Source organism: Dreissena polymorpha, chromosome 14 (assembly GCF_020536995.1).
Source record: "Dreissena polymorpha isolate Duluth1 chromosome 14, UMN_Dpol_1.0, whole genome shotgun sequence".
Classification (NCBI taxonomy): Eukaryota; Metazoa; Mollusca; class Bivalvia; order Myida; family Dreissenidae; genus Dreissena; species Dreissena polymorpha.
In genome coordinates this window covers 1,188,236-1,260,324 of record NC_068368.1, presented here as the reverse complement: position 1 = coordinate 1,260,324, position 72,089 = coordinate 1,188,236, and the positions used below count along the sequence as shown (strand labels likewise).

Genomic DNA, 72,089 nt, shown 5'->3' with positions numbered 1-72,089 from the left:
TTGTTTGATGGTTTGTGTCAAACTTTCACATTTGCCATAACTTTTGCAAAATTGAAGATAGCAACTTTATATTTGGCATGCATGTGTATCTCATGAAGCTGCACGTTTTGAGTGTCGAAAGGTCAAGGTCATCCTTCAAGGTCAAAGGGCAAATATATGGGTCAAAATCGCTCATTTAATATACACTATAACTTCATAACAACTTCTCATTTGCATGGAGCTGCACATTTTGAGTGGTGAAAGGTCAAGGTCAAGGTCATCCTTCAAGGTCAAATATAAGGGGGGCATCTTGTTTAATATTTCTTTTCGTTTGTTATTACATGGTTTGTCGAAAAAATAGTAATTATGTGGAAAGGGTGTTGGACTTTTGAAGACCAAACACGCGAATTGAAGTATTCTAAATGAATTGAAAGCAAGTTTAAATTAGATATGTACAGCCTACATCAAGAACTTAGTGATAACATTGGACATCTACATCTACATCCAAAGTTTAGTACCCTCAAAATGTGGCAACCCAGGAAGTCATCAGAAAATATAATCGTATTATCGCAAAAGATAATCCGCCAACGTTAAATGTTGTCTATGTAAGTCATCTCTAAGGGAACTATATATAACATTATCACCAAAATATTGGAAGCTAAACTTACAAAAAGCAACGGTCATCAGCTTTACATAGTGCAAATTATGAAGTGAGGACCAGATTATAGCCGTTATACATGAAGTAAAGAGGTATAAAATGGAAGGACTTCTTTACTTTTGACTAGGTGATGATTTATTCATGTAGGCCGTACGGGCCATGCAAAGTTTGCAACATGATAAAAGGCGGAAAAAAGAGCAGCGACAAACATAAGTTTGTTAAGCGGGACTTTTTCAGTTTCATGGCATGGTTTGGTTTCCCTAACAGATGAAATAACAAGGATCGAGTTATCATCGAAGAGCTAAAGTTAATCGCATGTTCTATATCAATAAGGTAAAGAAGCAGTTTACAAAGGAAGTTCTGAAACTGTTTCCAGAAGGTCGGAGGTCTATGGTGTTCCATCCGCAGAGTGCCTCAAGAAGCACATCAAAACAGACACTCCAGTTTCTCAGGCAAATGAAAGTGAATGTTATTGATTGTGACTAATGGTTTCCAAAGGCTCCGGGTGCTGCTCAAATGGACTACATGGGCTTCGCTCTGTGAAAAGGGTATCAATGAATGTGCGTGAAGTGTCGTCCCAGATGAGCCTGTGAAGTCCGCACATGTTAATATGGGACGACTCTTTCCTCTTTTATGATAGTGTTCGTTTAAAGAAAGTATCTTCTTAGCAAAAATCCAGTTTAGGCGAAAAGAATCGTCCATGATAACACAAACACCGTGACGCATCTTGATTTGTTTTGTAAATAAAATGTCTTAATGAAGGGTCGTGCTCTGTGAAAAAAATGGGTTTTATGAATTTACGGTAAGTGTCGTCATAGATTAGCATGTGAAGTCCGAACAGGCTTATCGGGGATGACTCTTTCCGCCGAAGCTAGATGTTTGCTAAGAAGATACTTTCTTTAAACAGGAAATATATAAAAGCGGAAATTGTTGACCCTGTTTAGTCTGTGCGGACTGCAAAGTCTAATGTGGGATGACACTCTACGCACATGCATTAAACCCCCATTCACAGAGCACGGCCCATATTAAATCGTGTCGAGAAATAGCATGTAGTGATGATTGGAAAGAAAACTATTACATCGGTAAGTCAAATTTTGTGTTTATTAAATGATAAATAATTCATGATGGCTTAACATCGTTTTATCGATTATAAAATATTTAAATCTAAACTTGCCATTTTTTCAAATTAAATCAAAGCATTAATTTGAAACGGATTTTTTTTAAATAAAATAAACAAAAGGTAAAATATCTTTAAATGATTACATATATCAAATTGTTGATTATTGCAATAAAGTGGTAACGGCACGTTTACTTGTAATTGTTTCAGAATGTCTTTGTATCGTATGAACAATACATATCTACACAAAACTCGTAGGGGGAGGGGGGGGGGGGGGGGTAAACAGTTTACGAAAACAATTGTTTAAACAATAAGTTTATTGATTTCCTTCTCTCAATTACTATAAACATTTATTCTAGTTTCACACATTCTCCATTTCATTCGACAACCACTTAGACTCCTTAACATTACCAATTACATTTCAAAGTCTTAAAGCCACACACCTTATTTGGAAAGTAAATTTAAGTATAAAAAAATACACATTTTTTATTTATACCAAATAGAATATATCTGGTGGTAACAATGTAGAAATCCGTCTTTTTGCGCTTTAAAACTTAAAAATAATCGCGTTGGTCGAAATGGACGTATACGTCTAGAAATCCTACTTTCGGTTTTAAAAGCGGTACCGTTTAAAAAAATAATAAATGACTTTCTAACTGGGCTATATATTTAATTTCATTTATGCCAATTAGAATATATCTGGTGGGTGCAACTTACAAGGAAGAAATCAGTGTTTTTTTGCGCTTTAAAACTTAAAAATAATCGCGTTTGTCGAAATGGACGTATACGTATATATAAATCCTACTTTCGGTTTTAAAATTTAAAAATAATAAATTACTTGCTAACTAAGCTATATAGTTAATTCTATTTATGCCAATTAGAATATATCTGGTGATAACAAGGTAGAAATCCGTCTTTTTGCGCTTTACAACTTAAAAATAATCGCGTTTGTCGAAATGGATGCATGTATACGTATAGCAATCCTACTTTCGGTTTTAAAATTAAAATAAATAATAAATTACTTGCTAACTAGGTTATAGATTTAATGACAATTTTGCACTTTTTTCAAAATGTATCTATATGTATTGATTAACATGTATTCAATTTAAAGGTGTGTGGCTTGTATACCATATCATTATTAAGAAATAATCGTTTCCGTCGAACGAAGCATATTTCCATTATTTCGGAATGAAATAAGAGTCCCATTAAAAAATATGGGCATTCGCTTTGCGTGTCTCTAAAATGTTCAATAATTGCTGCGTTAAATCGTTTCACATGCGAGTTCGTAATAAATTATCCGTAAATGATTTGCAATGATTAAGATAATCAATTTGTTCAAATAGAATATTCTGTTCGCCAGCATGCATATTAAAGTGGTACGTAAATTATCCTTAACAATGTCTATAAAACTTGTATAGCGATTTTATTAATTTAAGCCAACATATGGATTTGGAAGTCTGCTTAACTTGTCTTCATTTATCGTTTGTTACTAAGTATACGTTATATCAACTTAAACATGTGTGTTTAGTGATTTTAAAAAATCGTTCGTTTCGAACAAGAAGGGGTTGTCGGATACCCTTTTTAACATTAACTAACTTTGATACGCTGTTGTATTGGTAACGTCCAGACATTTACTGAAAACGGTGGAATATTTCGTTTATAATTCGTTATTGAAACTGAACGGTTTCATGCTACGCAGATCGTGAAAGAATAGTGCCATAGCCAATTGAAGTTTCTCAAAATAGAGCAGTACATCTTGTGATAAAGAGTGATACATCTGGCATTTGTAGTTGTGGATCCAACGCTAATAATGTTTGATCGGGATTATGTACAGTCTCTAATATGAAAGCTTCGATGGAATACGCTGAGCGCATGTAATGAATGAGAACTAAACCAGATACATACTCTCAGAGGATGAAGTAACCAGTGGGATATTCCATTAACCGTATGGCGAATAATAGTATGAATTGAAGTGAAATTTAGTCATGCAAATTTTATTTCAAGGGAATGATAAACTCGACAAAATATGAATCTGATTATATATTACTGAGATATTATCACTCTTGTTTGGTGAATTAATCATGAAATACAAATATAAATCAAATATAAAAGGTAAGAAATCTTATGTTATTTAGATGATTGTGTATGCAACTTTATTGACAAACTGCCGAACATGTCATGTCTATTTAGTTTGACATTAAGTATATAAATCTGTTAAACTGAAACGATGAAAAATAGCGTTAAAATGACATTGTGGTAATACAATAAATAAATATATATATATATATATATATATATATATATATATATTTATACAATTTAAAATCTGTATTTGTAAATTATCATAAAAAATGTTCACATGTTTACAGGACATTTGTTTTATCTTTTAAAAACTATTACACTGTACCTCACTGCTATTGTTCAAGAATGTTATATCATAATACTTGTTAACATGTACTATCTGGATATATTATTTACCAAATTATGAAACCAATTTATAAAATGATGAATAGGACACACAACCGTTAATTTTTCATCAAGATTCCAACCAGTGATATTCCCAACTCATTCCATTTATCTTAATGAGCCGTAAGAAGATATTCCTCATGCAAATTACACGTCGTTTCAAATAAGTCAGCACATCTAAAACTCTTTAAGTTGTCAACTGCATGTGTACATCCCTCGGGCGAATTAGTCTTGATATCGTATGGACTGCTTTTATTGGCATTTCGACGATTATTTGTAAAAGAGACGCTTATTATAATCCTTACTGTTTTTAATGGCAATATTACTTATTAGAGCAAAAAAATACACTAAAACATAAATTAATTGAAACATTTAGACACTTGTCTACATACTTAAACCACAAGCTTTCATTTGCAAGTTGACAGTTGTTATTAAAGTCATTGTTATTGAAGTTCTCTACTTTCTTATATACTTTTTTTCATTGCATATTGTTGTTTTTCTGTGACTTAAATAAACATATTCGTGTAAAGGGTTAACATTTATCTTGACATGGTTTGGACCACCCACGAGGTGATTAAAACACATCCATGATTAACCTTTGCTGGATTATTGCGCTAAAAGGGGCATTTTCACGTTTTGGAAAATTGACAAAATTGAAAAACGTTGTTTCAGATTTGAAAATTTGTGTTTTAGTTATGATATTTATGAGGAACTGTAATACTGAACATTTACCATGCTCTAAAACAGCCGTTATATGCATCTTTTGACGATTTAAAAACCTGAAAATTTTAGAGCGTAGGACCCGAAACGAGTGAATAATTTGGAGAGTTCGGTTGTTGTCGTTATAATTTTGAAACTACGAGGATTGCTTATATACAGTATAAAATACACCTGTTCTTGTATCAGGAAGAATGGCCGAATGGTGAAAGCAGTAGACTTTTTATTCCAGGACACCAGGGGTCAGTGGTTCGAGCCTTGCTGAGGGTTACTTTCTTTTTTTTCTTTTTTTATTACTGGAGCTTTTTAGATCCATTGTTTGCATTTATCAATATAAAGCAGTTAATGACAAACTTCAAAACATGCAAAAATCTGTGAAAAGGCTCCTTAAATAAGAATTCTTTAGATTTCAAAGAAATATAGTTGGAAGGGTTCAAAAAGTACTTTTTACAATCCGTTTTAAGAGAAAATATTTTTAGTTTTTGTCCAAATAAAGCAACATATCAAATCTTAACAAAATGTTAATTTTGAGGACTGACATACTGGCACTCGGTAAGAGGATGTTTAACGTTACCCTGAGAAGACACAACTGACTTGTCTGGCTGATTTATATTTAGTTTTACCACGACCACGTGAGCACACGCATGGGGCATTGACATTTTCACGAAATAACATCGCATACTAAAGTGACACGAACGGCATCGACGTCGCAGACATAATAAAGTTATTTGTTAAAAAATGGTGTAAAATAACACAGTGCTTAACTCTTTTGAAATTATTTAATGCATCGAATATTATTTTAGGAGTACACTGCGGATTCATAGGAAGTAATGGAATCTGGGCTGAATAGTAATACGATGTTATTTTGAACAGCTCTAAAAATAAAAATATGCTTTATATAAGTATACGGAGTGTAAATGCAAATACACAGTTGATCGAGTAGAACATATAAAGTACATTTAAGCCATAAGTATTAGTATAAATATATTAAATCTGGAATGTCCAGCAATCAAATTAAACGCCGCAAACAGAGAAATTACAATACCCATACAAATTACAATGACATAAATTATTACAATTATCTGATAGTTTGAGCCAAATGCCCAATAGCATAAATATTACAGGACATTAAATACAACATACCGCAACTATTGACTCGCCATCCGTACTAGCTTTGATCAATAGTATTTTTTTTCTGCCAAGTAATAGTTAATACTACTGTAGGTTCATTCTTGTTCGTTCCAGGAATCCTTGAGTGACGGCTGCTCAATCAGCGGGATCACATGTTGTCTCTCTGATAAAAACTGTCAAGCGTTTTGCCGCTTATATTTGACATTCACCGAAATCAATGGCAGATTATGATGGGATTATCACCGATTGATGTGGTAGTCATTTTGGCTTTCGTGGGCGGTAAGTAAAAATATGCAAATATGAAAACTCTTATAAATTAAATATACGATGTTAAGTTTGTGTACTCCATTGGTATAATTCATCCAACGAAAACGCAAAGTCAAATTAACGAATTTTAATAAATTTAAAAAGGAACAAACACATTTAAAATTATTCTTCTTTGTAAGTTACAAATTTGTACTCATTGTATTACAATACAATAACGACACGTTTACTTGTAATAAGTATTGTATGTAATTTATTATCGTGTATAGTATTGGTAAATATGTAATAAGGAGTAAATTTAAAGAATAATTAGTAGACTGCACACATTGTTATAATAATATTTGTGTAATGGTTAATTAGTGTTGGACCAAAGGATTGTGAATAATTATGCAGTGTTTTTTTTTCTATCAAATAAATCAATTGTATAAAGAAAGTCTGTGTGCCCGGCAGTTTATGAAATGCCATTGTATTGTTACTCTTGTATCGAATTCACACCATACGTTGAAAATAGCTCTTCTATTTATTATATCATGGTTTGTATCGAGCAGGAGTAACTAGTTTAGAATGCTGGCACTGTATCTCCGATGACTGCGGTTCGGACCCCTCCAACAACTACAAGGCCTCCAAGAGACCGTGCTCGGAACAACAGTCATGCCAGGTTGTGTTTCATCTACTTAAAATTAAATCTTTACATTCACTATATTATGTGTTGCTTTCTGGGTCCGACGACATTTCAAACAAGGTCGGTTTATTTTTTAGTAAAAACTCAGGTGTCAGTTGTTGTTGTTTTTCTTTAAAACGAAAAATCTCGTTATTATCCAATTATCTGATAGTATAGAAGACTGAACACGATGAATGAGTTTAAGTTATGTTGTAGGTATAAAACTGAAGTTTAAAATGAAATTTGTGATTTAAACAACATACTTTAAACGACAATTGTCTATATATTCATAGCTGTAGACACATCAGCAATAGCCAAGTCAATGTTTAAAAGAGGCTCGACTTAATATCGAACTGTTTAGTATTGTCAATAGAATCGTGTCATAAACGGAACTTGATCATTTCAGTTTAGTGGTAAAACATTTGTTAACTAATAATTTTTTAACATGAAGCTTAATGTAGAACTTTAAAGAATTAAACGTATGCGTTTACAGCATATACTTTGCTCTATAATCCATTTAGCTCATGAAATTAAATAGTGTATATTTAACTGTCCTTCACTAATAAGATGTACATATCACTTGTCTATGTATTAGATTATTTGCGAAGTTTCGCGGGCAATACGCCCAAAATAATCACGCTTCAAACATTATACTTTCTTAATTATTCCAGAAAGTATATTTCGAAATGATAGAGGAAACGGACAAAGGCACATTTATTCACTCTTCCATTGTAAGAGGATGTGCTTCGAGATGCATGTCACGTGATGATTTCGAGAACTGTACTCATCAACTGCATACGTCACGAGGTTGTGTACGCAAGGATTGCTGCAGTGATAACGACTTGTGTAACTCAGCTCAACACATGCTTGAAATTCCGTCACATTTTAATGTGAAAATCATGTTCATATTCCTTTTTTGGACAAGCTCAAAGTGCCTTTGTGAAGTCGTAACAATGACTTAGGTATGGTAAAGTGCTAACTATCGGTAAGAATGATAGTTTCAGACAATAAAACGAATGCACGCATGTCAGTATGAATAAGCAGAAAAACATGTTAAAAAAGAACATGTGAGACCTAGCGATAAACTGGCAAAAATATATCTGGTATTCGAGTTCCAATGTGACTACTCAATACACATGACACAAACAGGACATGGAGGGGTAATTTCTCACGAAAGGAATATGCCCAATGGCAGAAAACACCAAGTTCAAAGTGTTGTCAGCATCATGTTAGTTTATTTCGGAATACGCTTTTATACAACTGAATTTGTTTGTGATGATACGGATGATTTTGAAGAATGTAATAATTATTCGATTTTGAATTCAATATAACAAACAGGACGCTTCTTGTTGGCTTGTTTCTGTTGTTTATGTCTGATGGCATATATAACCTCCAGTTCGAAGTGTTGTTCGCATGTAGTTAGTTTATTTTTGAATACGCTATTTATTCCTGTCATTTATACAACTCTTTATGATGACGTTGTGAATTAGGAGTACTTGATATTTGTTCGTGTTTTAAATTTTATGTGTGCATTTAGTCATAACGTTTTTACGCGCATACAGTATGTACGTGTATACAAAGCTATTTGATAGTTTTGTTCGGCATTATCATGATAAAACACACTTCTGTATGTCAGCCGTCAACATTCCCACGAGCGTCTGCATTGAAAAGAATAATCTATAATTTAGTGAACCTTCAATCTAGCGTTGGTGCCTGCAAAATAATAAAATATATAACAACACTGACAGAATGCCCCTGACAGTCGAGAAACGGATCAGCTATTGAAAGCATGATACCTTAACGCATGTCAAATATAGATTGTGCCATATAGAATAATTGTATTTGATGTCTCACGCCGGACACAAGACATACTATGTGGTAAATCATATATATTATTGTCAAATGCACTAAAAGTAGTTGCGATTCTTATAGGAGCCATTACCTTCACATAGCAGGTGAAATACAATTGTGACATATTACTATAAACTCCATTGTTTGTCAAACTAGTTTTTTCCAGGGATATAAAAGTTCTCGATGGCACTGGCGTCATATGAAACAGACAGTTGAAACATCTAGATGCATGTGATCACGTTCTGAAATGATGATTAAAAGATATGAAATTGCGTTATTGAGTCTTTCCTTTTAATATGTTTTAAGCATTAACATGTTTTGATAACACGACACTGTCCTTATAAAAGTAAATATGATTAAAGTATTCGGCCTTTGTTGCAGATAGTGTCTTATTCGAGTAAACCATTTCTTGAATGCGTCCAATCTCTTTGATAAATATTTAACTATATGTCCAGAAACATAACAAGGGATGGAATCACCGCTAACTGCCATTTAATCGACATTAATTAATTATTTGTAAATAATGCAAGTATTGCCATCCCTATCATCTGTCATTAGCTTCGATACAGTACTCGTAGCTATTCATTTAAACGCAGAAATGACATTATTTTAAAGGGTAGAAAATATGCTTGTTTAATGTACGTTCAAAAGTATGCGATATTTTCTTAAGTGCCATTACAAGATGGAAGACAATTTGATTATCGAGGAGACTTAGTTTGTAGGTTATCCTGCTCTGAAGTTGTAAATAAAGTTATGTTCGTCAGTGGATCAGCAAATCAGTCGTCTGTGTCTATAGTTTGTGGACAGGGTCTTGACTCGTTTTGAATTAAAAAAACAAGTAAGGTATTAAGTTGGTGAATTAATAATATTATACCATTATTCATAGTATATACATCTTTATAATATATAATTATGCATCTTATATTATTCCGTCGATCTTTATAAATATTGACGCGTGGTTAAATAATTCAATCAACAGGTGTTTTGTTATAAAAGTGATGAATAAGAACAAAACGTATCGTCTGAAAGAGTTCCTGGAGTTTCACCGTTTGCTATATTAAATAATTAAAGTGTATCGTTAAACTTGCAATAATGATCAAGCGAACCGGGTAAATGCTAACATAACTATTATTATTAATTTTTAAATTGCCTTTTAATCTAACGTTTACAGTTGGAATCACTTCTTTATCAAAAACATAATCGGGAGAGGAGAAAAACTAATCTCAAAAAGCAAGGCCGCGTGCATTGTATTTTCTTTACGAGTATAAAACCATTACGAGAAATGTATGTACTTAACAGCAATCTCACATGGTACTTTTTGATACCGGTTTTAATATGTGTGTCGGATGACATAACCTTTATCGAAATACTTGCGTGCTGACCGTGGGTAGACATCGCTTGTTGGCATTTCAGAAATGTTTATTGAAAATGCAACCAAGAAATATCATCGATATTAGGAAAACTTTCCAGATTTACTTTTGATCGTTCTATGTTTAACCCCTGCAACATGTATGTGTGCGTAATTATAGCTTACTGATTTAATCTGGCAATTACATAAATGCGCATGTTTTATTAATCTTATATACTATATTTTTATATATGAAAAGTGCTCGTCTTCTAGCAGCAACAAAACTTAAGAAAAAACAACAACAATCAAAGTGTATTTATGGAGTATACCTGAGTATCGCAGACAATTATGTGAGTATGGTTTTCAAGAAGACTTTGCTTATGTGGTAAATCCAAAGTGTATATAGTCATAATGCTCTGAAACTGAGTAGATCTTGTATTTTAAAAACCAAGATTGAACCTAGCACTTATGTAAGAAAGATTCGTACCATATCATTTTTGCAACAAGCATGCTAAATTAGGCAACATAAATTAAAGATACGATGAACAGCTCAACATTCACAGAACTCAATGTATATTTTGTTGCAAATCTTTTCATTATAGATGTAATGTTAATACCAATTACGTTGATGCTTTTATAACGACCGTACTGATACCATTAAGAAATGAAAGATGCAAAACACAAACTTGATTGTCTTTCAATCATAATGAAATAATGCAAATTTGCATTAAAATATTGATTACCATTAACCTTTATGCTTCAGTTAATGCACCTTAATAACTATTATCTTTAATATTTTGAAAGAGGACTTACGACGAATAAGACGGACGATTTGTGTGTGACGGACTTAGACGTTCGTGCTGCCACATCACATATAATTGACAATTATGCGATTTCCATATTTTGCAATTAGATGATGTTACTGGAATACTGGACTTGCGACCTATATTATTTACTAGTCATTTTTTTCGATCGCAATTTCAGAATATATAACACTATTGCCAAGCCAATAAGGAAATCAAGGAATACTAGTTGCATTTTAAGATTCTTAAATACCTGTTATTATCCAGAAATCATATTTAATAATGTATGTGTCATGTGTGTTTCATGTAAAATAATACTTGAACTGTCAAACTTTAGTTCATAATGATACGAGTGAATTGTGACGAACTTATTCACAGCTAAAATTATGTGAACGTATTGTATATTTAGTGTCATATTATATGTATTATACTGCATTGTATAATTTATTGGACATAAACGTTCAATAATTTATTCTTTTATATTTCAATGAGTGGTGGTTTATTTTTGATTGATTTATGATACAGCTGTTGTTACAACGTGCTGCAGGTTACAAAGGCGCCCACATTATTTTTTTTAATCTGTATACACGTATAGACAATACAACGTGAAAAACTCTTGCCAATTGATTTTACTTTATCATGTACAACTATAATCGTGATTTTTTAACATTGCTATTCGTCAGTTATAAAATGGTTCGTCGAATAAATAGTTATTATGTGGAAAGGGAGTTTGACTTGTGAAGACCAAACACGCGTATAGGAGTATTCCAAATGAGTTGAAAGCTATGTTTCTATAACTTACATCAAGAAATTAGTGATAATATTGGACATCCACGACACAATACCAAAGTTGGGCTTCATTTACCAAAGTTAAGATATCGTCGAAATGTGGCAATTCCGGAAGTTATAAGAAAAACAAATCGTATTATCGCCACATTAAATGTTGTATATGGTAATCATCTCTAAGGGAACTATATATATATATATTGGAAGCTAAACTTACACACAAAATATGCAACGGTCATCAGCTTTACATAGTAATAATTATGAAGTAATGACCATAGCAGTTATACGTGAAGTCAAGAGGTGTACGAATGAAGAATTGCTTTTCTTTTAATGAGGCAATGACCTATTTATGTTGGCCGCACGGATCAGGTAAAATTTGCAACATGATAAAGGCGAGCAAAATAGCGACACACCTAAGTTTGTTAAGAGGGACACTTTCAGTTTCATGGTATGATATGGTTTCCTTTATAGATGACAAACTGTGTCAATTTATCAACAAAGAAGCTTTAGTAAATCGCATGTTCTATATAAATAAGGTAATGAAGCACTTTCGTCCAAAGGTCGTTCTGAAACTGTTTTCAGAAGGTCAGAAGTCAATGGTGTTCCATCCGGAGATTGCCTCAAGTAACATATCTAAACTGACCCTCCAGTTTCTTAAGAAAATGAACGTGCATTTTATGGACAAATGGATTCCAAAGACTCCGGCTGCTGCTCCAATGGACTATATGGGCCGTGCTCTGTGAAAAGGGGGTTTAATGCATGAGCGCTAAGTTTTGTCCCAGATTAGCATGTGCAGTCCGTTACAGTTTAGGCGGAAACAGACGTCTATGATAACACAAACACCGCAACGCATCTGGATTTGTTTTGTAAATAAGATGTCTAAAAGATGTACATAGGGCCGTGCTCTGAGAAAAAATGTGTTTAATGCATGTGCGTTAAGTGTCGTCCCAGAATAGCCTGTGCAGTAAGAACAGGCTAATCAGGGATGACACTTTCCGCCTAAGCTAAGAATAGACTTTCTTTAAACAGGAATTATGATAAGAGCGGAAAGTGTTGTGACTGATCAGCCTGTGCGGACTGCACAGGCTAATCTGGGATGACACTTTACGCACATGCATGAAACGCCCTTTTCACAGAGCACGGCCCATATTAAATCGTGTCGACAAATAGCATGTAACGATGGTAGGAAAGAAAACAAATGCATCGATGAGTCAAAATCTTTGTTTATTTTATGATAATTGATTCATGATGGCTTAACATCGTTATATCGATTATACAATATTTAAATCTTAACTTTTTTCTCTTTTTTTTTTAAATTTAAAACAGAGCATAAATTTGAAACGGATTTTTTAGCAAAACTCGTTGGGGGGGGGGGGGGTTAAACAGTTTACGAAAACATTCTTTTAAGGGGCCTTTTCTCAGATTTTGGCATGTATTGAAGTTTGTCATTAAATGCTTTATTTTGATATATGCAAACACTGGATCTAAAAAATCCATAACAAAACTAGAATAAAATTAAAGAAAGAAAAAATGTTAATCTCAACGGGGTTCGAACCATCAACTCCTGGAGCCCCAGAGTATTAGTCTATCGCTTAGACCACTCGGCCATCCGTGCTCATACAATGAGAGTTGTATTTAATACTAAATATAAGCAATGCTCGTAGTATCACAAAATATAATGGCGATAACAGAACTCTCCAAATTATTCAATCGTTTCGCGTTGCAACGCTTTATAATTTTCAGTTTTGAAATCGTCAAAAGATGCATATAATTTTACAGCATTGTTAATGGTATTACTGTCTCCTTACAACTATCATAACTACAACAAAAATGTGCGAATCTGAAACTATTTTTTTTTATTTTGTCAATTTACCAAAACGTGAAAAGGCCCCTTTAAACAATTAGTTTATTGATTTTCTTCTCTCAATTACTAAAAACAAAATTCTAGTTTCACATATTCTCCTTTTCATTTGACAACCACTAAGACTCCTTAACATAACCAATTACACTTCAAAGACTTAATACCATATCATTATTTAGAAATAATCGTTTCCGTCGAACGAAGCATTTTACTCTTATTTCGGCATGAAATGAGAGTCCCATAAAAATAATGGGCATTCGCTATACGTGTCTTTCAATTGTTCAGTAATTGCTGCGTTAAATATTTTCACATGCGAGTTCGTGATAAATTATCCGTAAATGAATTGCAATTATTTAGATAATCAATTCATTCAAATAGAATATTATGTTCGTCAGCATGAATATTAAAGTGGTACGTAAATTATCCTTAACAATATGTATATACAACTTGCAAGGCGATTTCATTCATTTACGCCAACATATGGGTTTGGAAGTCTGCTTTACTTGTCTTCATTTATCGTTTTGTTACTAATTAAACGTTATTTTCAACTTAAACATGTGTGTTTAGTGATTTAAAAAAAATCGGTCGGTGTTGTCCGGTACGGTTTTAACATTTTCTAAATTTGATACGCTTTTGTATTGGTAACGTCCAGTAATTTACTGAAAACGGTGGAATATTTCCTTAATAATTCGTTATTGAAACTGAACGGTTTGATGATACGCAAATCGTAGAGAATAGTGCGAATAGCCAATTGAAGTTTCCCAAAATAGAGCAGTTTTTCGTGTAATAAAAGTTATACATCTGGCATTTGTAGTTGTGGATCCAACGCAAATAATGTTTGATCGGGATTATGTACAGTCTCCAATATGAGAGCTTCGATGGCATACGTTGAGCGAATGTAATGAATCAGTACAAAACAAGCTTCATACTCTCTGAGAATGAAGTAACCAGCGGGATATTCCATTAACCTTATAGCGAATAATAGTATGAATTTAAATGAAATGTAGTCATACAAATTTTGTTTGAAGTGAACAATTAACTCGGAAAACTATTTCTCTCAATAAATGTTTCTGAGATATGATCATTCTTCTTTGGTGAATCATGGAAATGTTTTTTGGAAAGTGTATTTTAAAAAAAAACATGAACATACAAATATAAATGCAATATACAAGGTAAGAAGTCTTATGTTATTTAAATGATTGTACATGCAAGTTTATTGATAAACTGCAGAACATGTAATGTTTATTTAGTTTCACATCAAGTATATAAATCTGTTAAACTGAAAGGATGAAAGCGTTAAAATGACATAGTGGGTTATATCTATATATATATATAACCTGTATTTGTAAATTATCAGAAAAAGGTTCACATGTTTACAAGACATTTGTGTTAACTTTTAAACAAATATTACACTGAACCTCACTGCTATTGTTGAAGAATGTTATATCCTAATACTTGTTTACACGATGTTTTTAGTTGTTGTTGAATGTCATTTCACATTTGATTGTACTATCTGGATATATTATTTGTCAACATATGAAACCAATTTACAAAATAAAATGATGCATTGGACACACTGCCGTTAATTTGTCATCAAGATTCCATCCAGTGATATTGCCAACTCATTCCATGTATCTTAATGAGCCATAAAAAGATATTCCTCCTTAAAATTACACGTCGTTCCAAATAAGTCAGCACATCTAAAACTCTTTAAGATGTCAACTGCGCGCGTATATCCTTCAGGCGAATTAGTCTTGATATCGTATGGACTGCTTTTATAAAATTTGCATTCGACGATTATTTGTAAAAGGGATGCTTATTATAATCGTTACCATTGCAATCGTACTTATAGAAGCAAAATCAATTACATTAAAATCAATTGAATCATTTGGTCACTTGTGTACATACTTAACCACACGCTTTCATTTGCAAGTTGACAGTTGTTATTTAAGTCATTATTATAGATGTTCTCTACCTTCTTATATAATTATTTACAATGAATAGTATTGTTTTTCTGTGACTTTAATATAAAAATTTGTGTAAAGGGTTAAAATTTATATTGACATGGGTTGGACTACCCCAGAGGTGATTAAAACACATCCATAATTAACCTTTGGTGGATTATTGCGCTTAATAAGTTACGCATTTTGTGAGCAATAAGAATTCTTTAGATTTCAAAGAAATCTAGTTCGAAGGGTTGAAAAAGTCTTTTTTACAATCCCTTTTAAGAGAAAATGTTTTCAGTTTTTAAAAAGCAACATATTTAGTCTTGACAAAATGTTTATTTTGAGGACTGACATACTGACATTCGGTAAGAGGATGTAAAACGTTACCCTGTGAAGACACAACTGACTTGTCAGGCTGATTTGCGTTCCGTTTTACAACGACCGTGGACACCCGCATGGGGCATTGACATTTTCACGAAATAACATGGCATACTAAAGAGACACGAACGGAATCAACGTCGCAGACATAACAAAGTTATTTGTTAAAAAATGGTTTTAACTATCACAGTGTTTAACTCTTTGGAAACTATTTAATGAATCGAATATTATTTTAGGAGTACACCGCGGATTCATAGGAAGTAATGGAATCTGGGCTGAATCTATCAATAGTAATACGTTGCTATGTTAAACAGCTCTAAAATAAATATATGCTAGTTATAAAAATGTGGAGTGTACATGCAAATACACATTTGTTCGAGTACAACATATATAGAACATTTAAGACATAAGTATTAGTAATATATTAAATCTGGTATGAACAAATGTCCAGCAATTAAATTGAACGCCGCAAAAAGAGGAATAATAACACCCACAAAAATTACAATGAGATAAACTTTAACAATTATCTGATAGTTTGTGCCAAATGGCATATATAAATCAATGTATACAGCATACCACACCACTTAACTCGCCATCCGTGCCAGCTTTGATCAATAGTATTTTTGTCTGCCAAGTAATAATTAATACTACTGAAGGTTCATTCTCGTTCGTTCCAGGAATCCTTGAGTGACGGCTGCTAAATCAGAGGGATCACACGTTGTCTCTCTAATAACAACTGTCAAGCGTGTTTCCGCTTATATTTGACATTCACCGAATTCAATGGCAGATTATGATGGGCTTATCACCGATTGATGTGGTAGTCATTTTGGCTTTCGTGGGCGGTAAGTGGAAATATGCAAATATGAAAACTATTATAAATTAAACATACGATGTTAAGTTTGTGTACTCCTTTGGTATAATTCATCCAACGAAAACGCAAAAGGTTAAATTAACGAATTTTAATCAATTTAACAAGCAAAAAACATATTCAAAATGATTCTTCTTTGTAAGTAACAAATTTGTACTCATAAGTATTGTATGTACAATTTATTATCGTGAATAGTATTGGTAAATATGTTATGAGGAGTAATACAAATTAGAAATAATATTTGTGTAAGGGGTAATTCGGGTTGGAATTAAAGGATTGCGAATAATTATGCATTTTTTTAATCAAATAAATTGATTGTATACAGAAAACCCGTGTGCCCGGCAGTTTATGAATGCCATTGCATTAATACTCTTGTATCGAATTCTCACCATACGTGGAGATTAGTAAGTCTAATCAATATATATTTGTTTGTATCGAGCAGGAGTAACTAGTTTAGAATGTTAACACTGTATGTCCAATGACTGCGGTTCGGACCCCTTCAACAACTACAAGGCCTCCAAGAGACCGTGTGCGGAACAACAGTCATGCCAGGTTGTGTTTCATCTCATTAAATTTAAATCATTACATGCACTCTATTATTTGTAGCTGTCTGGATCCGACGACATAGCAAACGTGGTCGGTTTATTTTTCAGTAAAAACTCTGGTGTCAGTTTGTGTTGTTGTTTTTCTTTTTCTTTTTAATCTCGTTATTATCCAATTTTCTGATAGTATAGAAGATTGAACATGATGAATGAGTTTAAATTATGTTTCCGATATAAAACTGAATTTTAAAATGAAATTTGTGATTTAAACAACCAACTTCACACGACATTGCCTATATATTCACATCTATATTACACACCAGCAAAAGACAAGTACATGTATAAAAGAGCATCGACTTAAAATCGGCCTGTTTAGTATTGCCAATAGAATAGTGTCATAAAAAGAAGAACGGAACTTGATCATTTCCGTTTAGTGATAACACGTTTGTTACTTATTTGTATTTTTACATCGATCTTAACGCAGAATGTACACAAATAGATGTCTGCGTGCACAGCATATACGTTGCTTTATTCTACATTGAGCTCATGAAATAAAATATTGTATAATTTACTGTCCTTCATTAAATAAGATGTACACACCACTTTTCTATGTATTATAATTATTTTATTCGAAGATTTGTGAGCGATATGCCCAAAATAATCATGCTTTAAACAATATTTTTCTTAAATATTCCAGAAAGTGTATTTCGAAATGATAGCGGAAACGGACAAAGGCACATTTATTCACTCTTCCATTGTACGAGAATGTGCCTCGAGATGCAAATCACGTGATGATTTCGGGAATTGTACTCATCAATTGGATACATATTCACATATCAGGTGAAATACAATTGTGGCCTATTACTGTTAACTCCTATTGGCACCACATTTGTTTGTCAAACTAGTTTTTCCCGGGATATAAAGTTGCTCGATTGTATTACCGCCATATGAAACAAACAGTTAAAACATTTTAGATATATATGATCACGTTCTCAAATGATGATTAAAATATATGAAATTGTGTTATAAAGTCTTTCCTTGCAGATAGCGTCTTATTCGATTAAACCATTTCTGGAATACGTTCCATTACTTTAATGTCCAACTATATTTCATCCAAAAACATCATAAGAATGGATACACCGCCATGCTATCGATAGCATCAATAAAATATTTGTCAAAAATGCAAGTATTGTCATTTCTGGCATCTGTCATCAACTTCGATACTGTACTCGCGGCTAACATTTTGACGCAGAAATGCCATTATTTAAAAGGGTAGAAAACATGCAATTTTAATATAGTTTCAGAAATATTTTTGTGTGTAGTAAAAGTACAGCACGACATCAGCGATAACTTCCTAAGTGCCATGACGAGATGGAAGACAATTTAATTATCTAGGAGACTTAGTTTGTAGGTTATTCTGCTCTGAAGTAGTAAATTAGGTTATATACGTCGGTGGACCAGCATACTTGTATTAAATTTGTCGACAGGGTCTTGACTTGCTTTGAATTTAAACAAACAAGTTATGAATTTTATAACAGTATTAATAATATAAACTTCTTAATAATATACACTTATTTATCTTATATTATTCCGTCAGTCTTTATAAATATTGATGCTCGGTTAAATACTGCAATTAATTTACCGAACATTAATAAATAACTTTTTACATACTACAAACAGTATGATCACAAACGCTTCCCCATGTTTATTGCACTTATGCTTTGCTATTGGCTGTTTCAATACGTAGATTCCAGATTTAATCATTTTACACACACACACACATATATATATATATATATATATATATATATATATATATATATATATATATATATATATATATATATATATATATATAGTTTGGTGTTTTTAATAAAAGTAGTGAATAAGAACACACACAAGTATATCGCATGATACATTTTGAAACCGTTCTATAATTGTGTCCAATGACATAACCTTTATCGACATACTTGCCTGCTGACGGAGGGTAGACATCGCTTGTTAGCATTTAAGAAAGGTTTATTGAGAATGCAACCATGAAAGATCAACGATGTTCGGACAATATCAAGATTTACTTTTGATCGTGCTATGTTTAACAATTGCAACATGTATTTATGGCTTACTTATTTAATCTGGCAATTGCATAACTGCTCATGTTTTATTATTATTATATAAGATATTCTTATATATCAAAAGTGCTCTTCTTCTGACAGTAAATAAAATTAAGAAAATAAGAACAAACCTATGAAAATGTTTTTATAGAGTATCGAAGACAACTATGTGAGTATGGTTTTCAAGAAGACTTTGCTCATGTGTTAAGCCCAAAGGTGTATAGACATAATGCTCTGAAACTGCTTAGACCATGTATTTTAACAACCACGATTGTACCTAACACTTGTGTAAGAAAGATTCGTACCATATTATTTTCGCAACAAGCATGCTTAATTAGGCAACATAAATTAAAGATACGATGGACAGCTAAACATTCACAGAACTGAATGTATACTTGTTGCAAACCTTTTAATTATTGATGTAATGTTCATACCAATACGTTGATGCTTTTAACGGCCGTACTGATTCCATTAAGGCGATAGCGTGATCAATTAAATTTCCGCTCGATCGTAAATCCCTTCCATTAACATGTACCCTATTTATTACACACGTCTCAAGTTAATGAAAGACATATGCAAACGTCTTTAGTGCATAAACGACAGTTTTTCTTGCAGTTCGTGCCGATATCTTAATATATAAGAATAAACCCATGAATTTGTCTGAAATCGTTGACAAACTTTCACGTTGCGTGTAGCAATACGTGCGCTACACATGGACTATTTTAACAATAAAACAGGCTTATTACATAATGTAATTCTGATGTATTTCACATTGCCATAAGCAGCATAAAAATCTATTTTGTATGCGCTACTTGAAATTCTAAAGAAAAAATGTGTTTAAAAGTTAATTGAAGAAAAAAATAGCACTTACCGGTGTGTTACATCCATTGAAGTTTAAGTGGGAAAACCCAACATAGTCACGTGATCCTTCACCCTGGATAAAGTTTATCCCTCACCTTTCCTTTATCCAACGGCTGTACATGTACATAGGGACTACTTTTTTGGCCTTTCACCTCTGGTTAAAGGTCAAACGCAGTGAAGACTTGTACACGATTTAAGCAGTAAGAATGTATCAAGATATTTAATGAGCATTTTATTGACCAAATAAAAAAAGGAAAATGTATATGTTCTTGTTATTTTATTAAATTGTTATCAATGACAATAATGCGAACATTGATATTCTTTCTTTTCCCTTCCAATCGGCACAAAATCACGTGTCGCTCTTAATTACGATGAATCTTCTTCAAACACACTACGTTTTATGGAGCAGTCTTAAATGTACGAAATTTCAACTTTTACACTTAATAAATCCAACGATCTGTGTAATTCGCGTGATATTTGTTTATTTTTTTGTTCCAGTTCTATTCGCTGTGTTTTAACACTGTCACATGTTTCATTCATGATTTCAACTGGCGACCTTCTCCTTTTTGATTGAAAATTATTTGCGTATTATCATTTAATACTTAATATTTTATAATTTAAAAAATGTGTATTCTAATGTATTAAATAAAATTTAATCGAGGTATATGATGTTTAATCTCTTCACTTTTTAGCAATCATACGCTTAACTGCAGAACTATTTCGCGTTAATGCGCAAGAAGATCGACATGTTTTTATATTCATACAATGTACGCGAGTAAAAATATGTGAAAATTTTAAAGGTACAGCCCCCGTTTTTTACTTTCTCTTTTAATTTAGATTTGTAACATTCTATAATGTTTATTAGGATAAACATAATACTATAATAATAGTGTGATTGTGAACTTGGCAAGCATCGCCATGTAAACCTTTCTTCAACTCGTCGGATAAACTCAAGTACACAATCGCACTAACATAGTACTCTCTATATCTAACATAAGGCTATTCATTTGGCAGGATGTACTAAACATAGTTGACGACAATACGTGTGATGATGATGTGTGTTATCATTTAATTAAATAATCAGACAATAATCACTCAGTACAACCGGATGAATAACTGAAATGTTCGCATTCGTTTAAACAACTTCAACTAATCTATATTGAAAACATTGAATCCCGTCTGTCCGTACGCCGTCAGTACATTCCGAACTTTGTGTTTTGATTTATTCTTTTACTACTTGGTGGATCTCGTTGATTCGATTGCTGAAGCACCCTTAATATGTAGATTATTCTAAACAAATTGTATTTGGGCTGCGGCGATAGATGGAAGAAGTATGAACCCTATGGCTGAAATATCGTCTTCATGTCGTAGTCCACAATATTTGTGGGTTTAACTTCTCTTTGCATACTGGATGGATCTCGCTCAAACTGTCGCAGATAAATGACCTTAATGTGTGGATATTAGTTAGTATCAATATTAAGTATATACCCCAATAATGTGGTTTAGCATCTCATTCCGTACTGAGGAAGTATTGCTCAAACTTTCACATTTTTAATTGTCTAATAAGTTCAAAAATAAAGGAATTTTTACGGCGATAACTTTTGGCTGAATTATAGCCCGTTGTCTTTTTGCGTAGTGTAGATTATATATCGGATGTGTCTGTGTCCAAACATATGAGTCGTGTTCTGAGAAAACTGGGCATAATACATGTGCGTAAAGTGTCGTCCCAAATTAGCCTGTGCAGTCCGCACAGGCTTATCATGGACGACACTTTCCGTCAAAATTGTAATTTTTGCTAAGAAGAGACTTCATTGAAACGAAAAATGTCATAAAAGCGTAAAGTGTCGTCCCTGATAAGCCTGTGCGGACTGCACAGGCTAATCTGGGACGACATTTTACGCACATGCATTAAGCCCAGTTTTCTCAGAGCGCGACTCATATAGTGGATTTGTCTGTGTCCAAACATATGATATGTTGGCATTAGTATCTGTGACACATTTCTGTGTCCAAACATATGATATGGTGGCATCAGTATCTGTGACACATTTCTGTGTCCAAACATATGATATGGTGGCATCAGTATCTGTGACACATTTCTGTGTCCAAACATATGATATGGTGGCATCAGTATCTGTGACACATTTCTGTGTCCAAACATATGATATGGTGGCTTCATTATCTGTTACACATTCCTGTGTCCAAATATATGATATGGTGGCTTCAGTATTACAAAACATGTTAAAAAATGGTTGTTATTCAAATGATTCCAAGTTTTTGACTTGCATAAATTTTTATTGACTATTTAAGAGTTAGCTAGACGTTAGATCAATTTGTGTTATCCGTTACATGGCGAAATAATTGATTACGTGTTTTAAAGAACTTCAATATGGCATAACATATATTCATTGTATCGCTTTTGTTTGCAGTCTTAACTCGATTGCAACTCTAGTCTAAAATTTCTGGGATGTTAAGATTCTTCAGATGTTTTATTTATAAAATACTATTATATTAGACTTTGCTTATGATCTGCAAATAAAAATAGGCAAACAGTCATTTCAAACTTATATTTACGATGACTCGGGTCTTAATAACATACTTATAGGAAATAGCTTGATCTTGAATTAAAGAATCACTTAAAACGTCTGTGACACTATGGTTAATAACACATAAATTTCCCCAGTGATGAAAGAAAAGCGATGCATTTATATGACAGTGGAAACTGTTATCCGAGAACTCTAGTGACTTGCAAGACAAATTTTCCGATTCAACTCGCCTGATTAAGATTAATTATTCTTCACATAGAAAGAGAGGACACTAACTATGGCCGGGTTTCTCTTATGACTCCACTTACGTAGGAACAAATGGCACCAGCATATGGAGGTGGGCAAGTTCACATAGTTGAAATATCTGGCAGTTAAAGCCAACTAGCAGCAATACGTATCAAGACATGCGCGACATAAATCAAAATTGTATTATTGTTTTGCTTAAAGGGGGCAACACATTCCGGGTGTGTTAGAAATCACCCGAACACAAATATAACAGTACTCAACTACACATACTAGTAAATATACTTGTAAAGTTAAAGTTATATAGCAGTAATTCGTTTTTAATTACAGACGACACAAGTTTTGAAAAGAAATAGTACACAAAGGACAACACGAACATTTCCTGTGACAAGTTGAATATAATAGTGGTAAGCTACGTATACATATTTAACTTATATACAGGAAAGGTTACATAGTAATGTATTTAAAAGGAACTGTACTAGACTTTCATATATTCATAAGGCATTTAGTTTGTGCATTTTGGAATAAGTGTTGTATTTTCGCCTTATATTCATGATTTTCGATGTTTGACAGTTTTCAACATCACAGATTTGATCTACTTCTTTGTTTTCAATCTTGTTTTTGACACTTATTTTACAATTTAGCAACATATGTGGGCTATAGTTTTCTCCTTTGCGAAAAAGGCTTCGTGGAGGAGGTACTGCGGTATTGCCACTACCATGACAACAAGGTAGCCGTTATGTCATCTTATACAGAGAGCTAAGGCCTATATTACACATGTACAATAACTTTACAGTTATATGTATCTAAAGCTGCCGTTCTCTAAGAGCGCATGTAAACATTTATTTATGTTTTAATTGATGGAAGGTTGGATGTTTATGATCAATCTATGAATCAATCAGGGGCATTCCTTCCGAAAATTCACCTACAGGCATTTGGAGTTTGATCAGTTTTGACCATAGTGGCATGTTTGAACAAACCTTAGAGAGAACAACAATACAATGTTTCACACCCAATATTAAATCTTACGGCATTTGGATTTCGGAAGAGAATTTGTGATGCATAAGTCGATATAAGTTTAATAATCAAATAATTTAATTTAATTTCGCAATTATTTTTTAATATGCAGCAACCCCATTTATATCAATATGGATTGCTAAAACAAACACCGTGACGAATCTGAATTGTTTTGTTAATAATATGTCTTCAAGATGTATTAAGGGCCATGCTATGTGACAAAAAAAGGGGTTTAATGCATTTGCGTAAAGTGTCGTCCCAGATTAGCCTGTGCAGTCCGCCTAAACTAAATGTTTGCTAAGAAGAGACTTTCTTTAAACATGCATTAAACCCCTTTTTTACAGAGCACGGCCCATATTAAATCATGTCGAGAAAAAGCATGTAGCGATGATAGGAACGAAAACAAAATACATCGATAAGTAAAAATTGTTTTTTATTAAATGATAAATGATTCATGATTGCTTAACATCGTTAAATCGAGTATACAATATTTAAATCTAAACTTTTTATTTGTATCAAATTTAGAACAAATCATAACTATCAACGGATGTTTTAAATAAAATATATTATGTAATATTTGAATGATTCTATACATCAAATTATGGATTATATCAATGAAAGCGATAACGACACTTAAACTAGTATTTTTTATATTGTGTTTGTATCGTATGAACATATCTGCATACAACTCTAGGGAAGATTTAAACAATTTACGAAAACAATTGTTTAAACAATTAGTTTATGGATTTTCTTCTTGCACTTACTATAAACATTTCTTCTTGTTTTTGTATTTATTCACGTTTGATCCGTTTTTTATTTCATTTAGCAAAATCACATATGCTCCTTTAATTCGACAACCTCTTCTTCTCCTTAACATTACCAATTACACTTTAAAGTCTTAATGCCATATCATTATTTATAAATAATCGTTTCCGTCAAACGAAGCATATTTCCGTTATTTCGGAATGAAATGAGAGTCCCGTAAAAAACTGGGCAATCACTATACGTGTCTCTAAATTGTTCAGTAATTGCTGTATTAAATCTTTTCACATGCGAGTTCGTAATAATTTATCCGTAAATGAATTGCAATTATTTAGATAGATTTAGATTACGTAAATTATCCTCAACAATGTGTCTATACAACTTGCAAGGCGATTTCATTCATTTAAGCCAACATATGGGTTTGGAAGTCTGCTTTACTTGTCTTCATTTATCGTTTTGTTACTAATTAAACGTTATTTTCAACTTAAACATGTGTGTTTAGTAATTTAAAAAAAAATCGGTCGACTCGAACGAGTAAGTGTTGTCCGGTACGGTTTTAACATTTTCTAAATTTGATACGCTTTTGTATTGGTAACGTCCAGTAATTTACTGAAAACGGTGGATTATTTCCTTAATAATTCGTTATTGAAACTGAACGGTTTGATGATACGCAAATCGTAGAGAATAGTGCGAATAGCCAATTGAAGTTTCCCAAAATAGAGCAGTTTTTCGTGTAATAAAAGTTATACATCTGGCATTTGTAGTTGTGGATCCAACGCAAATAATGTTTGATCGGGATTATGTACAGTCTCCAATATGAGAGCTTCGATGGCATACGTTGAGCGAATGTAATGAATCAGAACAAAACAAGCTTCATACTCTCTGAGAATGAAGTAACCAGCGGGATATTCCATTAACCTTATAGCGAATAATAGTATGAATTTAAATGAAATGTAGTCATACAAATTTTGTTTGAAGTGAACAATTAACTCGGAAAACTATTTCTCTCAATAAATGTTTCTGAGATATGATCATTCTTCTTTGGTGAATCATGGAAATGTTTTTTGGAAAGTGTATTTTAAAAAAAACATGAACATACAAATATAAATGCAATATACAAGGTAAGAAGTCTTATGTTATTTAAATGATTGTACATGCAAGTTTATTGATAAACTGCAGAACATGTAATGTTTATTTAGTTTCACATCAAGTATATAAATCTGTTAAACTGAAAGGATGAAAGCGTTAAAATGACATAGTGGGTTATATCTATATATATATAACCTGTATTTGTAAATTATCAGAAAAAGGTTCACATGTTTACAAGACATGTGTGTTAACTTTTAAACAAATATTACACTGAACCTCACTGTTATTGTTGAAGAATGTTATATCCTAATACTTGTTTACACGATGTTTTTAGTTGTTGTTGAATGTCATTTCACATTTGATTGTACTATCTGGATATATTATTTGTCAACATATGAAACCAATTTACAAAATAAAATGATGCATTGGACACACTGCCGTTAATTTGTCATCAAGATTCCATCCAGTGATATTGCCAACTCATTCCATGTATCTTAATGAGCCATAAAAAGATATTCCTCCTTAAAATTACACGTCGTTCCAAATAAGTCAGCACATCTAAAACTCTTTAAGATGTCAACTGCGCGCGTATATCCTTCAGGCGAATTAGTCTTGATATCGTATAGACTGCTTTTATAAAATTTGCATTCGACGATTATTTGTAAAAGGGATGCTTATTATAATCGTTACCGTTTTTTGATTGCAATCGTACTTATAGAAGCAAAATCAATTACATTAAAATCAATTGAATCATTTGGACACTTGTGTACATACTTAACCACACGCTTTCATTTGCATGTTGACAGTTGTTATTTAAGTCATTATTATAGATGTTCTCTACCTTCTTATATGATTATTTACAATGAATAGTATTGTTTTTCTGTGACTTAAATATAAACATTTGTGTAAAGGGTTAAAATTTATATTGATATGGGTTGGACTACCCCAGAGGTGATTAAAACACATCCATAATTAACCTTTGGTGGATTATTGCGCTTAATAAGTTACGCATTTTGTGAGCAATAAGAATTCTTTAGATTTCAAAGAAATCTAGTTCGAAGGGTTGAAAAAGTCTTTTTTACAATCCCTTTTAAGAGAAAATGTTTTCAGTTTTTAAAAAGCAACATATTTAGTCTTGACAAAATGTTTATTTTGAGGACTGACATACTGACATTCGGTAAGAGGATGTAAAACGTTACCCTGTGAAGACACAACTGACTTGTCAGGCTGATTTGCATTCCGTTTTACAACGACCGTGGACACCCGCATGGGGCATTGACATTTTCACGAAATAACATGGCATACTAAAGAGACACGAACGGCATCAACGTCGCAGACATAACAAAGTTATTTGTTAAAAAATGGTTTTAACTATCACAGTGTTTAACTCTTTGGAAACTATTTAATGAATCGAATATTATTTTAGGAGTACACCGCGGATTCATAGGAAGTAATGGAATCTGAGCTGAATCTATCAATAGTAATACGTTGCTATGTTGAACAGCTCTAAAATAAATATATGCTAGTTATAAAAATGTGGAGTGTACATGCAAATACACATTTGTTCGAGTACAACATATATAGAACATTTAAGACATAAGTATTAGTAATATATTAAATCTGGTATGAACAAATGTCCAGCAATTAAATTGAACGCCGCAAAAAGAGGAATAATAACACCCACAAAAATTACAATGAGATAAACTTTAACAATTATCTGATAGTTTGAGCCAAATGACCAATGGCATATATAAATCAATGTATACAGCATACCACACCACTTAACTCGCCATCCGTGCCAGCTTTGATCAATAGTATTTTTGTCTGCCAAGTAATAATTAATACTACTGAAGGTTCATTCTCGTTCGTTCCAGGAATCCTTGAGTGACGGCTGCTAAATCAGCGGGATCACACGTTGTCTCTCTAATAACAACTGTCAAGCGTGTTTCCGCTTATATTTGACATTCACCGAATTCAATGGCAGATTATGATGGGCTTATCACCGATTGATGTGGTAGTCATTTTGGCTTTCGTGGGCGGTAAGTGGAAATATGCAAATATGAAAACTATTATAAATTAAACATACGATGTTAAGTTTGTGTACTCCTTTGGTATAATTCATCCAACGAAAACGCAAAAGGTTAAATTAACGAATTTTAATCAATTTAATAAGCAAAAAACATATTCAAAATGATTCTTCTTTGTAAGTAACAAATTTGTACTCATAAGTATTGTATGTACAATTTATTATCGTGTATAGTATTGGTAAATATGTTATGATGAGTAATACAAATTAGAAATAATATTTGTGTAAGGGGTAATTCGGGTTGGAATTAAAGGATTGCGAATAATTATGCATTTTTTTATCAAATAAATTGATTGTATACAGAAAACCCGTGTGCCCGGCAGTTTATGAATGCCATTGCATTAATACTCTTGTATCGAATTCTCACCATACGTGGAGATTAGTAAGTCTAATCAATATATATTTGTTTGTATCGAGCAGGAGTAACTAGTTTAGAATGTTGACACTGTATGTCCAATGACTGCGGTTCGGACCCCTCCAACAACTACAAGGCCTCCAAGAGACCGTGTGCGGAACAACAGTCATGCCAGGTTGTGTTTCATCTCATTAAATTTAAATCATTACATGCACTCTATTATTTGTAGCTGTCTGGATCCGACGACATAGCAAACGTGGTCGGTTTATTTTTCAGTAAAAACTCTGGTGTCAGTTGTTGTTGTTGTTTTTCTTTTTCTTTTTAATCTCGTTATTATCCAATTTTCTGATAGTATAGAAGATTGAACATGATGAATGAGTTTAAATTATGTTTTCGATATAAAACTGAATTTTAAAATGAAATTTGTGATTTAAACAACCAACTTCACACGACATTGCCTATATATTCACATCTATATTACACACCAGCAAAAGACAAGTACATGTATAAAAGAGCATCGACTTAAAATCGGCCTGTTTAGTATTGCCAATAGAATAGTGTCATAAAAAGAAGAACGAAACTTGATCATTTCCGTTTAGTGATAACACGTTTGTTACTTATTTGTATTTTTACATCGATCTTAACGCAGAATGTACACTAATAGATGTCTGCGTGCACAGCATATACGTTGCTTTATTCTACATTGAGCTCATGAAATTAAATATTGTATAATTTACTGTCCTTAAATAAGATGTACACACCACTTTTCTATGTATTATAATTATTTTATTTGAAGATTTGTGAGCGATATGCCCAAAATAATCATGCTTTAAACAATATTTTTCTTAAATATTCCAGAAAGTGTATTTCGAAATGATAGCGGAAACGGACAAAGGCACATTTATTCACTCTTCCATTGTACGAGAATGTGCCTCGAGATGCAAATCACGTGATGATTTCGGGAATTGTACTCATCAATTGGATACATATTCACATATCAGGTGAAATACAATTGTGGCCTATTACTGTTAACTCCTATTGGCACCACATTTGTTTGTCAAACTAGTTTTTCCCGGGATATAAAGTTGCTCGATTGTATTACCGCCATATGAAACAAACAGTTAAAACATTTTAGATATATATGATCACGTTCTCAAATGATGATTAAAATATATGAAATTGTGTTATAAAGTCTTTCCTTGCAGATAGCGTCTTATTCGATTAAACCATTTCTGGAATACGTTCCATTACTTTAATGTCCAACTATATTTCATCCAAAAACATCATAAGAATGGATACACCGCCATGCTATCGATAGCATCAATAAAATATTTGTCAAAAATGCAAGTATTGTCATTTCTGGCATCTGTCATCAACTTCGATACTGTACTCGCGGCTAATATTTTGACGCAGAAATGCCATTATTTAAAAGGGTAGAAAACATGCCATTTTAATATAGTTTCAGAAATATTTCTGTGTGTAGTAAAAGTACAGCACGACATCAGCGATAACTTCCTAAGTGCCATGACGAGATGGAAGACAATTTAATTATCTAGGAGACTTAGTTTGTAGGTTATTCTGCTCTGAAGTAGTAAATTAGGTTATATATGTCGGTGGACCAGCATACTTGTATTAAATTTGTCGACAGAGTCTTGACTTGCTTTGAATTTAAACAAACAAGTTATTAATTATATAACAGTATTCATAGTATATACTTCTTAAGAATATACACCTATTTATCTTATATTATTCCGTCAGTCTTTATAAATATTGATGCTCGGTTAAATACTGCAATTAATTTACCGAACATTAATAAATAACTTTTTACATACTACAAACAGTATGATCACAAACGCTTCCCCATGTTTATTGCACTTATGCTTTGCTATTGGCTGTTTCAATACGTAGATTCCAGATTTAATCATTTTACACACACACACACACACATATATATATATATATATATATATATATATATATATATATATATATATATATATATATATATATATATATATATATATATATATATATATATATATATATATATATATATATATAGTTTGGTGTTTTTAATAAAAGTAGTGAATAAGAACACACACAAGTATATCGCATGATACATTTTGAAACCGTTCTATAATTGTGTCCAATGACATAACCTTTATCGACATACTTGCCTGCTGACGGAGGGTAGACATCGCTTGTTAGCATTTAAGAAAGGTTTATTGAGAATGCAACCATGAAAGATCAACGATGTTCGGACAATATCAAGATTTACTTTTGATCGTGCTATGTTTAACAATTGCAACATGTATTTATGGCTTACTTATTTAATCTGGCAATTGCATAACTGCTCATGTTTTATTATTATTATATAAGATATTCTTATATATCAAAAGGCTTCTTCTGGCAGTAAATAAAATTAAGAAAATAATAACAAACCTATGAAAATGTTTTTATAGAGTATCGAAGACAACTATGTGAGTATGGTTTTCAAGAAGACTTTGCTCATGTGTTAAGCCCAAAGGTGTATAGACATAATGCTCTGAAACTGCTTAGACCATGTATTTTAACAACCACGATTGTACCTAACACTTGTGTAAGAAAGATTCGTACCATATCATTTTCGCAACAAGCATGCTTAATTAGGCAACATAAATTAAAGATACGATGGACAGCTAAACATTCACAGAACTGAATGTATACTTGTTGCAAACCTTTTAATTATTGATGTAATGTTCATACCAATACGTTGATGCTTTTAACGGCCGTACTGATTCCATTAAGGCGATTGCGTGATAAATTAAATTTCCGCTCGATCGTAAATCCCTTCCATTAACATGTACCCTATTTATTACACACGTCTCAAGTTAATGAAAGACATATGCAAACGTCTTTAGTGCATAAACGACAGTTTTTCTTGCAGTTCGTGCCGATATCTTAATGTATAAGAATAAACCCATGAATTTGTCTGAAATCGTTGACAAACTTTCACGTTGCGTGTAGCAATACGTGCGCTACACATGGACTATTTTAACAATAAAACAGGCTTATTACATAATGTAATTCTGAAGTATTTCACATTGCCATAAGCAGCATAAAAATCTATTTTGTATGCGCTACTTGAAATTCTAAAGAAAAAATGTGTTTAAAAGTTAATTGAAGAAAAAAATAGCACTTACCGGTGTGTTACATCCATTGAAGTTTAAGTGGGAAAACCCAACATAGTCACGTGATCCTGCACCCTGGATAAAGTTTATCCCTCACCTTTCCTTTATCGAACGGCTGTACATGTACATAGGAACTACTTTTTTGGCCTTTCACCTCTGGTTAAAGGTCAAACGCAGTGAAGACTTGTACACGATTTAAGCAGTAAGAATGTATCAAGATATTTAATGAGCATTTTATTGACCAAATTAAAAAAGGAAAATGTATATGTTCTTGTTATTTTATTAAATTGTTATCAATGACAATAATTCGAACATTGATATTCTTTCTTTTCCCTTCCAATCGGCACAAAATCACGTGTCGCTCTTAATTACGATGAATCTTCTTCAAACACACTACGTTTTATGGAGCAGTCTTAAATGTACGAAATTTCAACTTTTACACTTAATAAATCCAACGATCTGTGTAATTCGCGTGATATTTGTTTATTTTTTTGTTCCAGTTCTATTCGCTGTGTTTTAACACTGTCACATGTTTCATTCATGATTTCAACTGGCGACCTTCTCCTTTTTGATTGAAAATTATTTGCGTATTATCATTTAATACTTAATATTTTATAATTTAAAAAATGTGTATTCTAATGTATTGAATAAAATTTAATCGAGGTATATGATGTTTAATCTCTTCATTTTTTAGCAATCATACGCTTAACTGCAGAACTATTTCGCGTTAATGCGCAAGAAGATCGACATGTTTTTATATTCATACAATGTACGCGAGTAAAAATATGTGAAAATTTTAAAGGTACAGCCCCCGTTTTTTACTTTCTCTTTTAATTTAGATTTGTAACATTCTATACGGTTTATTAGGATAAACATAATACTATAATAATAGTGTGATTGTGAACTTGGCAAGCATCGCCATGTAAACCTTTCTTCAACTCGTCGGATAAACTCAAGTACACAATCGCACTAACATAGTACTCTCTATATCTAACATAAGGCTATTCATTTGGCAGGATGTACTAAACATAGTTGACGACAATACGTGTGATGATGATGTGTGTTATCATTTAATTAAATAATCAGACAATAATCACTCAGTACAACCGGATGAATAACTGAAATGTTCGCATTCGTTTAAACAACTTCAACTAATCTATATTGAAAACATTGAATCCCGTCTGTCCGGACGCCGTCAGTACATTCCGAACTTTGTGTTTTGATTTATTCTTTTACTACTTGGTGGATCTCGTTAATTCGATTGCTGAAGCACCCTTAATATGTAGATTATTCTAAACGAATTGTATTTGGGCTGCGGCGATAGATGGAAGAAGTATGAACCCTATGGCTGAAATATCGTCTTCATGTCGTAGTCCACAATATTTGTGGGTTTAACTTCTCTTTGCATACTGGATGGATCTCGCTCAAACTGTTGCAGATAAATGACCTTAATATGTAGATATTAGTTAGTATCAATATTAAGTATATACCCCAATAATGTGGTTTAGCATCTCTTTCCGTACTGAGGAAGTATTGCTCAAACTTTCACATTTTTTAATTGTCTAATAAGTTCAAAAATAAAGGAATTTTTACGGCGATAACTTTTGGCTGAATTATAGCCCGTTGTCTTTTTGCGTAGTGTAGATTATATGTGTCGTGTTCTGAGACTTTTGGTACTAATTCGGCAAGCGTCATTATGAGAAAACTCATTCGAAATGACGTCGCTAAACTTGCGCTGAATTTTGTATAAATTGCCTAAGGTTTTCTGTGATTTTGCCATTTATCTTATTTAAGTAATATAAATATCGGCATAGACTAGTACTTGAAAGAATTTGTTAGCAAACAAATAGTTGATTTTGACCTTTTAATGTCAATGAGCTGAGTTATTACTTCCCTTTTACCAATGTCGGCCACGGAATTATTTATAGCCACACACAATTTTTCAACATATGTTGATACCGATTTCATGTCGATGCTAATAATAATGTTTGGATTGAACTCTTCTTTGAAAAGGTAGGTGTTATTCTTCTAATCAAATTCACTTTTTATGTTAAATGTCCAAAATATTTACAAAAAACAACATATTTACAACTGAAAACGAAAGTAAAAATGGCGACCCAGTTCCTTATATTTAGTTTACATTAAGTTAATAAATAAAGTTCTTATTTGTTTTATTATAATTGATTGTGAAATTTCATCACTAAATTATTTATATTTCCCACCTAAATAAAAAAAATAATACAGTTTTGTTTTGGAGAAATTCCTATCAGGAAATTCCCCTATACTCATTGTTTGTAACTGTATAAAAGTGAAAGTGCAATTAAAATTTTATGTTGTCATTGAGCAGCATAATGACCCTCAATTTGCTTAATTTAATAAAAACTGATTAAATCTCATTTTTGTTTTACACAGAATAACATCAGACATGCCAGCTGGAAGATAAACAGCCAGACAGGGTCAATGCGCAGAAGGAATACTTGACCTTTTTGGGAAGAAGTTTCATAACATATTGTATACCAATCCAACAGGAAACACTACGCCTCTCATAACATATTGTATACCAATCCAACAGGAAACACTACGCCTCTCTTCTCAATGCCTGTGCTATAAGAGGAAGAATAAGAATGATGTGAAAAGAAACTATTCCTGTCTATCCCACTTGCAGATGTAGCAATGCCAACAATATGTGATTAATAACGCATATTACACCTAGTTGTTGTTGCATTTTCAAATCATGAGCAGTCTATGATAATGTACTGCAACACTTGTAGATGTAAGAGTTAACTGCCTCAAGACCTCACTCATATTTATGGAATATGTTTGAATGTATAAGACATTTTACCTATACTCATTTTGTTATGCAGTTTTTATAATTTTTATTCCATTCTAACAGTATATGTCAACTTAAAACAACTGTATGCATTTTTTTAATTTTTACAATGGTAACCATTGTGACCACAAAGTTGTGATCATCGCCATGCAACTAACACTTACAAATTGATGATTTCTGAATTTATTGTCGTTTAATAGGTTTTAAGATAGCCATGTGTAAATTAATTGTACAATTAAATGAACATTGAACAAATCTGAGAATATTATGTTTGTCTATGCATGAACTTAATTAAATGGGATCTGTTTTAATTCTTTAAAGATGAATATAATTCTTGAATTACAATTAAATCTGAATAGCTAAGAGATTTAAAAGTGCAATTTGTAATTACATTGTTTTTTTTTAGTTTTTTTTACAAGATTAAATGAACATAATATTTAATGTTTAAGTTTTTTAAATATATTATTTTATTTTTACCTCTTTCAAATAATAATGTTGGGTATAGATCTTGGTTTCCTTGGTTACAGTACAATTAAAACATTGAGGTTCTTTGTAAACAATCACTGATGATTTTTGGAAAACAGTAGATTCAAATTTTGAAATATGGTACAGTTTGTATGACATATTTTGCAGTGTCATTTAATTTGTTAAAATTGGCTAGATGTAGGTAATCTTATCAGATCCAAATGTACTGCAAACGAACTTGGCGCAAATAACCACAAGAGTCTATATCTATTGAGATAGACACCATGACTTTGTATCTGCATTTAGTATGGAAGAATGTTTGTTTCAATATATCATTAATTAAACAAAAAACAGTTAAAAAGTGCATTGCATACACAAAATTTCAATAGTTTGAATTATTTAAGGTATTTCCATGGTAACCAATATACATTTTATAATGTTTATATTTTTTCAAATTCTTGAGAAGTATTAAGTATATCATATTATAAAACCATATGTTACTGTTTTATTCATGCACTTGAAGACTTATTAAAAATGCATTAACATAATTTATTGACATGAAAATAAATCAAGAATTTGAAATGTTTATTTTTGTGTTTTAATAGGCATTTCTAAATCAGCCATTTTAACCTTAAACTGATAAATTTTGCAAACATCTTAATTTTAGCATGTGCGCCATACATGGAGCTTTCTGAATATGTAAATAAGTCATTTTGGTCAATGTATCCCCGTTTTGACCAAAAATCTCAGAACAGTCCACATATATCGGATGTGTCTGTGTCCAAACATATGAGTCGTGTTCTGAGAAAACTGGACATAATGCATTTGCGTAAAGTGTCGTCCCAGATTATCCTATGGATTCCGCACAGGCTAATCAGGGACGACACTTTTCCCCTAAATTGGAATTTTGCTAAGAAGAGACTTCATTTAAACGAAAAATATCATAAAAGCGTATAGTGCCGTTCCTGATTAGCCTGTGCGAACTGCACAGGCTAATCTGGGACGACATTTTACGCACATGCATTAAGCCCAGTTTTCTCAGAGCGCGACTCATATAGTGGATTTGTCTGTGTCCAAACATATGATATGGTGGCATTAGTATCTGTGACACATTTCTGTGTCCAAACATATGATATGGTGGCTTCATTATCTGTTACACATTCCTGTGTCCAAATATATGATATGGTGGCTTCAGTATTACAAAACATGTTAAAAAATGGTTGTTATTCAAATGATTCCAAGTTTTTGACTTGCATAAATTTTTATTGACTATTTAAGAGTTAGCTAGACGTTAGATCAATTTGTGTTATCCGTTACATGGCGAAATAATTGATTACGTGTTTTTAAGAACTTCAATACGGCATAACATATATTCATTGTATGGCTTTTGTTTGCAGTCTTAACTCGATTGCAACTCAAGTCTAAAATTTCTGGGATGTTAAAGGGATCTTTTCACGCTTTGGTAAATTGACAAAATTGAAAAAAGTTGTTTCAGATTCGCAAATTTTCGTTTTAGTTATGATATTTGTGAGGAAACAGTAATACTGAACATTTACCATGGTCTAATATAGCCATTATATGCATCTTTTGACGATTTTAAAACCTAAAAATTATAAAGCGTTGCAACGCGAAATGATTGAATAATTTGGAGAGTTCTGCTTTTGTCGTTAAATTTTGTGAAACTACGAAGATTGCTTATATAAGGTATAAAATACGTCGAGTAAGTGTACTCGGCGGAATAGCTCAGTAGGCTAAAGCGTTTTTACTTCAGGACTCTGAAAGGACTCCAGGGGTCACTGGTTCGAAACTTGGTCCGGGCAATGTTCTTTTCCTTTTTTTAATTTTATTCTTGATTTTTTACTGGAGCTTTTACAATCCAATGTTTACATTTATCGATATAAAGCATTTAATGAATAAGTTTAAAAAATGCCAAAATCTGTGAAAAGGCACCTTTAAGATTCTTCAGATTTTTTATTTATAATATACTATTATATTAGACTTTGCTTATGATCTGCAAATAAAAATAGGCAAACAGTCATTTCAAACTTATATTTACGATGACTCGGGTCTTAATAACATACTTATAGGAAATAGCTTGATCTTGAATTAAAGAATCACTTAAAACGTCTGTGACACTATGGTTAATAACACATAATTTTCCCCAGTGATGAAAGAAAAGCGATGCATTTTTATGACAGTGGAAACTGTTATCCGAGAACTCTAGTGACTTGCAAGACAAATTTTCCGACTCAACTCGCCTGATTAAGATTAATTATTCTTCACATAGAAAGAGAGGACACTAACTATGGCCGGGTTTCTCTTATGACCCCACTTACGTAGGAACAAATGGCACCAGCATATGGAGGTGGGCAAGTTCAAATAGTTGAAATATCTGGCAGTTAAAGCCAACTAGCAGCAATACGTATCAAGACATGCGCGACATAAATCAAAATTGTATTATTGTTTTGCTTAAAGGGGGCAACACATTCCGGGTGTGTTAGAAATCACCCGAACACAAATATAACAGTACTCAACTACACATACTAGTAAATATACTTGTAAAGTTAAAGTTATATAGCAGTAATTCGTTTTTAATTACAGACGACACAAGTTTTGAAAAGAAATAGTACACAAAGGACAACACGAACATTTCCTGTGACAAGTTGAATATAATAGTGGTAAGCTACGTATACATATTTAACTTATATACAGGAAAGGTTACATAGTAATGTATTTAAAAGGAACTGTACTAGACTTTCATATATTCATAAGGCATTTAGTTTGTGCATTTTGGAATAAGTGTTGTATTTTCGCCTTATATTCATGATTTTCGATGTTTGACAGTTTTCAACATCACAGATTTGATCTACTTCTTTGTTTTCAATCTTGTTTTTGACACTTATTTTACAATTTAGCAACATATGTGGGCTATAGTTTTCTCCTTTGCGAAAAAGGCTTCGTGGAGGAGGTACTGCGGTATTGCCACTACCATGACAACAAGGTAGCCGTTATGTCATCTTATACAGAGAGCTAAGGCCTATATTACACATGTACAATAACTTTACAGTTATATGTATCTAAAGCTGCCGTTCTCTAAGAGCGCATGTAAACATTTATTTATGTTTTAATTGATGGAAGGTTGGATGTTTATGATCAATCTATGAATCAATCAGGGGCATTCCTTCCGAAAATTCACCTACAGGCATTTGGAGTTTGATCAGTTTTGACCATAGTGGCATGTTTGAACAAACCTTAGAGAGAACAACAATACAATGTTTCACACCCAATATTAAATCTTACGGCATTTGGATTTCGGAAGAGAATTTGTGATGCATAAGTCGATATAAGTTTAATAATCAAATAATTTAATTTAATTTCGCAATTATTTTTTAATATGCAGCAACCCCATTTATATCAATATGGATTGCTAAAACAAACACCGTGACGAATCTGAATTGTTTTGTTAATAATATGTCTTCAAGATGTATTAAGGGCCATGCTATGTGACAAAAAAAGGGGTTTAATGCATTTGCGTAAAGTGTCGTCCCAGATAAGCCTGTGCAGTCCGCCTAAACTAAATGTTTGCTAAGAAGAGACTTTCTTTAAACATGCATTAAACCCCTTTTTTACAGAGCACGGCCCATATTAAATCATGTCGAGAAAAAGCATGTAGCGATGATAGGAACGAAAACAAAATACATCGATAAGTAAAAATTGTTTTTTATTAAATGATAAATGATTCATGATTGCTTAACATCGTTAAATCGAGTATACAATATTTAAATCTAAACTTTTTATTTGTATCAAATTTAGAACAAATCATAACTATCAACGGATGTTTTAAATAAAATATATTATGTAATATTTAAATGATTCTATACATCAAATTATGGATTATATCAATGAAAGCGATAACGACACTTAAACTAGTATTTTTTATATTGTGTTTGTATCGTATGAACATATCTGCATACAACTCTAGGGAAGATTTAAACAATTTACGAAAACAATTGTTTAAACAATAAGTTTATGGATTTTCTTCTTGCACTTACTATAAACATTTTTTCTTGTTTTTGTATTTATTCACGTTTGATCCGTTTTTTATTTCATTTAGCAAAATCACATATGCTCCTTTAATTCGACAACCTCTTCTTCTCCTTTACATTACCAATTACACTTTAAAGTCTTAATGCCATATCATTATTTATAAATAATCGTTTCCGTCGAACGAAGCATATTTCCGTTATTTCGGAATGAAATGAGAGTCCCGTAAAAAAAATGGGCAATCACTATACGTGTCTCTAAATTGTTCAGTAATTGCTGTATTAAATCTTTTCACATGCGAGTTCGTAATAATTTATCCGTAAATGAATTGCAATTATTTAGATTGATTTAGATAAAGTGGTACGTAAATTATCCTCAACAATATGTCTATACAACTTGCAAGGCGATTTCATTCATTTAAGCCAACATATGGATTTGGAAGTCTGCTTTACTTGTCTTCTTTTATCGTTTTGTTACTAATTAAACGTTATTTTCAACTTAAACATGTGTGTTTAGTGATTTAAAAAAATCGATCGTCTCGAACAAGTAGCGGTTATCGGATATCCTTTTTAACATTTACTAACTTTGATACGCTCTTGTATTGGTAACGTTAAGTAATTTACTAAAAACGGTGGAATATTCCCTTAATTATTCGTTATTGAAACTGAACGGGTTGATGCTACGCAGATCGTGAAAGAATAGTGCGAAAAGCCAATGGAAGTTTCCCAAAATAGAGCAGTTCTTCTTGTAATAAAGAGTGATACATCTGGCATTTGTAGTTGTGGATCCAACGCAAATAATGTTTGATCGGGATTATGTACAGTATCTAATATGAGAGCTTCGATGGCATACGTTGAGCAAATGTAATGAATTAGAACAAAACTAGGTACATACTCTCTGAGGATGAAGGAGTTAGCGGGATATTCCGTTAACCTTATGGCTAATAAAAGGATGAATTAAAGTGAAATGTAGTATTACAAATTTTATTTGAAGGGAACAATGAACTTGGAAAATATTAATCTGAAAACATGTTACTGAGATATGATCATTCTTGTTTGATGAATTAATCATGGATATGTTTTTTTTACAGTAAACTTTAAACAACATGAACATACAAATATAAATGAAATATAAAAGGTAAGAAATCATATGTTATTAAAATGATTGTTAATGCAACTTTCTTGATAAACTGTAGAACATGTCATGTCTATTTAGTTTGACATTAAGTATATAAAACGATGAAACGTAGTGTTAAATGACATTACGTGTGGTTTATAAATAGTGCAATATCTATATTCATTTTAAAACGAGTATATGCACATTATCCGAAAAGGTACATATGTTTATAAAACCTTTCAGTTTACTTTTAAAATTAAACAAATATTAACTCACTGATATTATTGAAGCATGTTATATCATCATACTTGTTTACACGATGCTTTAAGTAGTTGCTGAATGTCATTTTACATTTGATTGTACCATATGGATATATTATTTACCAAATTATCAAACCAATTTATAAAATGAAATGATGCATTGGACACACTGCCGTTAATATGTCATCAAGATGCCATCCAGTGATATTGCCAACTCATTCCATGTATCTTAATGAGCCGTACGAAGATATTCCTCATGCAAATTACACGTCGTTCCAAATAAGTCAGCATATCTCAAACTCTTTAATATGTCAACTGCGCGCGTATATCCTTCGGGCGAATTAGTCTTGATATCGTATGGACTGCATTTATGAAATTTGCATTTCGACGATTATTTGTGAAAGAGATGCTTATTATAATCGTTACAGGTTTTTTTTAATGGCAATAGTACTTGTAACAGCAAAATAAATTACATTAAAATAAAAATCAAGTGAAACATTTTGACACTTGTGTACATACTTAAACCACAAGCTTTGCAAGTTAACAGTTGTTATTTAAGTCATTGTTAAAGACATTCTCTACTTTCTTATATAATTAATTACGTTGTATATTGTGGTTTTTCTGTGCTTAAAATGTATATTAACATTGTTTTCTACTACCCCAGAGGAGATAAAAACACATTCATGATTAACCTTTGCTGGATTATTGCGTTTAATGAGAATTCTTTAGATTTCAAAGAAATCTAGTTCGAAGGGTTGAAAAAGTCTGTTTACAATCCCTTTTAAGAGAAAATGTTTTTAGTTTTTGTCTTAATAAAGCACATATAAAGTCTTGACAAAATGTTAATTTTTGGGACTGACATACGGACACTTGGTTAGAGGATGTTTCACGTTACCCTTTGAAGACACAACTGACTTGTCAGGCTGATTTAAATTCAGTTTTACATCGACCACGTGGACACACGCATGGGGCATTGACATTTTCACGAAATAACATCGCATACTAAAGTGACACGACCGGCATCAACGTCGCAGACATAATAAAGTTATTTGTTAAAAAAATGGTGTAAACTATCACAGTGTTTAACTCTTTGGAAATTATTTAATGCATCGAATATTATTTTAGGAGTACACTGCGTATTCATAGGGAGTAATGGAATTTGGGCTAAATCTTTCAATAGTAATACGTTGTTATGTTGAACAGCTCTTAAAATAAATATATGCTTTATATAAGTATGAAGAGTATAAATGCAAATACACAGTTGACCGCGTAGAACATATATAGTACATTTAAGACTTGAGTATAAATAATATATTAAAACTGGTGTGAACAAATGTCCAGCAATTAAATTTAACGTCGCAAAAAGAGGAATAATAACACCCATAAACATTACAATGAGATACATAATTACAATTATCTGATAGTTTGAGCAAATGACCAATGGCATTTATTATACAGAACGATGTATATACGGCATACCACACCTCTCAACTGGCCATCCGTACTAGCTTTGACCAATAGTATTTTTGTTCGCCAAGTAATAGTTAATACTACATGAAGGTTCATTCTCGTTCGTTCCAGGAATCCTTGAGTGACGGCTGCTTAATCAGCGGGATAACATGTTGTCTCTCTAATAACAACTGTCAAACGTCTTGCCGCTTATATTTGACATTCACCGAAATCAATGGCAGATTATGATGGGATTATCACCGATTGATGTGGTAGTCATTTTGGCTTTCGTGGGCGGTAAGTGGAAATATGCAAATATGAAAACTATTTTAAATTAAACATACGAAAAATTAACCAATTTTAATCAATTTAACAAGGAACAAACTTACATAAAATTATTCTTCTTTAAAAGTAGCACATTTATACTTATAAGTGGGTTGTATGCACAATTTATTATCGTGTATAGTATTGGTAAATATGTAAAAAGGAGTAAAAGAAAAAATAATAGACTGCACACATTGTTATAATAATATTTGTGTTATGGTTAGTGTTGAACTTAAAGGATTGTGAATAATTATGCAGTGTATCAAATAAATCGATTGTATAAAGAAAGCCTGTGTGCCCGTCAGTTTTTGAAATGCCATTGTTTTGTTACTCTTGTATCGAATTCACACCATACGCTGAAAATAGTACTTCTATTTATTATTTCATGTTTTGTATCGAGCAGGAGTAACTAGTTTAGAATGTTGGCACTGTATATCCGATGACTGCGGTTCGGACCCCTCAAACAACTACAAGGCCTTCAAGAGACCGTGCTCGGAACAGCAGTCATGCCAGGTTGTGTTTCATCTAATTGAATTAAATCTTTACGTTCACCTATTATTTGTAGCTTTCTTGGCCCGACGACATTGAAAACGTGGTAGGTTTATTTTTCAGTAAAAACTCATGTGTCTGTTGTTGTTGTTTTTCTTGAAAAAATAGATCGTTATTACCCAATTATCTGATAGTATAGAAGACTGAACATGATGAATGAGTTTAAGTTATGTTGTAGGTACAAAACTGAAGTTTAAAATGAAATTTGTGATTTAAACAACATACTTCAAAGGATAATTGTCTATATATTTATAGCCATACGACACATCAGCAATAGCCAATTACATGTATGAAAAAGCATCAAATTAAAATCGTACTGTTCAGTATTGTCAATAGAATCGTGTCATAAACAGTAGAACGGAAATTGATCATTTCAGTTGAGTGGTAAAACGTTTGATAACTAATTTTTTTTTTAACATAGAGCTTAATCAACAACTGTAAAGAATTAAATGCATGCGTTTACAGCATATTGCTCTATTCAACATTGAGCTCATGAAATTAAATTGTGTATAATTAACTGTCATTCATTAATAAGATGTACACATCACTTGTCTATTTATTATATTTTATTCGAAGATTTGTGAGCAATTTGCCCAAACATAATCCCGCTTCAAAAAATATTTTTTTTCTTAAATATTCCAGAAAGTGTATTTCGAAATGATAGAGGAAACGGACAAAGGCACATTTGTTCACTCTTCCATTGTACGAGGATGTGCCTCGAGATGCATGTCACGTGATGATTTTGAGAATTGTACTCATCAACTGCATACGTCACGAGGTTGTGTACGCAAGGATTGTTGCAGCGATAACGACTTGTGCAATTCAGCCCATCCCTTATTTGAAATTCCGTCATATTTTAATGTGAAAATAATATTCATATTCCTGTTTTGTGATATGCTCTAAGTTCCTTTGTGAAGTCGTAACAATGTCAATGATTTAAGTTTGGTAAAGCGTTAACTATTGGTAAACATAGTAGTTTTAGACAATAAAATGCATGCACGCATGCCAGTATGAATAAGCAGGAAAACATGTTAAAAAAGAACATGTGAGACCTTTCATTGCGGCAAAAACAAAATTGTTATTCAAGTTCCAGTGTGGCTGCTCAATACACATGACACAAAAAGGACATGGAGGGGAAGTTTCTCTACAAAAGGATATGCCCCATGGCAGAAAACACCAAGTTCCAAGTGTTGTCAGCATCATGTCAGTTTCTTTCGGATACGCTTTATACAACTAGATTTGTTTGTGATGATGCGATTGATTTTGAAGAATGTGATATTCATTCGGATTCGAATTTAATATAACAAACAGGACAGTTCTTTGTGGCTTGTTTCTGTTAAAATGAATATCCCTGATGGCATATATAACCTCAAGTTCGAAGTGTTGTTCGCATGTTGTTAGTTTATTTGGGAATACGGTATTTATTATTGTCATTTATACTCTATATGATGACGTTGTGATTTTGGAGTACGTGATTTTCATTCGTGTTTTAAATTTTATGTGTGCATTTAGTCATAACGTTTTTACGCGCATACAGTATGTTCGTGCATACAACGCTATTTGATATTTTTGTTCGACAGTATCATGATAAAACACACTTCTTCATTTCATCCGTTTCGTCAATATTCCCACAATCGTCTGCATTGCAAAGAATAATCTATAATTTTATGAACCTTCAATATAACGTTGTTGCTTACACAAAAATAACATATTATAACAACACTGACAAAACGCCCCTGACAGTCGAGAAACGGATCAGCTATTGAAAGCATGATACCTTTAAGCATGTGAACTATAGATTGTGCCATATAGAATAATTGTATTTGATGTCTCACGCTTGACACAAGATATACCATGTGATAAAGCATATATATTATTGTCAAATGCACTAAAAGTAGTTGCGATTCTTATAGGAGCCATTACCTTCACATAGCAGGTGAAATACAATTGTGACATATTACTATAAACTCCATTGGCACCACATTTGTTTGTCAAACTAGTTTTTCCCGGGATATAAAGTTGCTCGATTGTATTACCGCCATTTGAAACAAACAGTTGAAACATTTTAGATATATACTATCACGTTCTCAAATGATGATTAAAATATATGAAATTTCGTTATAAAGTCTTTCTTTGCAGATAGCGTCTTATTCGATTAAACCATTTCTGGAATACGTTCCATTACTTTAATAAATGTCCAACTATATTTCATCCAAAAACATCATAAGAATGGGTACACCGCCATGCTATCGACAGCATCAATAAAATATTTGTCAAAAATGCAAGTATTGTCATTTCTGGCATCTGTCATCAACTTCGATACGTTCTCGCGGCTAACATTTTGACGCAGAAATGTCATTATTTAAAAGGGTAGAAAACATGCAATTTTAATATAGTTTTAGAAATATTTCTGTGTGTAGTAAAAGTACAGCACGACATCAGCGATAACTTCCTAAGTGCCATGACGAGATGGAAGACAATTTAATTATCTAGGAGACTTAGTTTGTAGGTAATTCTGCTCTGAAGTAGTAAATTAGGTTATATATGTCGGTGGACCAGCATACTTGTATTAAATTTGTCGACAGGGTCTTGACTCGCTTTGAATTTAAACAAACAAGTTATTAATTTTATAACAGTATTCATAATATAAACTTCTTAATAATATACACATATTTATCTTATATTATTCCGTCAGTCTTTATAAATATTGATGCTCGGTTAAATACTGCAAATAATTTACCGAACATAATTAAATGACTTTTTACTTACTACAAACAGTATGATCACAAACGCTTCCCCATGTTTATTGTACTTATGCTTTGCTATTGGTTGTATGTAGATCCCAGATTTAATCATTTTACATATATATATAGTTTTTTTTAAATAAAAGTAGTGAATAAGAACACAAAAGTATATCGCATGATACTTTTTGATACCGTTTTCATAATTGTGTCCTATAACATAACCTTTATCGACATACTTGCGTGCTGACCGAGGGTAGACGCTTGTTGGCATTTCAGAAAGGTTTATTGAGAATGCAACCATGAAAGATCAACGATGTTCGGACAATATCAAGATTTACTTTCGATCGTGCTATGCTTAACTATTGCAACATGTATTTATGGTTTACTTATTTAATCTGGCAATTGCATATCTGCGCATGTTTTGTTATTATTATATAAGATATTTTTATATATCAAAAGTGCTCTTCTTCTGGCAGTAAAAAAACTTAAGAAAATAAGAACAAACCTATGAAAATGTTTTTATAGAGTATCAAAGACAACTATGTGAGTATGGTTTTCAAGAAGACTTTGCTCATATGTTAAGCCCAAATGTGTATAGACATAATGCTCTGAAACTGCGTAGACCTTGTATTTTAACCACCACGATTGTACCTAGCACTTGTGTTAGAAAGATTCGTACCATATCATTTTCGCAACAAGCATGCTAAATTAGGCAAGATAAATTAAAGATATGATGGACAGCTAAACATTCACAGAACTCAGTGTATACTTGTTGCAAATCTTTTAATTATAGTTTTTATGTTAATACCAATACGTTGATGCTTTTAACGGCCATACTGATTCCATTAAGGCGATAGCGTGATCAATTAATAAATTTCCACTCGATCGTATATCCCTTCCATGTACCCTATTTATTACACATGTCTCAAGTTAATGAAATACATATGCAAAGATCTTTAGTGCATAAACGACAGTTTTTTTGCAGTTCGTGCCGATATCTTAATGTATAAGAATAAACCCATGAATACGTCTGTAATCGTTCACAAACTTTCACGTTGCGGGTAGCAATACGTGCACTACACAGGGACTATTTTAACAAGAAAACAGGCTTATTACATAATGTAATTCTGATGTATTTCACATTGCCATAAGCAGCATAAAAATCTGTATAGTACTCTCTATATATAACATAAAGCTATTCATTTGGCAGGATGTACTAAACATAGTTGACGACAATACGTGTGATGATGATGTGTGTTATCATTTAATTAAATAATCAGACAATATTCACTCAGAACAACCGGATGAATAACTGAAATGTTCGCATTCGTTTAAACAACTTCAACTAAGCCATATTGAAAACATTGAATCCCGTCTGTCCGGACGCCGTCAGTACATTCCGAACTTTGTGTTTTGATTTATTCTTTAACTACTTAGTGGATCTCGCTCAAAGTTAATTCGATTGCTGAAGTACCTTTATGTGTAGATTATTCTAAACGAATTGTATTTGGGCTGCGGCGATAGATGGAAGAAGTATGACCCTATGGCTGAAATATCGTCTTCATACCGTAGTCCACAATATGGTTTAACTCCTCTCTGGATGGATCTCGCTCAAACTGTCGCAGATAAATCACCTTAATGTTTAGATATTAGTTAGAATCAATATTAAGTATATGTCCCAATAATGTGGTTTAGCATCTCTTTCCGTACTGAGGAAGTGTTGCTCAAACGTTCACATTTTTTAATATAATGTTGATATAACTTGTTCAAAACTTGTTTCGAAATTATCACTGTTCAGGCGTATACAATATTTTCTAACACCTGAGATGAAAATTATGTTCAATAATGCGTATGTAACACCAATTATTGATTATGGATGTGTCACATGGCAAAAGGCAAATACTAGAGACATAAACAGAATATCAAAACTGCAAAGAAGGTTTTTAAGAGTAATATTTCGTAATGACTTAAATATACATGATTATGATTTATCACAAAAAAATACAATGGCTTTCTTTTGAGAACAGATGTAAATATTTCACAGGTGTAATTATTTACAAATCTCTTCATAATTTAACGCCCACATATATTGACGACTTGATAAAACTGGTGAAAAACAATAATTACAAGTTAAGATCGATATCAAACAATGATTTGACGCATAAAACACCTCACTCAAACCTTTTAAAAAAGTCGTTTAGTTACTCTGGTATGGAAATATGGAACCACATACCGGTTAGTATTCGCCAATCTTTCACTCTCACCACTTTCAAACATAGGCTAAAGAAATATTTCCTCTTTGAGGCGCAAAATGAGTCTCACGCGTAGTAACATTTTTCTGTTTTCGTCTTATTCAAAATTCAAATACTTCTCCATACGTGTCGTAATGATTACTGTAGATTTAATTTCTGCAAACAAATAAACATATTGCTTTTTCAACTATTTATATAAGCAAGGAGGTGCAGGCTATTCTTTATAACAGTTGTGTAATTTCATATCCTATTGTGAACAACACTGGTCATGAATATTGTTTTCTGTAATTATAATATTTGTGTATATCAGCCACTTCTGTCAATCGTAAACTATTTCAAGAATAATGTATTCCACGTTTTTGAACTCTGACTTTGTACAATAATGTACACGGCTGTTTTTGTTAACTTTATGTTATTGTTATTGGTCGTGTTAATTAAGATATGGTAATTGTATAAGTGTGTGTGTGTGTGTATAGGTGTGTGTGTGCGTGTGGGCGTGCGTGCGTTAGAATGTGTGCATATGGGAAAATGTAATCAACAATACATTTATATTCTTAAATACTTTCTGTTATTAAATATTTGTTCCTTGAGACCATTTCAATATTGGAAGAGAAATTAATTATATAGGAGAAGTCATATAATATACTTGCTTTTTATTGCACTTCTATTACACTGTTACAGTACTCTTATGTCCGTCAAAGTCTACATGTTTGCATTATAATGTAGAAAAACATTATACATACCATAGTTGTTTGAAGGCCTCGTTAAAAATAAAATTGCCATTGTTAAACTGTTCGCATGACTTTGTATCAATGTGTTGTCTTAATGAGTAACCTTCGGAAAATAAAGAGATTGTTATTATTATTATTATTATTATTATTATTATATTATAATCGTCTTGTAAGTTTTGACGGCGATAACTTTTGACTGAATAATAGCCCTTTGTTTTTTTGCGTAGTGTAGAATATATAGTGAATGTGTCTGTGTCCAAACATATGATATGGTGGCACCAGTATCTGTGACTCATTTCTGTGTCCAAACATATGATATGGTGGCACCAGTATCTGTGACACATTCCTGTGTCCAAACATATGATATGGTGGCTACAGTATCTGTGACACATTTCTGTGTCCAAACATATGATATGGTGGCTACAGTATCTGAGACACATTTCTGTGTCCAAACATATGATATGGTGGCACCAGAATCTGTGACACATTTATAGTTTGTTATGTATCAAATGCCTGTCGGAAGAGTCGTTGTGTAAAACAATATATTGCTGTTCTATCAATTGCATAAGTACACACTAGCTGTTTTTATTTTTTAAGCAGTTTATTTCGTTTTTTCGGTCACAAAGATGTAATGCAGCAACGAATTGCGTAAAACTGGTTTTAGAAAAGGCCAAGAGGGAACGATTTTATTTGACGATTTGACCGATGTTTCATGTTTAACTAATCATCAAATGACATCGGGTTTCAGGGCATTATTATCTAATTAAAATTAAAAGAGACAAATTTTCCGATTCAACTCGCCTTATTAGGATTATTATTCCTCATATAGAAAGAGAGAAAACTAAATATGGCCGGGTTTTTGTTATATTTATGTTATCTTCATATATGTTGTATGTAAATTATATCAGCAAATAACATATAAGCATCAACTTTAACTACGGAATATTAACTGCGCCCGAATAGAGAAAAAACACATGCTTATTTGCTGATCAACAAAATTGAGTTTTAAGTAAATATGAAGAAAATATAATTATGTTGCGAATAGACAATCATTGAACCCCAAACAAAAATAAATATTTTAAGTTTTATTTTCCATCTAAATTACATTTTCTCTATAACTGTGCAATAAGATATTCCTCCGGGTAATTACCACGTCAGTCAAAACTCAATATCCGCCTGTCTTAGATGTGACAGAACAGGCAAGGAAATATGAGTCGATCAGCTATTTCTGCAATTTAATACAATTTTCATTTCATAATTTCTCGCATTTTAATAATCGACTCTTCGGACGAAGGTTTATAAATTGGTCAAATAATTATTATGTAAATATGTGTGTCAAAGAATGTTTGTACGCAAATTATTTTAGATAGGATTTGTTTAAACTATTTTTGACACTATTGCACCAGGAAAAACTAAAACAATACACCTGCGTATACAATATATCTATGTGTAACGGTATGATGGTATCTTATACGACCAAATTGTTAACGATGGTAATAATAAGCAATGGTCACTTTAATGCATTACCTGCGTCAACAACAAATATAATAATTTGGTAACCGAATAACTACTTTTAAGACGTGCTACTTATAACAATTATTCTTGTACCTACAAACGGTGTTTATTAATTTGGAACGGTTTCTTTCAACATGCGCACTAGTGAAAACATACACGTACAAACACAGTTTAAATGCAAGGCGAGTATTACTGAATTCAAAATCAAGTTCTTTGTACGGACAACTATGTGCTGTAATAATGCTTAATCTGTTAACACCTACAATCGAATGCAATGTATGTAATTGTTCAGACACTGCAAAATGTGTAATTGCCTTATATTTTTGAATGTGCAAGTTATAGATTATTCCTATTCTCCAACGTTTTGAGACTTACCAGCTGTTTCAAACTCGAGTTCAGTACACGAAATCGGGCGTGTACAACTACTTCTGCTTCTGCTGCTGCTACTGCTGCTGCTGCTGCTGCTGCTGCTGCTCCTACTATTACTACTACTACTACTACTACTACTACTACTTCTACTACTACTTCTACTACTACTACTACTACTACTACCAGTGCCCCAGATAAGCTGCGTGTCTGCGTCTTTTACCCTATTAAAATGTTTAAAAACGCAAAGAAATACAATATCATGCGTATTGAAAACGCGACCAATTTGACTTTTACGCAAACTCGTCAAATGGGATGCGTACAATACAATGGCTTCGATCGAAAATGCTTTTTTCATCTTCGGTATTTTCTCTTTTGAAGTATTATCGTAACGAGGCGATGCTTTCATTCAGCAAGCACCTGGATGTTGGAGCAAGAAACAGTCAAAGTAAATAAAACGCTCTGCGGACTAGATTTCATAGTAAAATAAAGAGTCTGACCAAATAATTTACGACGACATACATGCGTTTTCAATCTGACTTAATCCGTCGTTTTATAACTCAGTTCACCCTATTTCAAGAATGAAATCACCCTATTTTTCAAAATCAAAGGGTGAAAACCCTATTTCCCAAATAATAATCTGGACCACTGTACTACTACGACGACGACGACTACTACTTCTACTACTACTACGACGACGACGACGACTACTACTACTACTACTACTACTTCTACTTCTACTACTGAGAATTAAAACAATACTACTATTACTACTTCAACTAACAACAACGATATTATTATTATTATACGATGCTGTCTGGTAATCTTGCGCAATTAAGGGTCAATTGGTTTAAACACATGTTCTTTTATAAATTGACAACATAATATCTAAATTTATTATGGAAATAATAAATTCATGTGCTTATTAACACAAAAATATCTGATTAATTCAGTGAAGAACTGTCCGATTTGATTTCAAAACAAACATGACTCACCTCATTTTCAAACTATCACAGTGTCCGGTAATCTTGCGCACTTTCTGTAATGACCTCGTTTAGGCAAAATTGTAGACATATGGTGTCCAATTATTCACAAAAAAACATTCCAGAAAAATATTTTTTAAATCAGTTTGTAAAACCATTGAAATTAAATGTGGATTACTAGTGCAGTTTTTGTTCACTACAAATCAACAAATAATATAGTCACTAGTAATAGTGTACAATTAATAAAAAAGTACCGGTACGCGTGAAAAAATAATGTTTATGCATAACGGGTTTGATTTTACCACGATCATGCTTCCATAGTTTACAGAAAATATCAAAACGAGGTCATTGCGCATGTGGAGATCATACCAAATTGGTTCGACAGAATGGTGGGAAATAATGACTACAGGAATTAATTGACTATGTCGGTCTGATGCGATATATTTTCATGGCCCAAAATACCATAAATGATCGGATATTGTGCAATGGAATGCTAAATTACACGTTGGATTTATGAATTCTTAATTTAGAGTATGAAAACGCTAAAGACTGCAGGGTATTTGTGATTCATTTCGAATTTTTCGTAAGTGGGCCAGTGTTTACGATGTATAGGGATGACGCAACCGGTGTTTAAATGTAATGATCAAATTTTATTTTGCATTGAATACGTACCTTTTAAATCCGTTAGTTATTAAGAATGTGAAATTCCATCTTTCATCACTAAAGAAAACCATTTGTTGTCTGCGAGATTCGCAAATGCAAAGTGCGCAAGATTACCGGACGCGCAAGATTACCGGACTTGACTGTATTTTATAAACCGCTTTTATCAACAAATCAGAGTCAAACATTTTAATTAAACTGTTTAAACAACACATAAATGAAAAATTTGAATTTAAAATAATTTGTAAACAAGAAATGATTAAACTGATACTATATAGTACAAGAAAACTCATGAGTCAACATAATCTCAAGTAAATTTAAAAAAGAACACTTGTTAAATTGTCAAGTAGTTGCAAAATTAGTATCAAACGTATCGGAAATGTAGACAATACATTTTCAACCTAAAAATCATTATGTAAATATCTATTTTAATGTTCAAGATCAAAAACCAAATACGGCAAGATGCACTTATGCTAATAAAGTAATATCTTGCATAAAGAGTGTAAATTGACACCAACATTGTTGACCAGCAGTCAGAAGCCGCCAATGTTAATGACTGTCGGAGAATGACATATATTTACTTGATCCAGTGTAACACTTGCAAGATGGACGTACTGAATGAATAGTATTGATGATTGAATGAATAGTATTCATGATGCAGATGAAAAACACAAACTTGATTGTCTTTCAATCATAATGACATAATGGACATTTTCATTAAAATAGTGATTACCAATTACCTGTATGCTTCACTTGAGGGACCTAAATAATAAGTATCTTTAATATTTTGAAAGAGGAATTACGAATTAGACGGACGATTTGTGTTTGCCAAACTTAAACGTTTGTCCTATCACATCACATATAATTAACAATTATCCGATTTCCATATTTTGCAATAAGATGATGTTACTGGAATACTGGACTTGCGACCTATGTTATTTACTAGTCCTTGTTTCTGTTCGCAATTTCAGAATATATATGGAGAATACCAGGTTACTGTCCCATCGTTTTGTAATACATAAGGCGAGGCTCAGAATAATATAACGGCGAGTCTTGCCACATACCACATTTTCCTAAAAATCTGCAAAACAATCCATTTTTATATATTTAAAATGTAGCAACGGCGTTCGAAAAGACGACACGAATAATCGCTTATTTTAAACATCGTATAGAGAAAAAAAGTTGTTTGCACTCCGAATGGGAAGAATACACCCGCTTTAATTATAAATGTCTTGAATTGGAGATCAGGAATGGACTGCAGCGAAAAATTAAATCGACGAACACACTTTACCGAATAGTTTTGAGACGCATTTTGGGGATGTGTATTGAAATTGACATTTTAATGATGGTGTCAATATTGACATAAGCGTGTTAAATCGTGTGTTTAAATAGTTGAGGATTAGCATACAGTTATCACATGTCTTGACTTTCTGTGCAACACTTGCGAGTGCAATGACTATATCGATATTTAAGATTTATTGACCCATTGATGACGTCGTTTAACTTCTGTAGTGCGGGCTGTGGTGATTTTTAAAAAATAAACGTTTTTGTGATTTATGACTTTAAACCAGAATAAAATATGTACGTCCTTGGTATCGAATTGTTTGTTTCGTTGAACCTGATTCATGTTGATAGAAATTGTTGACTTTATTGCAAATCCCACGTAACTCCAAACATTGACTGATATAAGAACTTCCTGTTGACCATGATATACAAAAATATATCAGACAACGTTATATCAGGTAGATATCAATGCGGTGGTATGATAAAACACTATAATTGCCAACCCAATCAGGAAATCAAGGAATATTGTTTGCATGTTAAGATTCTTACATCCTGTTATTATCCAGCTATCATATTTAATAAAGTATGTGTCATGTGTGTTTCATGTAAAACAATACTTGTACTGTCAAACTGTTGTCAGAATGAAACGATGAATTTCGACCGAACTTATTCACAGCTAAAATTATGTGAACTTATTGTATATTTAGTGTCATATTGTATGTGAGGTTTTATCGAGACTTGTAATGTGTGTAATTTTACACGCAGGAAGAACATTTTGAGAGACACAAATTGGCTTATTGTTCAAATATTTATAATAACTTATAGAAGCACTTGTTGAGATTCAATTAGTTTTCATATCTCATTTAATCTCATTTTTGCGGCATATTGTTTAGAAGGTCATTCAATAATATTAAATTACGTTAATTCTACAGTTCCATTATGTGAAAAAGTGTTCACTCGATCCATTTGATAATATTATTTCTATGTTATATACTCATTTTTGCTGTCCTCTATAAGAAAGTTATATATATATATATATATATATATATATATATATATATATATATATATATATATATATATATATATATATATATATATATATATATATATATATATATATACAGAATTCATTCTTAAATTATGCTTGACAAAGAGTAGGGTAATATATAGTGATGATCGATTATTTTTTAGATGATTAAATAAAAGGAAACATTATAGCAAATAATACATCGCTCGAACGTGATTCAAAATTAGGCATTGTCGTTTGGTGTCACCGACAACCTGAACACAATCCATTGAGCCGCTGCGAACAATCAATTTCATTGTACACAATTACAATTATATAGTAATGCCCTGAAACCCGAGTATGTCATTTGATGATAATTTAAACAAGTAACATCGGTCAAATCGTTGACTAGAATCGTTCCTTCTTGGCCTTTTCTAAAATCAGTTTTACGCAATTCGTTGCTGCATCACATCTTTGTGATCGAAAAAAGGAAAAAAACTGCTTATACAACAATAAAACAACTAGTGTGTACTTATGCAATTGATAGAACAGCAATATATTGTTTTACACAAAAACGCTGCCGACAGGCATTTGATACATAACAAACTAGAAATGTGTCACAGATACTGATGCCAACATATCATATATTTGGACACAGAAATGTATCGCAGATACTGATGCCACCATATCATATGTTTGGACACAGAAAAGTGCCACAAATAATGATGCCAACATATCATATGTTTGGATACAGAAATGTGTCACAGATACTGATGCCACCACATCATATATTTGGACACAAAAAAGTGTCACAGATACTGATGCCACCATATCATATGTTTGGATACAGAATTGTGTCACAGATACTGATGCCACCATATCATATGTTTGGATACTGAAATTTGTCACAGATACTGATGCCACCATATCATATGTTTGGACACAGAAATGTGTCACAGATACTTGTGCCATATTATCATATGTTTGGACACAGAAATGTGTCACAGATACTAATGCCACCATATCATATGTTTGGACACAGAAATGTGTCACAGATACTTGTGCCATATTATCATATGTTTGGACACAGAAATGTGTCACAGATACTAATGCCACCATATCATATGTTTGGACACAGAAATGTGTCAAAGATACTGATGCCACCATATTATATGTTTTGAAACAGAAATGTGTCACAGATACTGATGCCACCATATCATATGTTTGGACACAGAAATGTGTCACAGATACTGATGCCACCATATCATATGTTTGGACACAGAAATGTGTCACAGATACTTGTGCCATATTATCATATGTTTGGACACAGAAATGTGTCACAGATACTAATGCCACCATATCATATGTTTGGACACAGAAATGTGTCACAGATACTGATGCCACCATATCATATGTTTGGACACAGAAATGTGTCACAGATACTGATGCCACCATATCATATGTTTGGACACAAAAATGTGTCACAGATACTGATGCCACCATATCATATGTTTGGACACAGAAATGTGTCACAGATACTGATGCCAACATATCATATGTTTGGACACAGAAATGTGTCACAGATACTGGTGCCACCATATCATATGTTTGGACACAGAAATGTGTCACAGATACTGATTCCAACATATCATATGTTTGGACACAGAAATGTGTCACAGATACTGATGCCAACATATCATATGTTTGGACACAGAAATGTGTCACAGATACTGGTGCCACCATATCATATGTTTGGACACAGAAATGTGTCACAGATACTGATTCTAACATATCATATGTTTGGACACAGAAATGTGTCACAGATACTGATACCACCATATCATATGTTTTGGACACAGAAATGTGTCACAGATACTGATGCCACCATATCATATGTTTTGACACAGAAATGTGTCACAGATACTGATGCCAACATATCATATTTTGGGCTCAGAAATGTGTCACAGATACTGATGCCAATATATCATATGTTTGGACACAGAAATGTGTCTCAGATACTGTAGTCAACATATCATATGTTTGGACACAGACACATTCACTATATATTCTACACTACGCAAAAAGACTAAGTACTATTATTCAGCCAAAAGTCATCGCCGTCAAAATTCCTTTATTTTTGAACTTATTAGACGATTAAAAAAGGAACGCTTGAGCAACACTTCTTCAGTACGGAAAGAGATGCTAAACCGCATTATTGGGACATACATTTAATATTGATACTAACTCATATCTACACATTAAGGTCATTTATCTGCGACAGTTTGAGCGAGATCTACCCATAATGCAAAGAGAAGTTAAAAACACAAATATTGTGGACTTTACAGTATACATACGACATACAGCCAAAGGGTCATACTTTTTCCATCTTTCGCCGCAGCCCATATTCAATTCTTTAAGAATAATCTTCACATTAAGGTGATTCAGCTATGGAACTAATATGTTGCGAGATCCACCAAGTAGTTAAAGAATAAATCAAAACACAAAGTTCGGAATGAACTGACGGGCGTCCGGACAGGCGGGATTCAATGTTTTCAATATGGTTTATTTGAAGTTGTTTAAACAAATGCGAACATTTCAGTTATTCATCCGGTTGTACTGAGTGGATAATGTCTGAATTGAATGATAACACACATCCTCATCACACGCAGTGTCGAAAAAACTATGTTGAGTACATCCTTCCAAATGAAGCCCTATGCCAGATAAAATGAAATCATTATTGTAAATGATGTCATTAACCGGGTGGATATTCACTGCACAAGCTAAACATGGGACGAAACTATCCACTTTTATGCAATATTTCGATCAAAAGTCGTTAGAAACCCCGTCTTAATCAGGGAAAATACTTCAAGCATATGCAGTAAGCCCGATTTTTTCTAAGTGCGGCTCAATATTAATTACTCTAAAGTAAAGTGCTACTACTACTACTACTACTATCAAGAACTTGTGCGGGACAGAGCAACGGTAGTGGCTTGTTGCTATTTGTATTATCTCGTTCAAATCTGCGACTTTCTCGAATTTGTATTATATGATTAGTATTAACGACCGAAAAAAAGTGGAAGATGAAAATGTTGAAAAACGGACAGAATTTCAAACTGGATTACCGTGTTATCACGACATGGGTTCATTTCAGCAGCTACCATGCATTAGGGAACGTGGGTGACGAACATTAGATAATCGATCACCATTCTTATAGTGGATCGGAACCAGTTTTAAGGTCTTTGTTTAATTTTGTAATGCAGTTAGGGATGGGTCCGATATTATTTACGCTGGTAGAGAGTTGAATTGATTGATTGTTGATGAAAGTACAGCGACAGGACAACACAGATAGTTGAATGTAAGAAAATAAAATTTTAGCGAAGTCAGTATGTGTTCATTTTCTCTAAATGAGTATCGCTCTGTGAAAAGGGGGTTTAATGCATGTGCGTAGAGTGTCGTCCCAGAATAGCCTGTGCAGTACGCACATGCTAATCCGGAAAGAAACTTTCCGCTTTTGTAATATTTTCTGTTTAAAGAAAGTCTCTTCGTAGCAAATGTCCCTGATTAGCCTGTGCGTGGTTTTAATACTACAATGTCTACGCAGTTTCAGAGCATTATGTCTATTCACATTTTGATTTTCCACGTGAGCAATGTCTACTTGACAACCATACTCACATTGTTGTCTTAGATACTCAGTTATACTCCATGAATACATGTTCATAGGTTTGTTCTTATCTTGTAAAGTTGTATTACTGCCAGAAGAAGAACACTGTTTATGTATAAGAATATATTATACTGGAATAATAAACCATTCGCAGTTATGCAATTGTCAGATTAAATCAGTAAGACATAAATACGCATACATACACATAGAACGATAAAACAGTTAATCTGGAGATTGTCCGAACATCGTTGATCTTTTTGGTTGCAGTCTCCATGAACCTTTCTGAAATGCCAACAAGCGATGTCTACCCTTGGTCAGCACGCAAGGATGTCATAAAGGTTATGTCACTCGACATAATTATGTAGACGGTATCAAAAAGTATCATGTGAGATTGTTGTTAAGTACATCAATGTCTCGCAATGTTTTTTTACTCGTAGAGAAAATAAAATGCACGCGGCCTTGCTTTATGAGATTTGTTTTTTCTTTCCCCGTTTATGTTTTTGATAAAGAAGTGATTCCAAATGTAAACGTTAGATTAAAAGGCAATTTTAAAATTAATAATGATAGTTATGTTAAAATAAACCCTGTTCGCTTTATCACTATCGAACGTTTGGCGATACACTTTAATTATTAAAAAAAATTCTTTGCTTATGATCTGCAAATATAATTAGTCAAACCGTCATTTCAAACCAATATCTACAATGAATCGAATCTTAATAAGATACTTAGAGGAAATAGCTAGATCTTGAATTAAAGAATCACTTAAAACGTATGTGACAATATGCATAATAACACATCTTGAATCAAAGAATCACTTTAAACGTCTGTGACACTATGGTTAATAACACATCATTTTCCCCAGTGACAAAAGTAAAGCGATGCATTTTTATGACAGTGGAAAATTTTATCCGAGAACGATAGTGACTTGCAAGACAAATTTTCCGATTCAACTCGCCTGATTAGAATTAATTATTCTTCACATAGAAAGAGAGACAACTAACTATGACCGGGTTTCTCTTATAACTCCACTTATGTAGGAACAAACTGAACCAGCATCTGGAGGTAGGCAAGTTCACATGGTTGAAATATCTGGCAGTTAAAGCCAACTAGCAGCAATACGTATCAAGACATGCGCGACATAAATCAAAACTGGATTATTGTTTTGCTTAAAGGGGGCAACACGTTCCGGGTGTTCTATTCTCATAGCGTATATTAAAATATTGATGTTATTGGCGTCGCCCTGCGGCGACTAGTATGTAATGCATTTTTTTTTCGCTTATACTAGGAGAAGTTATTTTACGGATCAATGTAAATATTTTTGTTTTAAGAATATCTTGCATAGTGGTGATTTTTTGTGTAAATTAGTGTAAATAAGTACTGCATTTGTGCCTATTACATTAATTACAAAATTTATTGCCAATAATGCAAAGCTAATTGTTTTAATTAATAACTGATCCACAACTGATCACAGGGGAAAGATCACAGGGACTGGGTAAATACGCAAAACTTTCTGCTTTTGTATAAAAACAAATGATGTTTTGTATAAAAACAAAACATAATCAAAATATATTTATTTTGTGGTTTTTCTAATTTGCTTATTTAGTGGAGAGTCAATGTAGTACGATATTTGACGACCTATCATGCAAACAAGTTTATTGGAAGGCGTAGTGGTACGAAAACGTACAATGTATTAGTTTATTAATAGACATATAATAACGATCGCTATTCACAACTTCACCAAATAGCAGTACATAAGTGGATGTCAGCCGAAATAGCTCAGTTGGGAGAGCGTGAGACTGAAGTTCTAACACATCTATTATCCATGTATTTTATGGTTGTCTATCATAGGCCTATCCCTACCACATATAGAGCGCGAAGCGCGACACGTATTATTGATTGTAACAATGAGTTGCGATAAAGGAAGCAGCCGCTTATCAAGGAGGAGCTGTGTCCCAGCAACCCGTTTCACTAGAGTCAAGCACTCCTCGGAGTTTTTTCTTTAAGAACCACATATAGAGCGCGAATGGCGACACGTATTACTATCCAGGTGGTATGGGCCCTTTAGCATTATCCGACCATTACGTCCATAGCTATCTTCCTTAGAAGTTGAGAAATTTTGAAATCCTTGTTCGAAGTCCAAAATTTTCATCCGATTGTTCCCAAACTTTCACAGGTTTTTTTTATCAATGAGGACTCAACCCAAACTTTATATGAGCAATATCAGACCATAAGTCCAGAGTTATGTCTCTTTGAATTTAAAAATAAAAGTGAAAAACTGCTTGGTTAGGTGATTATGTCAACATTGTTCATCAGATTCTTTCCAAACTTACAGTGTCTTCATATCAATGAGCATTTTTACCTCATTTAAAATGAGAAACATCGGGACAATAAGTCCAGAAATTTTTTCTATTAAATTTGACAAATTAAACAATTTCCACTTCTTTAAAAGATTTCAAAACTTTCGTCTGATCTTTACAAACTTGTTAAGTGTTTTTATATCAGTATTACTCGAACCCTATTAAAAATGATGAATATCGGAGCAATAAATCTATAATGATCTTTTACTGAATTTCAAAGTATTGTGAAATGCAGCTTCTTTATACAATTAACAGTTTTCATTCAATTTTTTTTCAAACTTTTACAGTGTTTTCATATCAATGAGTACTCAACCCCTATCGTAAATGAGCAACGTAAGAATAAGTTCAGAATCATCTCCCCTTGAAGTTGAGAAAAATATGAAATTACGCTTACAAGATGAAGTAGATTTTTTAAAACCTACACAGTTCTGTTCCATTAATGAAAACTGCACACGGATACCAGTAAAAACAAGGAAACCAATGTAAATAAAATGAACTATGAAATATTTGGGTGTTACAACACAAAATCATTGATAATGGTTATTTGGGGGTTATAACACAACATCATATATAATGTTTATTTGGGGGTTATAACACAAAATCATAGATAATGGTTATACCAGTATCTTTTTCTATTTTGTTTAAAATAATCGGCCTATATATTAATATTTACAGTAGAAAAAAATCGTTCCATGTAACTTCATTGAGTGCCTTTACACTGAAATTCCCGACGCCCTTTGATGCTTTGCATCAATACTTATCTTGTATAATGTCTAAGTTGAAAAATGGGGAATATTCAATGATGAGTTGAGTCGTGTTCTGAAAAAAACGGGCATAATGCATGTGCTAATCAGGGACGACACTTTCCGCTTAAATGACATTTTTTGTTGAAATGAAGTCTCTTCGTAGCAAAAATCCAATTTAGGCGGAAAGTGTCGTCCCTGATTAGTCTGTGCGGACTGCACAGGCTAATCTGGGACGACACTTTACGCACATGCATTATGCCCTGTTTTATCAGAAAGCGGCTCAGTTATAAACATTTATCGCGCCAAACTTCATATCATAAGCAACAACGCATACTATTGTAAACGTTTTACGTTGACAGACAGATGGACAGACGGACGGACAGACATGATGATACCAGTATACTCTGTTTACTTAATAGCGGGAACGATTGTCGTACCAGCGCATTTTTGTCGTCGTGGTTGTTTTACTTGATGTTTTTTCGTCTTGGCGAATTTTTTAAAACCCAATAAATTGTCGTTGAAAGCAGTATTTTTAAATAATGAAGCGTCATTAAGTTGTGGTATTTTTAACAATAGCTTGAAACATAAGGTACGATCACTGGCGTAAATAGACAAACCTCGTCCTTGTGATATACCAAAATGTTCCTATAAATAATTAATATCATTTTAACAACATACCAATTCTGATACTTCCCTTCCTGCGTCGCATTTACGTATAACGGATTTCTTTCAACGTATTATTGAGAAATTATATTATAGCATCACATAATTATGTTTCCCCCAGAATGTCGATAAAAGCATCATAGAACTACATGTTGTGTTCACTTAGAATGTTGATAAAAGCATCACCGCACATTAAATTAAATAGATTGTCGATAAAAAAAATCACAGAAAATGATTTCAATGAAATGTTAGAAAAAGGATCACAGAACATTGTTTCACTAAGAATTTCATTTAAACCATTACAGGATTTGATTTAAATTATGTCAATACAATCATAACAGAGACTGTCGAAAAAAGCATCGCAGCGTTTGTTTCCACGCAGAGAGTCGTTAAAAGCATGTTTTCTCTCAATTGTCGATTAAGATAACATTACATGGTATCATTCAGAATGTTGATAAAAAATCATCACTTATAATGGTTTAAGTCAGAATTTTGAGTTAAGCATCACATATCTTGTTTTCACAAAAACCTGAAGACAAATTATCAGATATGTTGTTTTAACTCACGATTTCGATAGAATCATCACTGAAATTGGTTTCGATCAGAATATTGGGAAAGCACCAAAGAATTTGGTTTTGCTATGCTCAGAATGTTGATGAAAGCGTCACTTTAAGGGACTTTTTTCACTTTTTGACAAAATTGAAAACAAATTGTTTCATATTTGCAAAATTTTCGTTGTATATATTTTTTTGCAATAAAACAGTAATACTGAAAATTTACCCTGCTCTAAAATATCCATTATAATAAAAATGCATCATTTGACGATTTAAAAACATGAAATTTATAAAGCGTTACAAACGCGAAACGATTGAATTATTTGAAAGGTTCTGTTGTTATCGCTAAATTTTGTGATATTACGATGATTGCTTATATGAAGTATAAAATACTTTCGCTTTTATGCCAGCACGGTTGGCCTAGTGTTTAAGCGCTAAACGTTTACTCCAAGGAGCAGTGGTTCGAGCATGGGTGTGGATTACTTTTTTTTTTCTTTCTTTAATTTTATTTTAGTGTTATACTGAAATTTATCAATTTCAAGCATTTAATGACAAACTGATGACAATGTGGAGAGAGTTTAATGTGCGCGTATATTCTTAGTAAAACCAATTTACAGGGACCTTTTCACAGATTTTGGTATGTTCATCAAAATTATTCAATTAAATTGGTTTCACTTAGAATATAAGGGCACATTAAACTATCTCTGTATTGCCAATAATTCCTATTTACAAAACCGGGTAATAAGTTTAAGTAAACTACCTACAAATAAACTGCACACATTCAAATGTTGGAAGTTAAAAAGGTTTTAAAAGTGTAAGGATGTTACAGAAACATTAAACATATTTTTTTTAACATTTTTCAATCGGTGCCTATCCAGTTTTCCTTGTAAACAATAACGAGTCAAAACTAATACTGGGCATCATATAACATGAAGAAACTAATACTGGGCATCATATAACATTAAGACCATTATCATACAGATAAGAATGGTTTCCGCATAACTAGTATACATGTCAACCACATGGAAGTCATTGTTTTTTTAATCATTAGGGAGGAAAATGTGACACATGCATTCTTAGCTTGATTATACGTCATGTAACCGGAGAAAACATCATCTGCAGCAGGTCGTGAAATCTATATGGGCCGCGCTCTGCGAAAAAGGGGCTTAATTCATGTGCATAAGTTATCGTACCAGATTAAACTGTGCAGTCCGCACCTGCTAATCAGGGACGACTCTTTTCGCTTTTATGGTATTTTCTGCTTAAATAACGTCTCTTATTTGCAATATCCAGTTCAGGCGGAAAGTGTCGTTCCTTATTAGCCTGTGCGGATATCATAGCAAATATTGCGGTTGCATGTCCCTATGCTAATTACAATATTAGACAATGAAGACTATATGGTTAGTGATATCTTTTGCTAACGGGCGTGTCTGATATGTTGTATAACAAAGATTGATCACTCTCTTTATCGGACGAGTCAGATATTTTGTATATCAATAGTCGCGAACTATATGAGACGCGTTATGAGGAAACGGGGCTAAATGCATGTGCGCAAAGTGTCATCCCAGTTTAGCCTGTGCAGTCCACACAGGCTTATCAGGGACGACACTTTCCGCTTTTATGGTATTTTTCGTTTAAAGGAAGTCTCCTCTACACGAAAATCCAGTTTACTTTACTTTTAAATTTAAAATAAAACGCAAATATTAAATATACGTATTCATCAAAAATACGAATCATACTGTAAACGACCTCCATAGTTGGCAGAAAACCGCAAGACTTGCTAATTAGAAATCACATGGAGTTAACACAATTTAACATAATGTCAAGTTACGTGAATATTCATATTCTTAATTCACTAAATGATGTTTAAAATATATGTACAAAATATGTGTATTTGTTTTCACCGGCACATATACATTTTGTTGGAAATATAACAAGACGGCTCTATAATAAACAAAAAAATCTGTTTCCGAAGGTACAGTAGATTATATTAAACGTTGGTAAAGTGTTCATGTATTATAGTGTCAAACATGGCGATCAAGAGCTTACCTGTTTGACTTCTGAGACAAATTTAATGATGACGTCACTCCAGGTTCATATCTTTATTTCCGGGCGCATGGAACGGAGACAAAAGGCACAAAGTGGTCTTTTCACGTTTTGGTAAATTGACAAATTGAAAAAAAAGTTTCATATTTGCATATTTTTTTTGCGGTTATGATATTTGTGAGGAAACAGTAGTACTGAACATTTACCATGCTCTCAAATATTCATTATATGAATTGTTTGACGATTTAAAAACCTGAAAAGTATAAAGCATTGCAACGCGAAACGATTGAATCAATTGGAGAGTTCGGCTATTGTCGTTATAATTTTTTTTGACACTAAGAGGATTGCTTATATAAAGTATAAAATACATCATTAATTGTGTCAATACGGAGGGCCTAGTGGTGTAAGCGATAGACTTAAATTAATTCGTTTAATAAAATATTAAATTTGTGTTCATGGCGTCACGATTGTTGACATTTTCTTAGCAAAATAAAAGTGCGAAATAAAAGCGAGCGATTTGCAAAATCGAAAAAGAAGCAAACACCGATCGACAACGTTGTGTTCGATAACAATTATTCATTAACCGAGCTCTGCGATGGCGATTTGTGTGAAAATGACTCACGTAAAAGCTATTCGCATTTGCTAAATGACGAGAAAAGAGTCAGCAGAAGCACAGGGAAAAGTCTCGATTTTTTTACTATATACTATATATACTAACAAAGGATACAACTAGCCACAATTTCAGTCGACACGGGTTTGCAACAATATTTTTTCTGAATTTCACCTGTGAAAAAACATTAAGACCTAAGATTGCGTGCGATTTCCGATGGTATTCGAAAAAAAAACATTGAATTATTTCGCAGGCGTATTACTTTATCTTACCATTTACTTTGATTTCGTCTGGTTTTAAAACATATTGTTTTCTCGTTTACTTTGCACAGCTACAATCGCCATTGTTGTAAAAACCGCCTCTAAACGATATTGCATCCCGGTATTAAGTTTGACAACTATATACAAGCCGGGTATAGGAGATCATTGTAAACGACAATTACAACTATGGCCGACTTTTGAAAAGTTTACTGAAGTTGATGGCAAATTATTAAAAATATAAAATTTAATTCTATAAGTCATGAATAACACGCGCATGATAAGTTCACAAGGTTGCTACTTTGTATGTGCATATGGTATAAATGATACAAAATAGCCGCCTATCGATGTTTTACAGGGGTATTACTTGTTTACCTTGTGTTGCAAACCCGTGTCGATATTGATAGCTTTTGGGCTTTTCGCAAAATGTCAGTCTTTTTATGAAAAAACATCAAATATTACGTTACAGTTCGTATTTTTCGGTGATTGAATTAACATAAACAAAGACAACAAATCGTTTTTGTTATTTTAATTGCTTTTATTGGAAAGTTGAAAAAAACTAGTTGTATCCCTTGTTAGTATATATAGTATATTGTAAAAAAATCGAGACTTTTCCTTGTGAGCAGAAGTGGGTGGGGGGAGGGAAGAAGATTGATTGACTCGTTTAGCTGGAGCTTTTGCTAAACAAATTACAGTATAGTCAGTTTTGTAATCTGTGTCCCATTCCTTTGACAATTTATAACATTGTTGGCGAACTACAAAATGGCCTCAGTGGTTATTTGTACGTTGTTTGTGAAAACCCTGACTGTAGAGAAGTCAACAGTGTTGCTTATGGAAAGGAGCACGTACCATCTCAAGATCAGGTGAAGATCGAGGCTCGTTCTGGGGAGGCCATCAAGAAAATCTCAACTGCGTCGTCTAACAAGGCTGCCATTGATGCTTTTGAGAAAGAAATGGAGTAAGTGTAAAAACTAACTTTTAATACAATGTTATTGACTATTCTGGTGCATAATTTAAGTTTCTTTTTCTCATCAACTGTCTTCTTATTTCATATTCCAGATGAACATGAAACATATTAATAATAATTGTTTTATTAAAGGCACTGTGTTCATAGTTTGGATAAATTACATTTTTTGTAAAGATTTTTGGTTAGAACCCCAGGGTAGGCACATTATTTAAAATGTTTGTGATTGTTATTATAAATATTAAAAGCTATTCCAAATATTACATTTTTTTTAAATAAATTCATTACTTTTAGTAATAAATCTTATGAAGGAGCATAGGTATATTAAAATTCTGAGCTTTTCATATAAATGGTGAATTCTTTTCACAAGCGATCATTTAAGTTCAACGACTTGTCAATATGTAATGTTCTTGTTGTGCTAAAAATTGATTTTTCTCATAACCAACGATCATATAAGCCGTCAGAATGAAACTTAAAGGGGAATTATAAAATTCATGGAATAAGCATTGTGTGAATTTAATTTTGTATTTCAGTTCGAGGTACAGTAATGCCGGATATTACTCAGATTGCTGCTGTGCATTTGAAAACGGGTTTTAAGTTCTCGACATATGTGAAGACAACAGTGCCAATTTCTTCTGAAGCTCAGAAAGTGATTGGCACCTCTGTTGATGATAATGTCATTTTGCGTGTAAATGGTGGAAGCGTTGATAGTCTATCAATTAAAACTTCTCTACATGATTGTATGATGTGGCTTGCAAAGTTTTCCAGTGCCATTTTTGTTGCTCATAATGGGCGCAGGTTTGATATTCCGGTTTTGTTAGTGCATTGCTGAACACACACTGTTTTGAAACGTTTTGTAATTGTGTAAGCAGTTTTGTTGACTCTTTGCCGGTTTTCAAAAATCGTATCCTGGACAGTTACACAAACAGGAAGATCTAGTGAACGTGTTCGCCAGGCAAACTGCAACGCCCACAGTGCTCTTGATGATGTTGAAGTACTGGGATCTTTGCTTAAAACATGTAAAATTACTGACAATATGGCCCACGTCTTTACTGTAACTGCAATCCATAATCAGTTTGTTTAAGTCATGAAAAGCCTTCAAGGCAAAGAACATTAGATTGTTAGACTTGATGTTGCATAGAGGAACTCTAAAGCGACCATCAGCTGAAAACATTGCGGGATATGGACTGGCCTCGTCTCATTTGAAAGCCATATTTTCTAGTTACGGAGAGGATGACCTTAGGGATACTTTCATTGCTAAAAACAATGAGGGACTACCAAAAGTCACAAACGCAAAAAAATATTTTATCTGAAGTGGTCCCTAAAATCGGTCAGTTTTTCAGTGACGAAAAGTGACGGAACGAGATAATATGGCTTTTAAATGACACGCGGCCAGTCAAATTACGCAAGGCTTTATACTGATACTATATTATGTACATCTAGCTGTCATTAATCTGGCTGTTTTTATGAAAATATAAGTTGTATATTATTGTGCTACATGTTTAAAGAAACATGATAACTTATACATCTTTATGCTACGTAATATGTGGACAACTTTGGACATTTTGTGGTGAACTGCGCTTGTATGCATATGTTGCCTTTTGACTTTAGGTGACCTTAAGATTGTATTATTATTGTATTATTATATCAATATTAATTCAAAGTTAGCTAAATTTCTTCACATGTCATGGTGTATAACTGTAGCTTTTAATAGGCAACTAGAAAACCCCCAAAAAGAAGTGATATACAAATTTATACTTAAATTCATTGCGTGATAATGAATTGGGGTAGGCATACTCAAATACTGAAATTCATTCAGTGTGTAGAAAATATGTTGTGTTAAATAAAATATGTACAATATATGCATTTCATCACGGGAAGAGGACAATTACAACGAGCGGGGCATGGTATAGGGGACATGACCCTGGGTTATGGTTAGGTTAGGGTTAGGGTTAGGGGTCGGGTTAGGGTTAAGGCATGGGTTAAGGCTAACCCTAACCCAAACCCCACTCCTAACTCTAACCCTAACCCTTACCCTAACCCCTTAACCCCCCCCCCCATGCGCATTACAATACCATGCCTCGCTCGTTGTCGTTGTCCGCCCTTTCATCAAACTACAAGTGACATAAAACGTTATTACAGTTTCTTGTCACTGAACCATTTGTTGTCGTTTTTGCCATTTTATCCAGATAAATGCAAATAGTATTGGACATCAAAGGCACAATTCGCTTTCGATTACACTTTTTATGCCCCCCTTCGAAGAAGAGGGGGTTTATTGTTTTGCACATGTCGGTCGGTCCGTCCGTCGGTCGGTCCGTCCACCAGATGGTTTCCGGATGATAATTCAAGAACGCTTAGGCCTAGGATCATGAAACTTCATAGGTACATTGATCATGACTGGCAGATGACCCTTATTGATTTTCAGGTCACTAGGTCAAAAGTCAAGGTCACAGTGATTCAAAATAGTAAAATGGTTTCTGGATGATAACTCAAGAATGCTTACGCCTAGGATCATACAACTTCATATGTACATTGATCATGACTGGCAAATGACCCCTATCAATCTTCATGTCAATGGGTCAAAGGTCAAGGTCACAGTGAATCGAAACAGTAAAATGGTTTCCTGATGATATCTCAAGAACTTTTAGGCCTAGGATCATGAAACTTCATAGGTACATTGATAATGAATCGCAGATGACCCCTATTGTTTTCATGTCACTAGATCAAAGGTCAAGGTCACAGTGACAAAAAACGTATTCACACAATGGCTGCCACTACAACCGACAGCCCATAGGGGGGGGCATGCTTTTTTTACAAACAGCCCTTGTTTCATTCTGTATCTTCTAACAAAATCCAGTCGAGTACGTTTATTAAGTTAATTGTCAAAATATATGTATATCCCATTACAAAAAACTATATATTTTGGATATAGGGTAAATCCATAGAAAACTCCCAACCGAGTCAAGGGGTAGGTGTATTCAACCAAGTATAAAAAGTTAACTGGCTGGTAAAAAGTATTAAAATTTTGCAATTAGTTGTGATATACAATTTACTATGTGGAAAAAATATCAAAGAGTGTTTCTTGAAAAGTACCCATTAGGCTCCCACTTCCTTAATATCTTAGTTAGAAGGTGATTTTTCAAGCGGTTCCGTAGTGTAGTGGTTACACGCTCGCTTCACATGTGAAAGGTCCAATGTTCGAGCCCCAATATAATCAAATTATTTTATTTGTGTTCTATGTTAACTTTTTGTTTTGCTGTAGACATTTTAGTTTAAAATATGCTGTTTTATTGAAACCATTTTTTGTTTTTATTATGCCCATGAAATATATGTGTGAGAGGGTGGGGGGGGGTCGTAAACACATTAAAACCTACTTTGTTCCACTATCCTAGCAACCATCTAGTTACTAATAAAGGCGCTATGGAGCGCGAAGCGCTACACGTATTAGTAATTGTAATAATGAGTCTTGATAAAAAAGCAGCCGCTTATCAATGAGGAGAACCATCACAGCACCCCAGTCTCATTGCTATCAAGTCCTCCTACAGTTTTTTTTAAGAGCCACATATAGAAGGCCGCTGGCCTGACCCGTATTTTGCCAGTGGTATGGACCCTTTGGTATGGACCTTTAACCCCGCTCACTATCCAGCGTTCAAACTTCCGGGTTTACATTTAAACCGACTATTAATAGCTTATTAATATCTTAGTAAGAAGGTGACTTTCAAGCGGTTCCGTAGTGTAGTGGTTACACGCTCGCTTCACATGTGAGAGGCCCAAGGTTCGATCCCCAAGAGAATCAAAATATTTTATTTGTGATCTATGTTAGCTTTTTCTTTTGATGTAGACATTTTAGTTTAAATAAATATGCTGTTTTATTGTATCCATTTTTTTTATTATGCCCATGAAATATATATGTGAGAGGGTGGGGGGTCTTTAACACAAATACAGTGTTTTCATATCAATGAGTACTCAACCCATATCGTAAATGAGCAACGTAGAATAAGTTCAGAATCATCTCCCCTTGAAGTTGAGAAAAATATGAAATTACGCTTACAAGATGAAGCAGATTTTTTAAAACCTACACAGTTCTGTTCAATTAATGAAAACTGCACACGGATGCCAGTAAAAAAAAAGGAAACCAATGTAAATAAACAAAACTATGAAATATTTGGGGGTTACACCACAAAATCATAGATTATGGTTATTTGGGGGTTATAACACAACGTCATAGATAATGGTTTTGTGGGGGTTATAACACAAAATCATAAATAATGGTTATACCAGTATCTTTTTCTATTTTGTTTAAAATAATCGGCCAATGTATTAATATTTACAGTAGAAAAAAATCGTTCCATGTAACTTCATTGAGTGCCTTTTACACTGAAATTCCCGACGCCCTTTGATGCTTTGCATCAATACTTATCTTGTATAAATTATAAAATGCATCAGTCATGGAATGTTTTTTTAGATCCAATGTTTTCATGTATCAATATAACGCATTTAATGACACACTTTTCTTTTACACATTTAATAAACATCAAAGAAACAAAGAGAGCGCCAAAAGAGAAACAAACTTAAACAAGATCAATAAAGATCTGATGCCCATATATCTTTTGACTGAAACTGCACCAAATGACCTTGATATGTTTGATCAAATGGCAGCAAACAGAAAGAAAACTTTTAACATTTCCGCTTCCGAAGACATTCATTATCTTACTGTTGTGTATAACAGTTTAAAAATTATTTGCGTTTAAAATGTTTCCACGTTGGCTTAGTTTTATAATAAGAACACCGGTGGTAATGGTACATATATACATGTGTTTTTTTCATATGTTGGCATATACCACAATTAAGCGAAAAGTGATATATCATACGATCTTTGCTTTGATATTTAAAACCAAGGAACCGTCATTTCTAACTGAATACAATGAAATCAAGGTTTAATAACATTCAGTGCGTCTGACAGGTTCATTGACTTATTTCATCAAACCAATAATGTTTTAGACTTTTCGAAAAAATCAATACTTTCTGTATAAGAATTTATTCCTGTTTATGACAAACAAAATGTCAATATGTTTCATGCGTCGAGTTGATTTTAATATGGGTTAAACGCGGGTATTGTGGCAGAGGCGACTGACGTATCTGAAGGAAACTCAGTAAAGACTTGTCCTCGAATGGAAACAGTATCGATATGGGCCGTGCTTTGTGAAAAAGGGGTTTAATGCATGTGCGAAAAGTGTCGTCGCAGATTAGTCTGTGCAGTGCGCACAGGCTAATCAGAAACGACACTTTCCGCTTTTATGATATTTTCGGTTTAAAGAAACTCTGTTTTTAGCAAAAATCAAGTTGAGGCGGAAATTTGTCGTACCTGATTTGCCGGTGTGGACTGCACATGCTAATCTGGGACGACACTTTACGCACATGTTTTAAACCCCCTTTTCACAGAGCACGGTTGATATGTTGTTGCTGGTTTCTAATGTTTAACCCTTTGTATGCTGGGAAATTTGTCGTCTGCTAAAATGTCGTCTGCTGAATTTCTAAAATTTAGCATTTTCTTCGATTTTTTTTTCAAAGAATACTATCCGAATAGCAAACAGTTTCGATCCAGATGAGACGCCATGTTCTGTGGCGTCTCATCTAGATCCAAACTGTTTGCAAAGGCCTTCAAAATTCGGTTCCCGCACTGAAAGAGTTAATGATGAATAAACCTGCTATAAAACAACTTCAGTTTAGTTCCGGAATAACTATGTTTTGCAGAAGTAGACATAAAATCGTTAAAGACAAAATGGTTTGAAGTATAAATCCTGATTCATCTTCTTGAACATAGAATTCAAGAATTAAAAGGCAAATGCCATCGAACAATTGATGAGAAATTAAAGAACACTTAACAGAAATGCGCCTTACAACGGAATGTGTATAAAGTAAACACACTTTACCGTCCGTAATAAATTGTTGTGTCTAAAATGATATCATAAAATATACTTTAAAAAAAATTCTATTAACAAACGATTTTGAAAACGGTTCAACCCCGACGTAAGAG

General features: G+C 33.0%; 1 protein-coding gene and 3 long non-coding RNA genes across 5 annotated transcripts; all 4 read left to right on the top strand.

The window, feature by feature from the left end:
- The first annotated feature begins 3,451 nt into the window (after positions 1-3,451).
- On the top strand, positions 3,452-8,352 carry LOC127858562 (uncharacterized). The gene is made up of 4 exons (XM_052395777.1): positions 3,452-3,866; positions 6,183-6,347; positions 6,881-6,990; positions 7,665-8,352. Exons 2-4 carry the CDS (start codon positions 6,296-6,298, stop codon positions 7,953-7,955), a joined length of 453 nt encoding a protein of 150 aa, XP_052251737.1. The 5' UTR covers positions 3,452-3,866; positions 6,183-6,295; the 3' UTR covers positions 7,956-8,352.
- Positions 8,353-23,461: 15,109 nt separating this feature from the next.
- LOC127858564 (uncharacterized) lies at positions 23,462-42,028 on the top strand. 2 transcript variants are annotated; one of them, XR_008038972.1, is made up of 4 exons: positions 23,462-23,541; positions 37,824-37,909; positions 40,043-40,089; positions 41,910-42,028. It is a non-coding gene; the product is annotated as an uncharacterized LOC127858564 (long non-coding RNA). The 2 variants fall into 2 exon arrangements; XR_008038971.1 differs by lacking the exon at positions 23,462-23,541 and adding an exon at positions 37,507-37,586.
- Positions 27,887-29,560, top strand: LOC127858565 (uncharacterized). Its single transcript, XR_008038973.1, has 3 exons — positions 27,887-28,041; positions 28,509-28,618; positions 29,302-29,560. It is a non-coding gene; the product is annotated as an uncharacterized LOC127858565 (long non-coding RNA).
- Positions 33,497-35,494, top strand: LOC127858563 (uncharacterized). Its single transcript, XR_008038970.1, has 2 exons — positions 33,497-33,626; positions 34,026-35,494. It is a non-coding gene; the product is annotated as an uncharacterized LOC127858563 (long non-coding RNA).
- Positions 42,029-72,089: the final 30,061 nt, after the last annotated feature.

What these genes read in the sequence shown, in the direction of transcription:
- LOC127858562 (XM_052395777.1), top strand. Translation starts at nt 6,296, where the DNA reads ATGATGGGATTATCACCGATTGATGTGGTAGTCATTTTGGCTTTCGTG. An exon ending in CATTTTGGCTTTCGTGGGCG is followed by an intron (nt 6,348 to 6,880) that starts GTAAGTAAAAAT and finishes TGTATCGAGCAG; the next exon opens with GAGTAACTAGTTTAGAATGC. An exon ending in CGGAACAACAGTCATGCCAG is followed by an intron (nt 6,991 to 7,664) that starts GTTGTGTTTCAT and finishes TAATTATTCCAG; the next exon opens with AAAGTATATTTCGAAATGAT.